Source organism: Spea bombifrons, chromosome 9 (assembly GCF_027358695.1).
Source record: "Spea bombifrons isolate aSpeBom1 chromosome 9, aSpeBom1.2.pri, whole genome shotgun sequence".
In the NCBI taxonomy this organism is placed as follows: Eukaryota; Metazoa; Chordata; class Amphibia; order Anura; family Pelobatidae; genus Spea; species Spea bombifrons.
The window spans coordinates 17,174,564-17,246,472 of record NC_071095.1 but is presented as its reverse complement, the minus strand read 5'-3'; the positions used below and the strand labels follow the sequence as shown (position 1 = coordinate 17,246,472).

The 71,909-nt window shown below is 51.1% G+C and overlaps 2 protein-coding genes across 2 annotated transcripts; both read right to left on the bottom strand.

Annotated features, from left to right (window-relative positions):
* Positions 1 to 40,205: 40,205 nt before the first annotated feature.
* EFNA4 (ephrin A4) lies at positions 40,206 to 50,716 on the bottom strand. The gene is made up of 5 exons (XM_053474906.1): positions 50,539 to 50,716; positions 44,302 to 44,594; positions 41,403 to 41,471; positions 40,956 to 41,042; positions 40,206 to 40,622 (listed from the first exon to the last, which is right to left on the bottom strand). Exons 1-5 carry the CDS (start codon positions 50,679 to 50,681, stop codon positions 40,531 to 40,533), a joined length of 684 nt encoding a protein of 227 aa, XP_053330881.1. The 5' UTR covers positions 50,682 to 50,716; the 3' UTR covers positions 40,206 to 40,530.
* Positions 50,717 to 56,387: 5,671 nt separating this feature from the next.
* Positions 56,388 to 69,556, bottom strand: ADAM15 (ADAM metallopeptidase domain 15). Its single transcript, XM_053475363.1, has 23 exons — positions 69,356 to 69,556; positions 68,017 to 68,102; positions 66,356 to 66,429; positions 65,693 to 65,771; positions 64,869 to 64,945; positions 64,596 to 64,776; positions 64,460 to 64,519; positions 64,285 to 64,356; positions 63,214 to 63,383; positions 62,772 to 62,856; positions 62,545 to 62,687; positions 61,991 to 62,168; positions 61,704 to 61,796; positions 61,420 to 61,615; positions 61,221 to 61,329; positions 60,357 to 60,552; positions 60,204 to 60,281; positions 59,859 to 59,970; positions 59,636 to 59,780; positions 58,157 to 58,253; positions 57,388 to 57,453; positions 56,858 to 57,083; positions 56,388 to 56,466 (listed from the first exon to the last, which is right to left on the bottom strand). The coding sequence occupies exons 1-22, from the start codon at positions 69,459 to 69,461 to the stop codon at positions 56,976 to 56,978; spliced, it is 2,511 nt and encodes an 836-aa protein (XP_053331338.1). The 5' UTR covers positions 69,462 to 69,556; the 3' UTR covers positions 56,388 to 56,466; positions 56,858 to 56,975.
* Positions 69,557 to 71,909: the final 2,353 nt, after the last annotated feature.

Genomic DNA, 71,909 nt, shown 5'->3' with positions numbered 1-71,909 from the left:
ATGCACCGCGATCAAACACTTTGGCGTTGTTCTATGTAATCAAACACTTTAATGTAATCATATTACACCGCATTGATGCTCTAGATTGCTTCAAAATCACATTCTAGATGTTTCCAACAGCCCTAATTGTTACTATGTCCTTACTATATCCCTGACACCCGTAGTTAACGGGTTCCCAGGTTCCTAAAACCAAAGCAGGTAGGAGATCGTGACCGTCGGACATTGCTGAACGCCCGGCACGGAGGCGTGGAGGAACCGCTCTGATCGGCTGGTATTTTTAAACCTTCTATTTGTGATGACTCAAAACACTTTGCTCCTCAAACATCTTCTCATGGACAGGAGGTTAAAAGGCTTTCTGATTGACTGATTAATTAAAGCTGCCTCGCTCCTTGATGATTCCTTATCTCATGTTCCCGTCTCTCTAAAAATACCCCAGGACGAGCGAGCTCTGTGCCACGCGGGCTATTCCCTCGCTACAAACCGGCCTCTGCCTCAAGGAGCTAATGCATTGATTTGCCTTTAGCGAAAGATTGGATTCTTTGTCACGCCATTAACCCTTGAATCACCGAGCTGGCAGTGAACTTGCTGCTAGAGGGACGCACCGCCCTGTAGCCGGGAGCTGTAGCTTTTAGAGCATGGCACTTTCACATTAAGACACTTAAAGTTGCATTGATTTTGTAGGCGAGCAGGTCTTTTGTTCTATCAAATTTGATGTAACATTATTGAAAGTTTAATGTAGTGTTTGATATAAATAATCTCCTGCAGCCGTCTATTTAATGTCCAATAAAGGCTCGGGGCGTTCATTGTGCACGCTTGGCTACGCAGGTAAACACTTGATTAACTGCCAATTCCCGGCGCCTGCAGAAGAAAAAAAGCAACCTGCGGCCGGGCTGCTGCAGAGCCAAAACCGGCGAAACAACTCTAACACGCGCAGGTACAGACGCCATAAAATGGCTTATCTTCATCAAACCCCCCCCCCATCACCCTGAATACTGCTCAAAATGGTTTGCTATTTTAATATCCATATCTAGAAAACGTGTGCATCTGGAAGCCGCCCGTGCAGCATCCGACATCTCCGGCGACTCCACAAGGTGTGCACTAATGGCTGGCCCATGGCGAGATCGGGGACACCGACTGTCCTTAAATAATTATTCCACGCAACTGCTACCCGCTCGTGGCTGCTGCCTGTCCCCGGGAACCCCCGCTGCGCACCGGAGAGCCCCACAACAAAGCTTCTAGCAGAACCGAGGAGCATTAACATCATTCTCTATAATTGTTGGTCTGCAATGAAAATGAGCAGCTCATTATTACCGTGAAACATGTAAGAGAGATTAGGAGAAAGGCGCAAAGAAATAAAAATGGAATGAACCCTTTATTAGTTAATATAAATTTTAATATTTAAAAGCCCCGCTGTTGATTCGTCTGACAAACCCGCAGAAATTATTTGTATTTAGGATATACGGTAAGTGGTTTTTAGGAGCTGGAAACACGGTAACGCCGCAGCAGAGCCTTCACTGAAGAATCTATGTCCGTTGGCAGATGATTTGTGGAATTCATAGCAAGACCCTCCTTCCGCAGGCTTCCCATTTCTACTCCAATCCAATTTTATGCCAATTTATTTATGGATTGCGCAATACAATATGACCACTAAAATACATCCCATTTACAGGTTCAGATTTAAGTAAACTAGAAGATAGAGGAGAGGTGAACGAGAGGGTGTATTAACCCACAATGTCCCATCAGTACACCCAATCAGGATGGTCTAATCAGAGACCCCCAATCAGTGAGGGGACCCCCATAGTCTTTCCCGATCATATCTATCCTGCAAGGCATTGCCCGTTTTAGCCGTCTCTCCAGAATGTCAATACCCTTCAGTGATAGACCAAGAGCGACCACCGCTAACTATTAGCGTGGGAATCACACAGAACCACCGGCTGGTAAAGAGCTCCCGAGCCTCTTTCGGCACCTCTTCAGTGACTGGAAAGGGGAACGGGCTTCGCTGCGGCTTGTGACAGGGATGTGGCCATCCACAAACGGGGTAACCAGGTTTTCACCCCACAGCTCTCAGGGGCCTGAAACACATCTGTAAGGTCACCTCCAAAGCATCTCTCACCATGCGCTACTGTGTGCTTTCATCCTAGTGAACACCCAGACACATTAATAGCGCCCCTCCTTCCAGCACGACGTGCATTTATTTCTATTTTCTAGGCATTCTGCAGCCCCCAGTCGAAGCGGGTTTGCAAATTCTCTTATTGAGAGGGTTTAATGTGTAAAGCATGGAGGACCGGAGAATAATTTCTCTATTTTATTCATAGCTTCCTCACCGGGGAGCCCGAGAAATATCCTCCGTAAAACGTGTCATCCTTTCTCAGAAACTAACCCCTCCCTCCGACAGCTTCGCTTGTGCATTAAATGCGCATCACAAAGACTTTCCCAATCTCTGATCGCCATAGAAATCATGTTCCTTGTGTCGGCATCGGGGTGGAAAATTGATAAATTCGCGGGAGGTGGTTCAATTGCTCTCATAGAGTGATTGCAGATTTACAGACTCTACTTAACCCAGGACGAGTGCAGGAAGCCAGCCACGGGGTCCGTACCATTACCCCCAATGGTTGCCATGGTAACAGAGCTAGAAAATGCATAACGCAAACGCCAGATTTAAGGAACGTAAACAGATCTTTCCGCAGGGATTTTTTTCCCCCAGACTTCTAGTATTTAGCGAAGGTAAACATTACTCGTGGTATTAAAGCCTCGCTAATCAATGGAGAAACACGAAGCGGAAGGAATAGTTTATAGCTGTAACGTAAGAGTTACAGAAAAAAACAAATGCGGGTCTCGGCAGAGCTGTAACGAAGCCGCCGGCAGCCAGGCCTCATTTGTAAACGTATTTCTGGGCCCATTGTTTGCATCTTTTCCAAATTTGTACCAGTTGTAAAAAACAAGCACAAAAAAAGTTTGCGGGGAGCGAGCGGCTGTCACATCAGGCGGCTCTTTTTAGTTTTGTGCCTCTTGGAATATTATGAATCCCATCGTGTCGCGCATGGACCCCGAGGAAGTCAGGCCCGGGCGTATAACATTAAAGAGACGGCTAGCTCGTTGCTTCATCCCAGATGCATTTCCACTGAATAGTAGTTTAAAAAAAGTTCTTAGCACTAATAAAAACAAAATACCAGTTTACACGACACCCAGAGGGGGTAATTAAGTCTGATATTAACATTAAAAAGAAGGTTTTGTCCAAACTTGTGTTTACAAAGAAAATGTCATGTTAAAGATAAGGTGTCAATGGACACGCATCTATACAAGCATTTTATGTGCGAATGTGAAGGTGTCGGTATATTAGCTGAAAACTCCAAGGGCTGGATCCAGGCTGGTAGAACATACAGAAGATTTAAGGACATTATATATATGTATATGTGTGTATATGTGCATATTATATATATAGAGCTGTAACATCTGCGTGGGGCCGGCCAAGCCCCTTGGTATGGCCGCTCTTCTCAAGGGCTGTAAGAACGGCACGGCAGATCTCTGCAAACGCTAGGAGGACATTGCAATTTACTGCTCCATAAAACGCACAAAGCCCTTGCTGCAGAGGGGTGTCTGGGAGGCTCTGAACGTTCCCCCCTTATGACGCCTGCGCAGAAAGACCCGAGCAGGGGGAGGCAGACCGAAATACTAATGCGGCGTCTCCACAAATAACCCCTTTTCAGGGCAAGCCGAGAAGCAGGCGAAATGACATGCGACAGTTGGTGTTAAATCCTATGTGTAATAATTACACTCTTCCGATGCCCCATAATGTTTATCAATTTGGCCTCTGCGGGTGACAGGAGCAATAAACAGGTTACTATAGTAATGCAGCCATTTTCCTGGCTCCATGTGGCCATCGCTTGCTCCTTAAGAAATCTTTAACCTTCTTCAGCCTAACGACAGCCAGCTCGGCACCCGCAAACGGCAGCTCCCGCGGGTAAAGGACATCACCAGATCATTCTTCTCTTACATGCAATTTCCCGACCTCATCCGAAGCGTAGAAATAGGATTTGTGACATTAGACATGGGCGTCCCAACACCATAACCCCAGTATGTCTCCAGCCTCGTTTCTTCTTTACAATCAAATAATTCCACTTCCAATGCAGAACACTTCACATAACGCTGCCAGTCAGATAAATCTTTTTAAACAATTCCAAGTGAAGTTACAGGCTTGGAGAACACGCGGCTAATTATCGCAGCGTAAAGGGCATTCATGTAACACCTTTATGTAACAGTCGGCAGGGTCTCTCGGCGGCGGTTCGCTTCTTTCTCGCTGGGATGTTGCGCACGTCAGAGTTTTTAACCTCACCCAGCGAGACACCCCATATACTAGACCCGCGCTCTGTCCAGTCCTGAGTTCTACAGACTCCTCTCCCACTTTGGACCAGTTCTGCTGGGATTCTTCTCTTATTATGCTCACTTTACCATCTGTGCCTTGACCACACACTCATGGCTCCTGGGTAACGCGCGTCTACGGTCAGGGTAGGCCTATTGCTTCGCAATAATGGATCTGCTGCCTTTGCTGAATTGAAGCAGGCCGGGATCCTTGGGTCTTCTGGCCGGGGTTCCAGGGGCCAGAGAGATTTTGGTCACTGGCAGGAGGCTTTCATGTTTTCAGATTGCCAGCTAATGTTTCTTCTTGGGCTTTTTATGGCTCCAGATGTGAGGGTCTCCAGGCGCTCGGATCCAGATGTGAAGCCTCTCAGCACATCTATCACTCGTATTCCTCTAACATCCTATTAATCATCCTCTGGCAGAGCTTTACACTCGCCCATTAGGGACAAATGCCTGCGCCACTCCACAAACGCCATAACAGGGCCGACTATGAAAAGTAATCCAGGACCGTTCAGCATCACAAGCTATATATAACAACCCCTTAACTGCCGGCAGAGGGCCAGGTTTTGGTGTAGACTATAAAACGTTCCATGGGTCACCAGCTAGCGGACATCACAATCCATCAGTTCCAGTGTGTAGGGCTCGCGACGGAGGAATTATCCTTAACGCTTTACTACTGCTGCCAAACACCAGAGCGCTTCTAAGCCTGGATCTAGCCATCTGTAAAAAGCTTTGCCAGCTTCACTGGGACATGGATCCATCCACTCTTTTTGTGCGTCCTCGACGACATCTCCAGCATCTTGGAGGTTTCATGTTTTCTGCTACGAGAAACTAGCAGGGACCCTCGTATTGTATTTTAGTAAATACCGTAAAGAGGGGGTCCGTCCAGACGAAGTATGAATCCAACGGCCTCTAGCGGACACGCACTACCTTTAAAGGGGTAACAAACGTACCGTCCTCTGCTTGAATACTTCGGTGTTAATATACAACGGACAGGACCCCCTGGGACTTCCAATTTGAAATACAGGAAAGCTCCTGCTCCCCGATGAACGGGTTTTGCCTGTAAAGTGTATTAATTCCCCCCCCACCCCCCACTGTAAATAAAGCTCCTCGGCTGGGTTTATGGCGGCATAAAATTATGGAACACATATTAAAGATGCCTGTGAATTCCTAGTTTACTTGTAAGTGGGGATGTCATATCAAAAGTATAATCAGGTCTTAAAAACGGGATGAGAAATTTAATACGGCCTCTAATTCAATCTCCAATGAGCTGTCTATTGTCTTCTGGGCTCTCAACACTAATAAATCTGTCTGCAAAATGTAACTGTTTGCTCGCGCAAAGATTATTTTCCCCCAGTAAATAGACGAGGACAAGCAGGCTGAATTAATTACGCAAATAATCGCCGGCGTGGAGAAAGAAAAAAACAAAAAAATAAAACTAGGAGATAAAAATGCGTGGAACTTTCTTTATGGAGGAAAGCGTGGAGAATCTAAATGTTGATTTGCTGGTTTATTTGGCGAGGCAAGGGAGAGCAGTAATTCAGGCGGGCGGTAATTATCGGTTCAATATGAAATCTATGGCTCCGTTCTCAGGTGCATCAATCAGTTTTTCAGGTCCTGATTTCCCTGATCTGGCCTCTTTTTTCAGCGCGGTATATTACTCACCATAATCAGCATTCTTTACTGCCTCGCCGGATTATATTTCCTATTTGTGGCACCGCTTTCTACAGTAATATTTATAATTTACCGTGCGTGCAGAATTTTAAAGACCCTGAACCGCATATCACAATCTGATATCTGCAGTGCTGGAGAGCAGGTGGCCGCGCAGGCCCACAACACACTGCCTGGAAGACGAACCACGGTGCTGCTACAGCCTCAACGTAAACACGATTTAAGAGATAGATAAGATTTTCAGGGGCCAATATGGCTTCTGTCCAAGGAATGCATGGAACGCTACACAAATATTTACCCGCAGTGCTCGGGATCTGTCATCATGTTCCCAATAACCTTCCTCCCAACCCCCTGGGCGAGATACCTCTGCAAACACAACCTCCGGTGCAAGTGTTATTTTGTGTGGCATACACATACACCGCCCACCCTTGGGTGGTATGCCACGTACCTGGGAGGCTGTTCCTATTGGCCATGAAATGAAATCTCATACAGGACCCTCTAGCCCTGTGCTCGGCACATATGCTTCATACAGGCTGTTTCCGCACACAGGACTATGTGCTGCCTATTGATGCGACACACGTTAACACAACAGCAGCTACAGTGAGGAGAGACAGCCCCGGCCGTGCAGGCCGCTGTCAGCTCCTCTGCCCCTTTGGGTCTTGTGGCATCCGGTGGGCGAGCGTTGGTGTATTGCTAGACCCCGGCGTGTTTTGCGCGGCATGCCCACTTCCAGCAGTTGACCAGGCCTTATATTTCCAAGACAAGCGATGGACAGCAGGGTGGACGAGGGTCTTGCTGGCCTGAGATGATCTCTGTGCTTGATAAACCCATCGTGTTCTCCTGAATAGGTAATGCCGGGAGCGCGTCCCGCTGAATCACAGAGTATTCATAATTTCTTCTGCTCTGCTTCATGCTGTCCTGTCTGATTATCATTATTATACACAGTGAATGCGATGAGATGATTTATTTCTGTTTACCTCCGTACTCACAGCTGTCTGAAGCATCTATTCAGCACACACACTCAGGCTCTTCCATATTAACGGCCCCGGCATCTAAAATACGGATTCAGAAGAATGACTCAGAAGCGTCTTATTGTCAGGGCTGGAAGTCGAGAGAATCCATCTGCAAGGAAATTACACGCGGCTTTCCAAAGCAAAAATCTGCATTTACTCATTCGCAGGATCAGGCGCCGTATGATCTGTTTATATGTCAGACACCAGAACACAACGAGCGCGCGTGGCGATTACCGCGCCGCAGACAGGGAAAAGCCTGCGATGTACCAGCTGGGGCAGGTGTATTAGAGATACAGAACTTGCCGGCCCTGTTCGGCCCATCCATACCGTAAAGACTCAAATCTTATTCAACCGTTGGTCTTGTCTGTTAGATTCAGGAGTAACATGCCTATCCCATTCATGTACGCTAATTGGATTAGCCTCTACCACTTCTGCTGGGAGCCTGTTCCACTTTTCTTAAATAGGTTAGACTTTTTTATATGCCATGTAAGCCTCCGAGCCTCTAGTTTTAGAGGGTTATTAAAGCACTTGAGATGTGTGGAATGGATGGCTACGGTTACACGATGTTTTGGACAGCGAGGAGGAAAAAGGTTTTGTAAGTTATGGTAATCCTCGAGCAGGGCAAGACTTTAATGTTTGTGTAAATCGCAGTCTTTAAACGGAAACGCCAGGAATTAGCCAAGTACAATTACCTCCGGATCAGCAGAACGCCGGCCTCTAGCCCGAGATGTGTCTATTGATTTTTCTATCTCCACAATCACGGCCGGAGCAGAAGAAAGTTCCCTTCCCTGTCCATCGTGCACATTACTCACCGAGTTACAGAGCCGGAGAGAACCTGTACCCTCGTAAAAAGTGAATTGAAAGCGTGACAGCTCATTTTTTATGGCTTTGTTTTTCTCCCAAACTTCCTCCGTCATCTCAACGAATTCCCCGCGGTGATGCCGGAGGTGGAGCCCGGTCTAACCATGCGCTGGCTTCCAATTCCGAATCGCTCATCAAAGCCATCCGGCTAACGCACTGCGGAGCCGCACACACTTAATGGGCATATCGCTTACGCCGGCTCTTGCAGCTGCTAATTGTCTTGTCTCGTCTTTTTATTGTTCTGTTTTATGGTTATTGAATGGTGGAGGGAGGCTGCTTCTCAATGTTTTCCTACCCTAATAAGCTGGGATATTCTGAATATTAAAGACCATTTTTCTTCCTCTGTCACACAGAAACAAAAGGCTTTTTTCGTGCTTAGCGGAGTGCTGCCAAGCACCTTGCCGACACGTGGCGTGACACCTTAAAATACGCAGGTGCCTCTACCCGCTGATGCCTAACGCGCAGGCTGACACTTGGCACACAGCAATAGAAACTTTAACTCAAACCCAGGGTTTACAAAACACGTCGGCACAGCAAGGCTCTCCATCTCCTTATGCGCCGGTTAGCCCTGCAGTCTTGAAGGAAGATGTGGAAGTCTTTCCAAAACAAGCCTGCGCAGGAGAGGACCTTCAAAAACAACGGCGTCCGAGGGCTGGGCTTCTAGCCGAAACTTGCCAGGTCACGGCAAAATGAATAAGGCTCACGTGTAATAAACAAAACCGCCTCATTATGCTCGTTCACAGGGTGTCTGTTATCATGTCGATTCCCGGAGCTCCCGACCAGCGGGACTCCCAACACCCGCTTCCTGACTCCAGTGTGGGTGCTGCGTGTAATAGAAACGGCTCCCAACTTTTCCACTTGCCTTGAACCAACGTGCACACGCATGCTATGTGCCGCCACATTTATGGGGAAATCAGTCCCAAGGAGACAAGCATCCACGATCCCTTCTGATAAATTTACGTTGCGACGGAGCAGCTTACGCCAAGGGGGGCTGCCCAACATCTCGCTGTAGTTTTGGTTAACAGAGGATGCATTTAGTGATCCTTTAGACACAGAAGCTCAGGAAAGAACGGTGCTTTACAGTTTTTCATTGCCGAGCTGAACCAGCAAATCTGCATCTCGTCCTCAGGAACAGGAAAATCCTAAAGGCGTCTGCAAAACCCTGTGACTTTGCTAATAAAGGACGGAGATTAGAGGGACGCGGCCCAGAAGGACAGAGAGGAAGTGCTTCTAACGCTGTACAAAATGTCAGATAATCCCTGTGGTGCTGGTAAATAGGCAAGATTAACAGGACTGTCACGGTGCCAGCAGTCCAGGTGCCTGCCTTACAGGAATAATTCAATATTAATCATAAAAGGACTATTTCTGACACAGACTATTAGGTCACCACTGATAAAACAGATACCAGAGGCTCGGTTAATTAGGGGACAGGAAAGACCCACTTAGGTGGAATTCAGTGGAGGGTCCGTACAATCCAGCACAATTATACAATGATATTGTTTTTAATTATGATCCCCAAGGATCTTACAATCCAGTAGCAAAATGGGAGATTACGGCTACAAAAACTTACTGTGCGGTGGTAAAATGATGGATTTGCCAAGGAGCTTACAATCAAGAAGTACATGTAAGCCCTTTTTCTCAAGGAGCTGGTGGTGTGGCATTGGGATCTTGTATCATGGAAACAATGTATGGCAGCATACGGAAGGAGACATTAACCTTGCAAACGGAAGTATTAGTCAGTGGAGATCCCATCACCCCATGAACTTCTTTCAGCCTCACAGTGAAGAGGCAGGAGACAGAGGCTCAAAGGGGGCCGCCGCCGATGCTGCACCTTATTCCAATTCAGATTCCCCAGATATACATAGTCTGTAAAAAGTCAGTGAGAAGGTCAAGTGCATGTGAAGTGCGTCTGCTTCAGAGAGGAGATCGGCATCCGAGAGTGAAAGAGTACGGTGTCAGCCTGTGATTAGAGGGACACGGCTAAATAATTGCTTTGAGAGCAGCTGAAAAGAGCCAGGGGTCAGTCTGTCCTGATGAGTCCGATAAACATGGAGGTGAGTGCCTGGACAATTCCCTGCTGTAATTACCCCTGACTGTTACCAGCTAAAAACCTTCATGTCTGATAAACACAAACAATACGGGCTTGGGTGGCAGGCTGTGCAGTCATACAGAGGGCCACCGCGGCTCTGATTAACTCTGCTGCCAGTTCCCTGTATACTTAATTTATAGCCAGACGTAAAGTTCAGCCGGCGCAGGAGAAAACATTTAGCGGATGATTTTCCTCCTCTTGCGCGTGACGACAGCTCCCGGGCGATGCTGGAATTATTCCTGTCACTTGGTAACTGCAGACAGACGAGGCGCAAGATACACCCGATATATATATATATACATACACATATAGAAATGTTTAGATAATGCCGGCTCTGCCACAGCTTCAGTGAAATGAACTTTTAAATTAAATCTCTCCAAACAATTAACTCGCCCCTCAAGCAGCTTTAATTAATCGACTTGGTTTTGCTCCAGTTGCCTTTAACCTTTACAGTAAAACACACAATGCTTTATCACTGGGACTGAGGCGGTTTCCACGCAGCCCCGTGAACGCCACCCTTATCCTCTTCTAACGAGCACCGCCGGTGAGCAGACCTCCGATCGATGTGTTGGGGATGGTCTTGGAGGCGTCTTATTCCGTATCTGGATGCTTGGGCGCCAGGGATTCAGGATGATGGCGGCTGGAAACCCATTTCACATGGTACCGCTGTATCATCTCCGGGCCAAATGATCCTTATGACAACGTTACATTGCTTTGATGAATGACTCCTTGTTACGTGGCTAATGATGACACATTCTGTGTGATCTCTGCTATGAGAGGTATTGCTGAGGGAGTTTGAGATCCGAGCTACACACGAGTCCTCACGCCGACGGTAATATACCCCCTCAGCACAATCTGTAGCTTAGACCCATCTTCCAGCAGTAGCCCGAGGTGAAACTTTTCGGGCAAATCACAGCAGGAGAAAGTAATGGATCATTGTCCTCTAATAGATTCAATTTCTCCAGACGGCGGCGGTGGGCCGCAGAGCCATCAACTCGATTGGGAGAATAGGAAATTTGATTTGGAATGACTGAGCCATCAATTAGCTTTTATCGATGTCATTGTTCATTGAAAGTCAATGATATTTTAAATGGGTTATGGATATAAAATACCAAGACATTTTCAAAACTTGAAGGGCATCTTGAAGCTGCGGGACGAGGCGTTCTTTTCAACTGACTCCTCTAATTCACGGGCTTACATGCTTTCCGCTCAATAACATGTCAGCTACATGTGAATAATTTTAACTTGCCCGTTCGGAAAGAACGGAGCCAAACACGCTACACGTAAGCAGTAATGTCACCGGATGCTAGACAGGGCCAGAGGTAGCATTCTCATTTAACCGAGACAGTGAGCCCTATTCCTCTCCATAACAAAGAAATATCTACAGGCCATTGGCTTATTGTCTGGCTGAATGTCCGCCAGACGTCCCTGTGACCCTCAGCTCGCTTTCAGACATAACCCCCTGAGCAGAGGGCCGGTACGAGACAGATCCCACCGGCCGAATGACACAGAAAGCCCCCGCAGGATTGGGCCTGTGGTGCAGCGAGCTGAACGCGCTTTGTTTTCGCGACTAGCTCACCTACACTCGGCGCTTTCGACATCACGGCTTGGCCTGCTCTCCTTCATACTTTATGGGCACGATATTCTACGCACGTTTATATCTCATACCAGAACAATGACCACGGCCGGTCACAGGGTTGCGTGTTACACGGGCATTACACAAGTCAGCACACGGCACGCAAACAGACCTAGCTTTTGCATTTGTGCTCCGTTCTGTCCAGAGGGAACATTAGCCTTTTATATCTATGTTGGTGCAAAAAAACCCTCCAATTTGACCAGCAAAGGGTCAAAGCGCCTTTTTTGTGACGGATGTGGTGCAGGATTGAGCCATTCCAGATGCATTATGGGAGGCAGAAAACAGCCTTTTTGCGTGCAGATGTTCCTAAAGCAAACGAAATCACCTATTCAGGTAGGATATATAAATGTCATTTAAACCTCAAACTCCTCTGTAAATAATTCAGACAATCCGAGGTTTTTGGTTGGCTCATAAACTCTGTCATTAGGCGATCACCGGCTTTAATCTCCTTTCGGAGCTGGAATGAATACCTTCTCTTAATTTAAATTAACTCTACGAGCTCATACAATGTGACCAATTTAATGAGTTCTTTCAATTCCTATCAAACCGGCCTTTTTTTATTTTTTTCCTCACAATTAACCTGGCTGCAGATGAAGCCCGAGCGCTCCAGAGCCGCATCGTTTCACCTCTCACCACGCGTTGTCTTCAGATCCACCGCAAGCCCATTCAGCGGGAAATGGGATCATTGCACTAAAGAGAAAAATGAATGGGCCGAGGCTTTGTAAAATTGATTTTTTATGGCACTATAAAGCCAGAATTTTTCGAAAGAAGCCATTAAAAAATATTAGGTTTCTGCTGCATGCGAAGTAAAAATAAAAGCCACGCCATTGTTATCAATATCAGATGTGATTAATATTCCCATCCCACCTACAGCGTTTTAGAGCGAGGCGCGTGAAATATCCCTGCGTAGTTATTTAATGGAAATAGCGCATTTAGGACACGGTTTGTCATGGTCCTCAAAGGAACTGTGCCTTTTCTGTCCATGTCCGAACATGCGCAATGACTAACCACGACAAACCTCGGAATTCGCAGTAGAGGGCCTCGTGCAACCAGCAGGAAGCAGTCATGGAGAGCTGGGTACAAGGTCAGGCGGACTCAGCATAGTCAGACAAGCCAAGCTCAAACAAATAACCAGGAAAGGGGAATCCAAAAGGTGAGAACAAGGTCGGGAACAGGCAGAGCGGTCAGAGGAAAGCCAGGTGTCAAAAATAATTTTCAAATAAATCACCAAAGCCCAGAAACTGCAAGCAGACTCTATAGCAGGGGACGGGTATATCCCTTTAATTGGAGGGGTCACGCATGTGAGGGAAAACAGTCTGTAACGGGCATCGAGCGTCCCGGCTCTGCCGCAAGGAGTTTCTCTGACAGGTTTGTGAAGGTAAGTCGGGGGTGATAAGAAGGGCGCGTCCGGGAGCAGGACAACGATAATAGAATTCACGTATCCTGGCATGGATGTGGGAAGCAGGTACCCAGGGTCTTTCTTCCAGAACATTCAATCGATTAAATACTGCAATTGACCTAGCTGAAGTCCGGAATCTAGAATCCAGCACGCATATTCTTGCTAATCTTGGACCAACATGGGCTTAGAAGGGCGGTATAGCAATGGAATATTTATTAGTGACCACTGGTTTCAACTGGGAAATGCAGAGTCAGACATTTTCATGGAAGCAGGTATATCGAGCTTAAACAGAGTCAAGACTTGATCTCGTAGGGACAGATATCTAGGCCAAAGGGATTCTTTGTGGTCTGCAGGCCTTTTCTGGCGGATATCCTGCATTTGAGTCTCGGCTGCAGGAGGCCGTATCAGAGGTTATCAGAGGTTCATATCCAAATGCGGCCGCAAATGGGGAACATTTCAACGATTCATGAAAGGAACAATAAGAGAATTCAGTCAGATGTAGTAAACCGCCACAATCTGCTTGGTCTTCCACAACATACGTGCAAAGGCATTGTCTGAGCACCTGGTTGGTTGTTTGCCCGTTCGACTGACGATAAACTGAGGAAAAATGAAGGTAGATGCCAAGGCGAGTACAAAGGATCTCCCAGAAACAAACAAGTTGGGAGCCATGATCTGAAACGATCCGTTGAGGAACGCCATTAAGACGAATGATAAAGAAATACGGTGGACAGGTCCTTGGCAGAGAGTAGTTTGGCAAACATGCCATTTTGGAGAATAGACCAACCACCAATAATATAGTGGTTTTACTGTTAGAAGGAAGTTAAGTCAGTGATAAAGACCATTGTGATAAGACTCCAGGGTCTGTCTGGAACAGGAAGAGGAGACGGGTCAGGAGTTTTGCAGCAAGCACAGACAGCACATGCCTGAATTAAATCTTTCACATCTTTGGGCATATTAAGCCACCAATAGGTAAGGCTTGATTCCTCGATGCCAAGCCACAGGCCGAAGTGATTTAATGAACTGTGATCGTACATAGAGGCGTTGCTTGGAACATAAAGACAAAGAGGACGAGAGAATTGAGACCTGGTAATCTTTTGAAGACTACTTGAATTAACCATTCCAATGATACATTCAGTGGGGGTAATAAGTTATGTAACGGGCCTCAGGTACCACGGCTGGGTACACCTGTCGGTTCTTTGTTGCTTCCTCCCGGAAAAACAAGATTTAACCACTTCCAGCTCTAGACGATACTATCGAGGAAGGGACAAGGAACTGGCTCGGTATCTTCGATGAAATAGCACCGTAGCCCGCCGGGGCGTAGCCGAACACGGTGCTGTAATTGTCCTGAAAAGGTCAATGAGTGATCCAGCGAGCCCCGTGAAGCATTAGACGGGACTAATGTCCAGGGAAGTAACACACTTTATTGGAAAAACACATTTATATACAGTTCCAGAGGGGAATAGGCCATAAATCACAACCCCATATCCCTGCCCAGACAGTCCGGCGCCACGCTTAGGCCACCGAGCCACATGTCGGTATTGGTTTAGCCGTCGTTCTCGGTTGATCCCGAAGGAGCGTCGGCGATCCCAGGGTGCCGGTGGATAGCTCGAGGTCCTGAGGATATCCTGTCCAAAAAGCGGCGCGATCGGTCAAAGGGACCCCGAGCGACAACAATTCAAGGTTTCCACGGGACGGACCGCAAGTTGTCGGCACGCGTTCGGCAACCGTGCCGGTCGTCCTCCACTTTCCCGTAAGTCCCAGCGACTGGCAATCCACAGAAGGCTCCTTCTCCGAACCGTTCTTGATCCGTACCCCACCACCTGTGGGTTAATAGCAGGAAAAGGGTGCGCTGGTGTGGTTGATGGCGTCCAGGATATGAAGGGTTGTGACCGGTTAATTGAACAATTAGCATATTTTCTAATTGATGGGAGAGAACCGCGACAGCGTCCAACTCAGAGGCATCGACTTCCAGTATAAATGGTTGGGCAGGATCATAACGGTTCAAAAATTGGTACAGAGGAAATGGAAACCGAGGCAGATACAGACTTGATGCAAGTATGGTGATTTCTTTATTTACCCTAGCACAGGAGACAATAGGGTCGGATAAATCATTTCCAAAGACATTCATCAATATACTGGGCTAATGCGCAATCTTCTGGCTCAGATAGAGGGTATGTCCTCCCGATAGAGGGTATGGTTGGATCAAGCAATCATATAACCAATGGGCCATGCATCCATGAAATCTCAATAGTGAGAACGAACGAGTAACTGTGGATCTTCAGACAGATGTTCAAGGATAACATAGCTCGAGAGCCATGAGAATTGATAAATGAACTCCAGGCAGCGATCTGGCCTTCTCTCCAAGTGATACTGGGATCATGCAAACGTGTCTAAAGAAGCCCTAGTATCAGAGGAACGTGGGAGCTATGAAGAACATCAAAGGAACTCTCATCTGTTCCAGAATCAATAAAAGCTTGTGTGGCCGCTTGGTGGCCTATTCACTAAGAGGCGAGATGGAAAATATGCTCAGTGGACCATCACAGGATCCCACTAAGCTCTGGCATTTCCCTTTTTTGGGGACAGGAGATCTCCATATGGCCCTTTTGAGCACAATAAAGAGAAACTCCTAGAACCCTGCATCGCCTTTTTTCCTTCTCCAACAGTCGAAGAATAGGACTATTTCCATAGGTTCCTCCGATATTCTAGGGATTTCAGCAGCTGAGGAGGTACATACAAGTGGAAGGACAAGGCGGGGTCTTCTTTCCGTTACATTCTTATCTTCACTTTTGTCCTCAAGCATCTAATCTTAAACACAAGGCTTTAAGGTCTTCCAAATCTTCAAGGAGATCTTGGTAAGTTAAAGCATCTTCGAGGTGTTCATTCCACTTGGTTTCATAAGCCAACATTCAGAACGCAACAGCATATTGGGCAGCAGTTCTTTTCTCTTGTTGAATATCCACAATACTAACCTAAGAATTATCAGGTAAACCTTGGGTTTCTAAACAAAATGCAGCTATGAAAATAAAATGTAGTAGTTGTTCCAGTAGAGGAAGGACCAGGCCAAAGCTTCTCCTCTGAGCAGATAATGAATGCCACTCTGGTATAATGAGAGGAGAATGTCTGTGGTTGTGTCCAAAAATGCAACTGGCCCTGGTTCTTGTGAGTCAGCATATTTGTCCTGGGTAAGCATTTTAGGAGGCTTCTCTGCAGGAACAGAAGCGATACAAGCAGCTTCAGCAGCAACCGGAACAGAAGGGGCAGTCAGTGCCCAGAGGACATCTATCATGGTAACCGTCAAGTTGTTGCTAAAGAGTTTGAAGATGAGAGATGTGAAAATTAAAATTCGATCTTCATACGAACCCATAGCAGGTCTGCTATATCTGTAACCACGACAAATCTCAAAAGTTGGATACGCAGGGCCTTAGGAACAAGCAAGAAGCAATAATAGGGAGCTGGGTGCAAGGTCAGGAGGATTCCGCTTCGTCAGACAAGCCAAAGTCCAACACAGAAAAAATATCAGGATAAGCAGAATCCAAAAGCAAAAGCGAGATGAAGGTCAGAAGCAGGCAGAGTGGTCAGAGGTAAGCCAGTAGTCAACACACAAAAAATCTTAAAATAAATCTCGAATGCCCAGAAACCGCAGACACTATAGCAGGCAAAGTTGAAACCTACAGACTGATTTAAACAACCTTAAGAACACCTTGTCCCATCTGGTGAGTGGAGAGAGAGAAAAAGGAATGATTATACCCCTGTAATTGGTGTGCCTCACATGCACAGAGAACCGACATGTGTAGCTGGGCGGCCATGTTGGATTCCGCTGGGCTCCAAGAATGTCGTTGACCTCCGTGCCTGTCGTCTGGAGGTGTCGCAAGGAAGAAGATGCGACAACTGAGTCGGGGTGACAATGACCTGCTTCCTGCCACTCCCCTCAATCACAGTTTGTCAAAGGCAGCCACAACACAGGACTTTCTGCCAAGAAGCCCCCTAACACTAACTGTTGTAGCCCCCCTTGCAGCACTGAAAGACATCCAGCCGGGTATATGTTAATGCCTGGAACATTACATGACATGTGAGAAGGTGTTTGTGAATAAACTAACCTCTTGTGTTCAGCTGCCCAGTCATCCGTCTGCCCTACGCCTAGAAAAAGGGCTGAATGCTATAAAAATGTCCTCGGCACCCAAAACACACATTGGCCAATAATGACGATAGAATGCAGTCTGTAAAAACAGAGCCAAGGGCTGAGCTAGCCTGGACACTATACACCCATCCTACACACACAGATTGAAACACAAAACAGACATGCAGAAACGGCATTACAGTGTGTCACGGGACCGGCTTCATATAACACGTAGATTCATATAAACCAGGGTTTTATTACGTAGCGCAGTTGCACCCAGGACTGTAAAACTAACCCAGTCTGTCTCATTTGTCCCAGGGAGTCTCACAACATGTCCAAAATGGAATAATTAGCGTTTCGTATTGTGCACCAGCAACAATTATTTTTCTGTGGAGTGTCCGGGGAGTGCAGTTGATTGAGCCACATGACGTCTCATTCCTGTTGTAAGATGGTCTGTTCGTTAAGACAAGAGACCAACTGAACCACAGAAAGAAAGTAAGCGAATCACAGGGTAATTTGCAGACTTCAGACTCCTGACTTAGAACTTAACAGAATCCCCTGGCTTTGCGTGCAAGGAGCCTGTGTTCCTGCAGCTGACTCAGCCGCAAATTCCTTATGAATCCAGCCCGGGGAAACGGGTAGTTATTGCTGCGGCATGACGGCGGATGTCTATGCACACAGCAGAGCAGACCAGGAAACGATTACCTATATTATTTCCCATACGATCGCATAAAACAGATTTGAGTGTCCTTCACCCCGCACTCTATGGGGACGCAACGGTCACTCACACATTTTTGGGGTAGCATTTATCATGTGCATTCTTTATGGGTAGGATATGTCGCCTGGACTCTCTGTTGTTGTATCGGTCACAGACTGTCTCCAGGAGTCACACACAATAAGCAGTCTTTATAGTTAATATAATTAATTTAAGCAATTGTAACATCATTGAGCATGTCAGCAGCAGTGAGGAAGGAATGAGCAGTTGTCCATACGCTGCTCATTGGCATGTTGTCCCATGCAACGCTGTTTCATTCATCGCACAAGCTGGAGCTGAAATGAGAGCAGTTTGTATGCGTGAACCAAACTAAGCCACGGTACAGAATAAGAAGCCTCCAGTGTCCGATCCCTGCCTCTTCCTACACTCTAATTTGTATATGTGGGGCAGAGGAGCCTGAGCCCACAGATTTACTTGCCTCATTCTGCACAGCCCGAAGAAGCTGATATTTTACTGCTACGGTAAAGCTTTATATAAGGCAGTGAAACTCATATTGTGCTTAATAAAAAAAAAATATATTACAAGTATGCGCCGTAGAAGGTGAGTTTTATGTACATGGACAAATGCACACGGCTCCTGCCCTATCAGCACATCGTATATCCCGGGGGCCGTGAAATAAAAAGATTTTAATCAGATGTCCAGTAAAGCACAGGCAGATTCTGGGGGCTGTAAAGCGAACACAGAGAGGAAGAGGACTTTAATATGGAGCTGGGAGTGTTTGGAGAGGAGACAGACCCGGCAGCTGCCGAGATAATGAAATGCTGACAATTCTATATTGTGTACTTCCTTCTTAACGAAGACATACCTATTGTAGTAACCAGGTCATAACAGCTGTATGATTACTATACATCTTACACGACAGCACTTACTATACGTCCCTTTATTATACTGCAAATCGTAAAGTGCCGAGTACACAGATGTGCATATCACTGCAGCCTGAGGAACAGCATCTCCTTTGCCGGTTGCTGGGGTTCAGGGCTCGTTATCTTTCTCTCTGACCCTGCAGCTGGGATCAGCCAGGAGGGTCAGAAAAGGGAACACATTGTGCATGGAGGCATCTCCTAAACTTTCTGCAAAATCTCTGCAGAGGAAAAACAATAACTTGCGATCGTCTCTGTGGGGTTAGCAGATTGTGAGCCGGGCTTTCCCCACCTTTCGTTTCTGTCCAATCGGTTAGGTTATGCTATTATGTACTATTTACACGTTGTAAAGCACTGTGGAATATGGCTATATAAATGCATTAACTTGTACACACTGGCAAAGCATCCCCCTATCATGAGACAGGCCTGTGAAATTTGTTAGGCTCAAGAGTAAGTCAGGACTGTGACCCCCCCAGCACTGCTGCTCACTGATAATACAGATTTAGAGTGGGTTTTCTAATTGCAGTGTTTGTAGCATTGCCCATTAACGTCAGCGAGAGTTATCAGGCCTGCGTTCCAGCTTCTCGGGAATGAGCGAGTTTTATGGAGTGTGATGCAGGCAAGTGCATTAGAGCTACACGCGGTGGATACATGGGTCTGCTGCTCAGTATATCCTCTCAGGGGTGCCACAATGCAATCAGTTCATGTATTTAACAAGAGTGCAAGAAGCAGACTGCATGTCACTGCATGCACGACCCCACACGCTAAGAATGAGTGCAGTGTACACTAGCACAATCCTTGAAAAGTCATAGGTGTTCAACGCACATCACAGATCGCTAGCCATGTCACACTCAGCATACCAGAAGAGACTCCTTACAAGGGAAAGCCCGTCTGGCCCTGAAGAGTTATTCCTCCTCCAACTGGTTTCACCTGAGGTTGAGCCTTTTGGGCGGAAGTGGGACTTTCTGATTTTGATCCGAGACCCAAGGGTTGACACGCAGAGTAGTAAAGACAAGCCGTAGCTTGTGAAGTCACTCTGTTGAGGACGTGGATCCAGGGCCATCTTGTATGTGGCACAGTTGCTCAACACCGCCATCGTCCATTCCACATTCCAGCCTGAAGACAACGGAGCGGGAAGAGGTGCATCAGAAGCCGCCTAAGGAGGACTTGCTGGGTTGAGTGGGACAGAGGACAGAGGTCTCCTTCAGCTGCGCTCCAGAAGAATGCGTGGTGCCAGTAAGAGGCCTGAATCGCCCCTCTCGATACCTGCTAGGTTTCTCCAGCCAGCAGGCACAGAATCATATCAAATTGGGAGCGCAGATACCAACTGTTGGTATCCAGAAATGTTCCTTGGGACCGAACCCTTTCCAGTGGATTAGATACTAGAAGCTTCCTTGCTGAAGTCCAGTCTTAATTAATTAAGATAATTAATTGTACCTCAAACTACTCTCTCCCTTCTACTTGAACGGGAGCAGGAGTTGGTGCCTTGGTTGTATAATGATTGCAGACTAGGGGCTTCAACTGGGACCCCTGGAATACACACTGGATACATAAAACCTTGGTTAGCGACAACTCGTATGCCAAGGGATTGATCCTGCGCATGGTAAGAAGGGTCCTATTAAGTGTGGTGCCAATTTCATGGAGGGGACCTTGAGTCTAAGATACATGGTGGATGGTTACACGCAATTATCAGGCAGTTAGGTAGGGTTAGGAGTAGGCTTGTCGTCTGTTTTGGATGCAAGGCTTCTTCTAGGGCTGCCTGGAATGTAACTAGAAGTACGCAGTGACGGCAGTCGCTCTTCTACAGCGGGTACAGAGAAAGCAGGAAGCGTTCCCAGAAGCGACCGGGAATGGAGTCCATACAGACAGTAAAAGGAAGTCTTCCTGTGGACTCATCAAATGGCATAAGGTCTGACCAGTCGCCTCGCTGTTCATTAGTTAAAAGCCGTAAATACTGTTGTAGATGCTGATTGGCTCTTTCTGCTGCTCCGTTGGACTGGGGATGACATGTTGATGAAAAGGCGTGCTAGATTCCCACTGAAGCGTGCTATGAACTGGGTTCCACTGTCAGAGACTATCATGGCTGGTAGTCCATATAGACTGAAAACTTCTGCCCAAGGCAGGAACTGTAGACACCTTCCGTAGTGGGACCACGTGTGCAATTTTTGTTTAACAATCAACGACCATGAGAATTACATTATTTCCCTTGCAGCTGGGTAGGTTTACAATAAGGTCCATCGCTAGGCGAGTCCAGGGAATCGCCGGTAGAGGTAGGGATTGAAGAAGTTCTGTTGGCCGTAGGTGTTTTGCTGGAAGCATAAATGGTACACATGTGGAAATATGCCGCAATATCCTTTTGCAAATTAGGCCTCCAGAAGGTACAGAAGACGAGATTTATGGTATGTCACCCGGGTGTTTTTCTGTCTTGGATCCGTGGGACATGATCAGAACTACCCTTCAAAATGCAACAGAAACAGAAAACAGGAGAGAAATAGAGACCATCCCGACTGACGAGGGATTCTTGGCATTTTATACAGTAGAGGTGATCCTTCTAACAGATGTCACCACTTCTTAAGGCCGTGAATGACAGCTAAAAACTCCTCCTTGCCTACGTCATCATTTCCCTCTGCTGGAGTAAAGCATCTTCAGAAGAAACCAGATGGATACAAAGGTCCGCTATAAGAGAATCTCTGAGAAAGAACAGCCCATACTCCACGTCAACCTCAAGAACGAAAGGTTGTTGGATCTGGAATGACTCCAAACTGTCCTCCTGTTTTTCCAACTCACAAAATACAGTAACTGCTTCAAGCAACCATGTGTTCGTGTCACACCCATTCTCAGTGCGGAGATCATTTGAGTGATCATGGATGAACTCCCTGCAATAGCCAGTGAGGCCAAGAAACCTTTTGTAAGGGTTTGAGCCCAATGGGTTAAGGCAAGTCTAACAGGCTGCAAACTTAGCTGGATCCATCTCTATCCATCTTTATGAAATACCACAGGAATGCGATTCTCAGGACCTTGAAAATGCATTTCTTCAGTTTCGCATATAGGCCGTGAGTTCGGAGGAGAGTAAGAACTTTGCAGATAATCTATACAAGGTCATATATCACCCTTCTTTACAAAACAAGAATCCTAATCCTGCAGAGGACTTGTACGACAGAGTAAACCCTGCTTAAGGGTCTTCTGGATGTGGGATTCCATTGCTAGCACCTCAGGAACAGGTAGTAAACCTCTAGAGGGAACTCTTCTGTAAAGGAAGTCCACAGGACAACAACATAGCCTGTGGGATGATAATTGTTCTGCCTCCTTGTTAAACATGTCTGCATAGCGTCTGCATGGTTCCGGTATGTCAACCGAAGACGTCCAAGAGACAGCTAGGGTGGCTAGCCTTAAGGGTCTTTGACAATGGGAGTCGCAAGCGGATTCCCAGGCTGTTATTTGTGACTGCAGCCACAGGAGCCAAAAGATCAGCTCTATGGAAGGAGAGTGAATAACAGTAAACAGCAACTGTCCCTGAAGCAGAAGGCCCACAGTAAATAAAGTTGGGAAATGGTATTGTAACCACAGCTGGTTGGAGGAGTCTCTCAACGGATCAGAAAACCACAGCAAGCCACACGGTCGCCGTGTGAGGCAAATAGATGGCTGGATGAGCCACTGGAAGAGATTGCACTGGGGAACGCAGTGCTGGTTCTGCTGGATACAGGCGTTGCAGCAGTGTTTGGAGCGTCTGGGTGAATAGATCCATGAGATAGTCCAATTCAGTAAGTGCTTTGTTTGACCCTACTGTCCTAGTGAAGCAAGGCTCATGTAGCCCTCTGATTATGTCACTCGGTGTACCAGAGAAGACACGAGAAAGCCCTCGCCCTCCAACTGATTTCCCTCAGCTTGAACCTTTTGGGTTTGAGGCGCCGTGGGACGATCTTCCGAGAACAGGGACTGACTCAAACGGTACACACGCAGAGTAGTAAAGACAAGTCGTAGTTAGGAAGCCAGAGTTCAAGATAAGCCATATCAGTGCTGGGGTCAGGTAGTAAAGCCAAGGTCAGGCAGCCTTCAGGATAGTCAGGAGCAAGCCGGGTTAGAAACAGGAACACTATAGAACACACTAGGATCAAATACACTATGGCAGACACAGGTATGTCTGCCATAGTGTATTTAGTACACTATGTTCAGAATTAGTATGTTCAGAGGCTTTATTTGGGACTCAACATGAGAGAGAATACAAAAGGAGCGACATCACTCGGTTCAGGATGTGAAGCCGCAGTCACAGCCATTCCAGCCTGTAGACACCGGAGGAGGGAGAAGAGGAGTATCGGAAGGTGCCGCAGGAGGACTTGCCAGGTGCCTTGGGACAGAGGATGGAGGTCTTACTTAACGTTGTCCTTATCTTCAGGAATCCGTCTCTCTCCGTAAAAGTTTTCGAGGTGGGGAACGAGTAATCTGCCCCCCCATCCGTGTCAGCTCTACACCAAGCCATATATTTTCATTAACGTGCTGCAGAGGTGGGTAACAAACCGTGAAACTAACAGCCACTCTGGTGCCGTCTTATCAAGCAAACAAGCGGCCAGGTTAGGTGTTAAATTGAGGCAGACGCAGTGTTGATGTATGGAAGCAGTTTGCGCTGACTTTGCAGCAAGTGATTAAGTAGGAGAGAGCAGAAAGGACTGGGGGAGAGGGCACCTGCCTTAAATTTCCTCTCTGGGCAGACACATTAGGGTCTCCATGCTACAAAGCACAGTCTGAGGCGGCAGAGGAACAGGGAATAGGGCATCACTCAGCAGCGACCCCTGGGGTTATTTCATCAGTAATGCAATGCTGCAGATTAACACATATGCAGCCTGGCATTAGTCCCCAGCTTCTACACACCACACTAATAGTTCAATAGTTTACTTACTAGGCTGTAGAAGCAAGAATACTTCACATGCACCTGTGAGGTGTTGTTGCGTAACTCCGCTTCGCTCTCTTCAGGTTGCGGGTCTGCACAGAATTAACCCTGAACATGCCATCCCCTCAGCTTGCAATATATTCAGCAGTAAACCTCTCTACATATGTCCTGTGCCCACTCCCAGCAGCTTTCTGCACCGCGGCACAGAGACTGGATTAACACGTTTACTTTAGCCCCTTCCGTGGAGAAGCAGCAGGCGCTTGGTTTGATTAATTCGTTAAATTATCTCTGTCTAATGCAAGGAAGGGGGCTGATGCTTTGCTAGATTTTTCAGATGAGGGTTAATTAATTTTTAATGTTATAAAGATTTTATTTTTTTTAATTACAGGTTTATTCCCAAACGCCTCATGAGGTTGGATAGAGAATAATCAGATGGGGAGCAAGATCTCCAGGAGCTAGAAAGAATTGGCTTAAAAAAAATTGTTTTACTGCAGAAGAAAGGATTTAGCTTTAAACCTGTACACAGAGGTTAGAAAGTGTAGAAATGGCTCTGCACTGCCAGACGGGGCTTGCAGGTACCTGGAAGAGCCTCCCAGCAGAGGTAGGGGTAGTTTTGTTTCATCACGTCATGTACTAAAGAGTACACAGTTTGTATACAAGAGGTGTATCAGACAGGGCTTAATAATAGACAGACTGAGTAATACAAGAAAGCCTTGCCTCCCTAATACTCGGCTCATGCACACAGGAGAGATCATCTATTGCACTAGCGTAGATCCCAAGAAGGAAGCAGAATGTTTGATGAGAGCACCCCAAACGGCAGCATGGATCACAATCCTACCAAGAGCAATAACCTGCAAGTAGTGGCATGGAAAGCCAGCATACACAATGTGTGCCATGATCTATACGCACTCCCTCTAAACACTGGGGGACCATAAACACGGAAGCCTGTGTATCCTGTGACATGGGACGGCCACGTCCTGTCATACTACAGTTTAAGACAGCGGTCAAAAGCTTGCGTTCCACTCCATGACCTCTGTAACTAAGAACAGGTGGATTCATTATGTAAACGAATCAAACGAGGGGAGACAAGGAGGAGCCGATAAAAGGCAGCTCTCACTGGAGTTCGCTGTATGTTGTAGTCCATAGCAAACTTGCCAGAATACATTGCCGGTTCCTTGTAGACTCGGAGTTAATATAAGGCCGCCTTGAACGTTGAATCTTTGGTCTGGTCTCAAGCCCAGGTCCAAAAACAACACAAAAATATTGAAGAGCAGCACCATAGTTTCCTGCTTACGGAACTGTTTAGGAGTATGTGGAGTAGCCTAACCCGTTGTGTTATCAACCCAATGCAGCCTCCGGGGTCACTTCCACACTACAGCTTAACAAAGCAATCATTTATTCTCAAGCCAATTGAGCCTTGGGCCCTGTAGCTACAAACTCATTAATGGAGGGCCTTTCCATGGTTCAACATGTATTTAGTGCTTCACGGAAATAAGGTTAACCACTGACACGCACCGACACGCCCCGCAGCTGGTGTATACTGTCCTCTGTATACACTATCACTGCTGTCGGGACACACTATGCCTAGTGACACAGACCCCGGTACGAGCAGCCTTCAGCCTTCCAAACATTTCACTCACGCAAAATCACTAAGGAAAGTGCTGAAGGTCTTCGATACAAACCAGCGATACGATTCACTCCTGTAACCGCGGCCCTATCAGAGCGACAGGGCGTCTTAATAACGTAAGATATGCAATCGTAATTTCTGAGAACAGGAGCACAATGGTTAAGCCCCTTAGATGGCTAATAAAAACAAGTTCAGCCTGCAGGCCAGACAAAGGGCCGGGACTCCGATAACGCAGCTCTTCAGCCACATCCCATCCGCTCTTCACAAATCTCTAACCAGCAGCCGAGAGCTGAAAGAGATGCTAGAGCGACACGGTGTGTCCGGCCACCGAGCTGCACCGCTCGCATTTCCCATTTCTTTGCGCCTATAGCATGTCAGCATCCCTCCCCGTAACCTGCAGGCAATCCATCACTACAGAAAAGCTGCACGCCGATGTACAGAGAGCCCGCAAGGTGCCAGCTCCTCACCTGCCCCGAGGGACCTCGGTCTGCTCGCTCTGCAGACAGAAAGAGATCAGTCAATCACCATAACTGGGTTTCTGAGACTTGCAGAGTCAGCAGATTTGTATCAGAACAAAACCCCCACCACCACCCCTGGACACAATACATCACCATGCAGACTGCTAAAGAGACGTTTCATTTAACCTGACGCCGCACTTTACTTGCCGCCAATAAACACTGAAATATTATTCTCCGAGCATTTGCATAACTTGTGGCTTCCTCTCCCACGGACCGTTCGAGAACGCAACATAAAAAGCAAAATCTCCAAGATGTGTGGGGTGCGACCTCCTCCCCAAGCCCTGGCCTGTTTGATCCAGCCGAGAGCTGTATTTTTATTGGCCGGGGATTGTTATTTGGGTTTAGGACCTGAGAGATGAAAGAGGCACAATAGCAGACCTGAGCTCTCGGGACAAGAGGGAGGTGGCGTTACCCAAACGACATCAAACGCAGCAAAATAAAGTCCTCCAAACGGGATAATGTTCCGAGGTGTTTTAAGATTACACTCTCGCCTCAGCCGCTCTGTTCCAACAGGCCCGCATCCCTATGAACATACCGCCGGCACCAGAGCAGGGGAAGGTACGTGGCCTAAGAAGTATATTCAATTTAGAGTACATTTGCTACAAGACTCCACAAACAACGTCTCCACCAAAGAATCTTCTGTTCTGTCTCTTGTGTATCGCGTGCTACAGGTTCAGTAATAAGTTACAGAGTAACCCGGATACTCGCTACACGAGGTACCTAATATACAGCTGGGACTGATCCCAAAACGGGGCGCTTTGAGGTCACCTTGGTAAGAAGCAGCAATGCAAGATTAGGGCTCAAGGTCATGGGAACGACCTTGGACTTTCTTGAACAGCGGCATATGGGCGCTCTCCTATCCCCTTCTGTTTATTCCCCTAGGTCACATTAATTTGTTGTTCCCGTTTGAAAAACATTAAGTCCTAAACTCAGGACTCAAGTTTGACCCTTAGAGAGACCCTTACCCCGGGTGCCTCAGAAATATCTATCACCCTACTAGAAATAAACCGGTAAGAACCATTGGTCCCAACGATTCTGCGAGTTGTCTTGATTGCGTCTACCTGCCGAAATGCATTGAACTGCTGCCATGTGATTGGCTGATTAGCTATTTGCGTTAACAAGCAATTGAACGGGCGTACCTAAAGTGGCCAGTGACGTGTATATAAAAGGGTACATCAAAAAGGGGGCATTGCAAAGCTCCAGGGGTCAACTTTTGATGTAAAGCTCTCCTGCAAACTTTATGAGTAAATGACCCAATAAGCTGGGTTTGCGAGCACGCCTTTATTATTAACGATTACCCTGCACGCTGATTCCATATTGCTCTGTGTCGTTAATAACTTGTGAGGCCTCCTACCTGTTATTCTTCTGCCGCGGCCCTTTTTCTTTGCTTGTCTTTCTGGAACATTCAGTAACGCTTTATAACTTTGCGTGATTCTGCTACCGGCGAGGTCTCTCCTTACCCGTCTGTACTGAGGAGCTGTGGTTGTCCATCAATAGTCCCGGTCTCTACACCAAATATCTTCTGCTCTTTGCTTTTAAACTTTTTTTTCAAAAAATGTGATTTAAGTTTTGAAACCTCCCCACTTTGTGTTATAAACCCGGATATTAGAATGTATGCAATTAAACGTGCTTTATTGACAAAACAAACATTTGCATTTCAAAGTTTTACAGCCCTTACTGTGGAGAATATTCCTTTCAGGTGGAATCATGGCTCATGCAGTCATATTTGGACTATAGTTATCTTTATCTATGGCATAAACAGTTACCCTGCACAGACCCCTATATGTGCTCATATATATATGTATATGGGGTATAGCCAGTTCTGTTGTGGTGTAAATGAATCCACTGTAAATAAAACACCCTTCACAGCCAAAATCCACATTTCCCTTCTTAAAATCACGTCTCTTTGTAAGCCCCTCGCCTATTTCTTTTGAATCACTGACACTGCATACAGTGTGGCCCGGTTTATAATAAGATGTGTGTTTTTACTGACCAAGTACCTCTCATCGCTCAGTATGTAATCTCGTGCGCCATTCCTCCGAGTTCCTGAAATCATTCTGCTCCACACACATTACCGGCTGGATTTATTGCCCAATGCGATTCGGTGTCATCTGCAAAAACAGAAATGTAAAGGTCACCCTAGTGTGAGGGACAATGAATTCTAGTCATGGTACGTCTACAGACCTACCCAGCAGGTTCTTGGGAAAATCCAGCTAAGTCTATCATAGCTTTCCTTGAAGTAGTTTAGCGAATGCTGAGTTTACAGGACTGTCATTTCCAGGCTGAGGTTTACAATCTTTATTCACATTCCCCCAGAGTATATCAACTCCTTGAATATTAAAAACAGAGGACGCGCGACACCCTCACCGAGTTCTCGCAGAACGCCATCCCGTCTGCGTCTCAATCTTTCATTCGTCCTCTTAACCCTTGACCTCTTCATTAGTTAGCCAATTATGTCGTGAGAGCGAGGTTATATTTTCACTTCATTAGCGCAACATTAATGGGCTTACTCTGAGCAGCAATCACGGATTGTCTTTGAGCGTTATAAGCCCAGGTGCCAATGTGTACGAGGTCGAGAAGTGTTTTAGATGCCGATTTGTTGGGCTATCTCAAATTTCTTCCGATTGTGTCAAGTTTAATTGTTCCTTTTCAGGGAAGTCCACCAAGCTGGCCTGAGCAATTTCTCCTGTAACGGTAACTGCCAACTCACAAGAGACTGCGGAAAGCATGGCAACCTGTCTACTCGCACAGATTCTACTTAAGCAAAGTGGGCACATGCGCGGCAAAATTACCCTGTTTCCTCTATGGAAGCTGTGAAAGACACAGGCAGGGCAAACAGAACAGCATGAAAGACACAACCATTGCCTCCCACAATTAGGTCGCCATGGGCAGATAATGCCCAAGGCCAGGCCCTCGTGTTATTTGGTTAACTGGCGGGACGTCGGTTCTGGCGGGACGTCGGTTCTGGCGGGACGTCGGTTCTGGCGGGACGTCTTGTGTTAAGTCAGTTGAGCAACCATCCTAAATCAGCTGGCCACCCACAGCTTTGGGAACTGAAGCTTCAGGCGCCTTCTGACACAGTGTACCGGTCTGCATGTTCAGCCCAGGAGTTCCGTAGTTCTGTAGATTAAGGGCCTATCTTGTAGTTATTCCATTTCCCCAATGATCCATTTTTTATACCTATGTAGCAATTGTCATGTTTTATCCCCCCCCCCCCAAAAAAAATCATGTTAAATAAGAACAGGAGATCTGAGAGTCTCTCACCTGGACACCGAGTGAGTCTGTTGACCATCCAGCCACAAGCATCTGGCCATGTTCCTTATCTAGGAATAAACAAATAGATTATGAAGCTATCTGTGTGCACGTGGCAGCTCGCCATATACCAAGATCAGCAGCAAATCAATGCCCCAGAAATAGACAGTCAGACAATGCTTTCAGGCTGGCCGATCGTTACCCCGGCCATCAGACCCCTGCTCTCCCCCGTCTATGTGCAGCAGACTGGTTTCACTAAGTGCTGATATCTATATCACGTGTACTAAACCAAGGCTTGCGGACCAGCTCCTCAACTTATTCTTTAGGTATGTATTTATTTACACCAGTTGAAGGGCGCTACAGAATAAGTTTGTCTAATAAGTGAGCAACGAGTTTTGTTCCGGTTCTTCCTTGACCTCATACTTGTCGAGAATCCCCTTTCTAAAAGAACACACGGCTTAATGTCCGACACCTGATCTGTGGAATATATCGCAGCCTTTCACTCGCTCGTTTTTGTACAGCACTCGTTTTTGTCTGACCCGCACTGGCCCTATATACTTCATTTCCAAGACTCCGAGAGCTAGAAGCATTACTCTCCCTCGAGAAACGGGCTGAACGGACCAGCATCCCGCTACCAGGAACCTAGTGTGCAAATCCCCAAATGAGACGCGCTGCAAGGGTTAAATAAGGAGGAATCTGTTGAAGAGCAGTAAAGCCCAAAACAGGAGGAAGGCAAGGAGTGTCAGACAAGCCACAGGGATACGGTTAACACCATGATGGGAGATGACGGCCATGCACTGTGAGAAGTGACAGTGTAATGCAGCACAGCAGAGCAGGCTTTCCGCTGAAGGTTAATGGTCAGCATGCCTTCCCTCCAGCACTCCGGCCCCCATTAGCCGAGAGGAAGAGGAGCTGGGCCCAGCGAGTCCTTCATCTACATGCGCTGGCAAACACCCAGCTCTCCCTTTCAGACAAAGCCCTGAGAAAGGCAAAAAGCCATTACTCGCGGCGTGTGAGTGAAATTAGCCAGAGAATCCCCAGTGTGAGGTATGAGCGCCCCCCCCCTCCCCTTCACACCTTGGGGGGACCTGAGGAGGGGGGATCCGCGGAAAGCCCCAGCTCCATTACTGAACAAAGTACTAATTGAATTCATTTACTGCCAGAGACCCCAAAAACCCACAGGGACCCCCGTAAAAAGCATGCGGCGGCCTTGCTAGAACAAACAGTGAATTTGGTGGGGATAGCGATGCCCCAACTAGACTGAACCGAGGGAAGGGAGCGAGGCAGGGGTTAACAAAAACAGTAAAGCAGTATCAAGCAGCGCATGCACTGCACACTGGGAGACCACAGGGTCAAAAGAGGAACAGTAAAACAAACCAGCCCCAAAGAGCTGGACTTAGAGGGGCAGAGAATGAAATACTATTTGCATATAACGCTCACAGCCTGGCGCACAAAAGTCTTTTCTACACGCAGACACATTTCCACGCGGCGCAGACACATTGCCACGCGGCGCAGACACATTGCCACGCGGCGCAGACACATTGCCACGCGGCGCAGACACATTGCCACGCGGCGCAGACACATTGCCACGCGGCGCAGACACATTGCCACGCGGCGCAGACACATTGCCACGCGGCGCAGACACATTGCCACGCGGCGCAGACACATTGCCACGCGGCGCAGACACATTGCCACGCGGCGCAGACACATTGCCACGCGGCGCAGACACATTGCCACGCGGCGCAGACACATTGCCACGCGGCGCAGACACATTGCCACGCGGCGCAGACACATTGCCACGCGGCGCAGACACATTGCCACGCGGCGCAGACACATTGCCACGCGGCGCAGACACATTGCCACGCGGCGCAGACACATTGCCACGCGCAGAGCGGGGTATTTATTAACACAACTCCCAGACCACGCGGTACACTCGCAATATAAGTGGGTAAACGGGGCCGCCAGCTACACGAGATGCTTTCCCTGAAACTCCATCCCCAACAACAAGGGGAGAGCGACGCCAGGAGCCACACGCTTTATATGGGAATATTAAACATATTTGCGTCAGCACAGAATAGCAGCCAGTCCCACCTCTGCTGGGCGACTGCACCGTGTGTTTTAGTAGTAACACGGTAAATGTGAGCGCTAGTGACCAGCCCCCACCGCAGTCAGCGAGCTGCAAAGCCGGATCCTCGTGCTTCTCTCATTAATTGAGGACATATGTTGGTGAGGTTCTACGAGCCAAGAAACCAGGGCCCTCGAGCGAGTTTTGGGTACAGATTTTTGGAGGGGGGGGGCAGACAATGGGGGTTGCGTATCACCCTCTCACCTGTCTCTGCGCAGATGCAACCGGAACCTGAAAAACTGCCCCAAAACAGAGCAGCAGCGATATACTGTGAATAACATGCAGGAGCGGGATACACGCGAGATACACGCGAGATACACGCGAGATACACGCGAGATACACGCATTAATCACCACGGGACACGCACTCCCAAGCAACACTCTCAAACTGGGGGTTTACAGTACAAACCCTGCTTCATCCTGCCTTTAATCGTCTTATTTACCATAATGTCAGATATGCCAGCTCTGCCGGATCCCTACTCTAACAGCACTACATTGTCAAAGACTTATTCGCTATTGTCATGATTAACTCATATAATGTAGTGGATGCATGGAAGGGTAACCCAGCAGAGGTGGTTAGTTTCTTTGTTTCAGCACTCAATGAGTTAATTTGAGGTTGATTTAATGTGTTTCTTTGTGAATGCCCTCTGTATCTGTTCTGGCTAGAGGTGTCATCTTCCCAAGGGACCCCTGTGGTGATTCATGGCCTAACTGATGAGGATCCTTAGTTATAGGAATTCCATTCCTATCTTAAGTGGGGGGGGTTTCCATCACCTTTACCCCACCATAACTTATTGGCACATCAAAGATGGGACCCGATTCTTGGGGATGGTGTCATATAATCGGTCATGTGATCAGAGGGGGTTTTTCTTGAAACAGAGTCTGATTTAGGGACAATGCAGCGTCCGAAAAGCAGAACTCCATGATATACTGTGATTGGAACAACATCATAAGAACCATCTGGACTTAAGGAGTTCCCACAGGCCTACTTATTGGAGAAACTCGTGAGTGAGGGTCCTGTGTATTGGAGAAACTTGTGAGTGAGGGTCCTGTGTATTGGAGAAACTTGTGAGTGAGGCTCCTGTGTTTAAGTCCCATTGTTTTTAAGAACTGTTTGCTGTTTTATTTTTATTTTGTATGTCTTGTTTTTTGTAATTCTGGCACTGTGTAATCTTTGTATTTTTGTTATTAAAATATTCATAATCCAAGTCTGTCTTTGGGCTCTAGTATCGATATCCACAAACCCTAAGAGAGGATAACACGTTACCATATTGTTATTGAGTTCTACAGGATATATATATATATGTTGTTTGCCCGGGGTGGGTTGATATATATATATATATAGAGATAAAGGTTCTAATTCGGATTTCTCACGAATCCGGTATCAAAATCGTGAGTGGTGGCAGACTACCTGGGGGGATACAGGCAGGATTTGGGGGTTAATTTGGTGTAGCTTATGCCCTGTTAAGGGGTCTAGTTAGTAAATCCAGAGGCCTGGTGCTATTAACCCCTTCATGCCCACGCCCTCCACACAGTCACGGCTTGGCAAGTAGTCCTGACCGTGACAGCTATGATGGGACTTTGTTACACATTATGAAGGGGCAACAGCGGAGCTGGCCCTGTATAATGTATAGTCCAATCCACACTGAACATCTCCCACACAGTGATTATACGTTCTCTCCCTACGCCTGAACCGGGCTCGTCAACCTGTCTCCCTGCACCTGGCGCTCTCTCCCGCTCGTGAACCTGTCTCCCTGCACCTGGCGCTCTCTCCCGCTCGTGAACCTGTCTCCCTGCACCTGGCGCTCTCTCCCGCTCGTGAACCTGTCTCCCTGCACCTGGCGCTCTCTCCCGCTCGTGAACCTGTCTCCCTGCACCTGGTGCTCTCTCCCGCTCGTGAACCTGTCTCCCTGCACCTGGCGCTCTCTCCCGCTCGTGAACCCGTCTCCCTGCACCTGGCGCTCTCTCCCGCTCGTGAACCTGTCTCCCTGCACCTGGCACTCTCTCTCCCGCTCGTGAACCTGTCTCCCTGCACCTGGCGCTCTCTCCCTACGCCTGAACCTGTCTCCCTGCACCTGGCGCTCTCTCCCGCTCGTGAACCCGTCTCCCTGCACCTGGCGCTCTCTCCCGCTCGTGAACCCGTCTCCCTGCACCTGGCGCTCTCTCCCGCTCGTGAACCTGTCTCCCTGCACCTGGCGCTCTCTCCCTACGCCTGAACCTGTCTCCCTGCACCTGGCGCTCTCTCCCGCTCGTGAACCTGTCTCCCTGCACCTGGCGCTCTCTCCCGCTCGTGAACCTGTCTCCCTGCACCTGGCGCTCTCTCCCTACGCCTGAACCTGTCTCCCTGCACCTGGCGCTCTCTCTCGCTCGTGAACCTGTCTCCCTGCACCTGGCGCTCTCTCCCTACGCCTGAACCTGTCTCCCTGCACCTGGCGCTCTCTCCCGCTCGTGAACCTGTCTCCCTGCACCTGGCGCTCTCTCCCGCTCGTGAACCTGTCTCCCTGCACCTGGCGCTCTCTCCCTACGCCTGAACCTGTCTCCCTGCACCTGGCGCTCTCTCCCGCTCGTGAACCTGTCTCCCTGCACCTGGCGCTCTCTCCCGCTCGTGAACCTGTCTCCCTGCACCTGGCGCTCTCTCCCTACGCCTGAACCTGTCTCCCTGCACCTGGCGCTCTCTCCCGCTCGTGAACCTGTCTCCCTGCACCTGGCGCTCTCTCCCGCTCGTGAACCTGTCTCCCTGCACCTGGCGCTCTCTCCCGCTCGTGAACCTGTCTCCCTGCACCTGGCGCTCTCTCCCGCTCGTGAACCTGTCTCCCTGCACCTGGCGCTCTCTCCCGCTCGTGAACCTGTCTCCCTGCACCTGGCGCTCTCTCCCGCTCGTGAACCTGTCTCCCTGCACCTGGCGCTCTCTCCCGCTCGTGAACCTGTCTCCCTGCACCTGGCGCTCTCTCCCGCTCGTGAACCTGTCTCCCTGCACCTGGCGCTCTCTCTCGCTCGTGAACCCGTCTCCCTGCACCTGGCGCTCTCTCCCGCTCGTGAACCTGTCTCCCTGCACCTGGCGCTCTCTCCCGCTCGTGAACCTGTCTCCCTGCACCTGGCGCTCTCTCCCGCTCGTGAACCTGTCTCCCTGCACCTGGCGCTCTCTCTCGCTCGTGAACCTGTCTCCCTGCACCTGGCGCTCTCTCCCTACCCCTGAACCTGTCTCCCTGCACCTGGCGCTCTCTCCCTACCCCTGAAACTCTCCACAAAGCCGTCTCTCACTCATTAAGCACACTTACAGATGCTAATTGTTCTCTGCAGTAGGGACAGAAAATTAAAATCCAGCACATTTTCAATGCATTCCCCCGGGGCTGTCGCTCTGCCACCCCCGCTCCCCACCCCAGGTTTATGAGACACAGTGACAGTCCTGGCTCTCAGCTTGATACTTTCGATCTAATTAGAAAAGAAGGCAATAAAGATTTAATAGGCTCTCTGACAATGTGCAGAAACCGCAGGGTTCCAAATACGCTGCACACCCTTCACCTGCAAGCGGTACGGGCTCAACGCGGAGTACGTCTAATGCGAACAAAACACCACCACCTACTACATGACCTGGTCAAATGGGGTGTGAAAGCCATCACCGCAATGAGCGTCTGTGGGGTGAGAGGGTTAACGTGAGCCATAACGGTCTTAGGAGGAAATTGACCCAACTAGGCCACTTCCACTGGGCAAAGGATGTCCTGCACACTACTCCTGCATTCATGGGATCCATGCCCCTGTTTGGACACAAACCTTCCCAAGCGTGCCAGTTCCCAGCCCTTACTGCCTCTCCCAAACACTCACAGAACTGCCTGCTCTATGCGGTTTCCATGTTTAGAGCAATTTGCTGTCTAATTTGTAAAATGTATACTGCTGAGGAAAGGCCCGCTGATGGGCAAAACGAATATAAACAGAGAGCCAACAAATGAAGGGCCCCATGTCTGCACCATTATACCTCATTCACATTATTGGGAGGGCCCTAGGGTGCTTCCCCTAACATTACCAAGGGTCGCTTTGATTTATAATGTCCTGTTTTAACAGATTTGCTGGGTGTGCAACAGTGGCCCTTAAAGAGTTAACACTCAGGATCCAGGACACAGATAAAGCATAAGAGGGTCTTTTTAAAGCCCAGTCCATGTGCTGTTCCTGTGAAGTATTTTCCTGGCACACAATCTCTGCACAATGCAGGTCACACACGCCACAAAGACTTTGCCACTTTAAGCCCTGGATGCTCTGGCATTGAAAACCTAATTGCCCCGATCTTGTGATTTCCAGCTGGGCACGGGGAGAGGCGAGCCCCCTACCATTGTGTGCGCTGGTAGGAGGCATTCTGGGAGGAAGTGGCTCATTGAGCCCCGGTGGCAGATTAATGGCGTTTGGTGGATGGGACGGTGAAGGAAGGGAGAGCGGCCATTGGATGAAAAGCTCTCTGCTTTTGTTTCCATCCCTCTTTCTTCTTCTCTCTGTTGAAAAAGGAGCATAACTCAGGCCACTGAGCCCCCTGACGCTCCCTCACACAAGGGGACAGGAGGGCTGTGAGAACTCCGGCAGCTGAACAAACTTACACAAAGCAGAAGTGACAAGGGAACATCTTAAACCACGACCTACCCAACGGATCCAGCTTACAGCAAACGAACCACATAGGAAATATACATAGGAGACCACGTGTACCGGGTTCCGCGGGTACAGCGGATATAGGGACCTTGCCGAGACACCGGCGTGGGGCATCTTCCTCCCCCTCACTGTCCTTGTTCCAGTATAGGTGATGGCACACTGTGGCTGAAGTGTGCCCCTAGAGGCTGGGGGGTGTCCCTTTTGCTAAATGATGTCAACTCACATATAACTGGTAAAAAACATCCAGCTTGGACCTCCCACGTCACTGCCAAAGAAGGGTTAAATGGGGCAATTATTCACCCTGGAAATGTGAATGCAATCCCTACACTAGCCTTATGAGAAGTACCCCCATCACACGGAAATCATTCTCTTCATTTACCTCACATATCTATATACCCAGTATATATACCTCACATAGACATATATATACCTAGTATATACACACACACACTTACCTCACATATACTATATACCCAGTATATATATCCTGTGGGGCAGTACATTTTCCTCGCACATACTATAAACCCAGTATATACCCTGTGGGCAGTACATTTACCTCACATATACCATATACCCAGTATATATACCCTGTGGGGCAGTACATTTACCTCACATATACTATATACCCAGTATATATACCCTGTGGGGCAGTACATTTACCTCACATATACTATATACCCTGTATATATAGCCTGTGGGGCAGTACATTTACTTCATACATACTATATACCCTGTATATATAAGCTGTGGGGCAGAACATTTACCTCTTACATACTATATACCCTGTATATACCGGTATATCCTGTGGGCAGTACATTTACCTCACATATACTATATATACCCAGTATATATACCCTGTGGACAGTAAATTTACCTCACATATACTATATACCCAGTATATATACCCTGTGGGCAGTACATTTACCTCACATATACCATATACCCAGTATATATACCCTGTGGGGCAGTACATTTACCTCACATATACTATATACCCAGTATATATACCCTGTGGGGCAGTACATTTACCTCACATTTACTATATACCCTGTATATATAACCTGTGGGGCAGTACATTTACTTCATACATACTATATACCCTGCATATATAAGCTGTGGGGCAGAACATCTACCTCATACATACTATATACCCTGCATATACCGGTATATCCTGTGGGCAGTACATTTACCTCACATATACTATATATACCCTGTGGGCAGTACATTTACCTCACATATACTATATACCCAGTATATATACCCTGTGGATCAGTACATTTACCTCACATATACTACATACCCAGTATATACCCTGTGGGGCAGTGAATTTACCTCACATATACTACATACACAGAGGAGCTGTACATTTACCTCAGATATATTATATACCCAGTACCTATACCCTGTGGGGCAGTGAATTTACCTCACATATACTACATACATAGAGGAGCTGTACATTTACTTCAGTATATATACCCTGTGGAGCAGTACATTTACCTCACATACATTATTATATACCCTGTGGGGCAGTACATTTACCTCACATATACTATATACCCTGTAGATATAACCTGTGGGGCAGTACATTTACCTCATACATACTATACACCCTGTATATATAAGCTGTGGGGCAGAACATTTACCTCATACAGACTATATACCCTGTATATACCGGTATATCCTGCGGGCAGTGCATTTACCTCACATATACTATATACCCAGTACATATACCCTGTGGGCAGTACATTTACCTCACATATACTATATACCCAGTACATATACCCTGTGGGCAGTACATTTACCTCACATATACTATATACCCAGTATATATACCCTGTGGATCAGTACATTTACCTCACATATACTAGATACCCAGTATATACCCTGTGGGGCAGTACATTTACCTCACATATACTATATACCCAGTATATATACCCTGGGAGGCAGTGAATTTACCTCACATTTACTACATACACAGAGGAGCTGTACATTTACCTCACATATACTATATACCCAGTATATATATCCTGTGGGGCAGTGCATTTACCTCACATATACTACATACACAGAGGAGCTGTACATTTACTTCAGTATATATATACCCTGTGGAGCAGTACATTTACCTCACATATGCTTTATACCCTGTGGGGCAGTACATTTACCTCACATATGCTTTATACCCTGTGGGGCAGTACATTTACCTCACATATGCTTTATACCCGGTGGGGCAGTACATTTACCTCACATATGCTTTATACCCGGTGGGGCAGTACATTTACCTCACATATGCTTTATACCCGGTGGGGCAGTACATTTACCTCACATATGCTTTATACCGGGTGGGGCAGTACATTTACCTCACATATGCTTTATACCCGGTGGAGCAGTACATTTACCTCACATATATTATATACACAGTATATATACCCTGTGGGGCTGTACATTTACCTCACACACACACTATAAACGCAGTATATACATATACTAATGGCGGGAGGGGGCTAAGTATTTACCTCACAAACATCTGCACCCGCAGTCCGTTAATGAGGCCGCGAATCCCTCCACGCCAAAAGCTTCAGGAAGCGCTGTTTGCTCAGCTTCCTCAGAAGAGTAGGAGCTGGTCGCGCCCGCAGCCACCATGGGGGGGCGCCAGCCGCTCAGAGGTGAGAGAACCATTCGCGCGCGATTATAAAACGGAACTGACGTCTCTTACTTTATCAAGACTCACCCCTTCAACGCAAATGACGCTGGCCTCCTCGGGGGCGGAGTTTAGCATCCTTGCAGCCTAGAATAGTCCATCCCTGCCCCCCTGTGGCGCTGTTGGCCCCTATAGTGCTGTGACCCCCCCCCACAGAACTGCTCCTAATTACCACCAGAGCTCTTTCCATCAGTGATAAGGAGTCTGTGCCACGTTTCACCTGCCGCATGGAGGGGCTCACTAGCTGCATGCAGCGAGTAATAAAGGCCATAGAAAGTGGGAGCAAACACGAGAGTAGAAACACACGTCGTAGCATAGCGTGTAAAAAAAAAAAAAAAAAAAAAATACACCAGAGCCGATTATGTGTAGCATGTGAGGCTCGATCCCAGCTGGGACACAGACCACTACAGGGGCCCCGGACCCCATAAACAAGCTCTTTCAGCCATTGGTTCCCAACGGGTTGCGCCAGCCGCGTCCGTAAGATGGGCCTCTGTCCGTGGCTCAGCGTCTTGTTGTAAACTGGATGAACCTGGAATATAAAACGGACGAAACGCGTGGCGGCTGGGCCTCCAGCTTTTCCACTACCCCTGGAGATACCCGTTTATGGTGGCGGGGCGTTCTCCCTGCCGCTTAAACCCCGGAGAGGGCAGCAGGGTACCGAGAAGCATTGACTTGCTTTTTATTAGCGCTGGTACTGATAGTTTTATTTATTGCGCACCTAGGGGTAGGTAATAACCCTGTGACCCACCAAGCACCCCGACGGGTAAATCATGCTCCCTGCACGTCCGTATTGCCGGCAGCCTCCAGAATCGCTGCATGGGTTATAAGACTCCAAAGATATTTTATTTTTTGGCTCAGTTTCTAACAAAAAAAAAACAAATTTATATAAATCATTTAGAAAAACGTCTGTAAACACTCCGAATACTGCAAAGTCTTCACAGAAGACAGATCCGAGTTCTGCCGAGAACAAATGGCTTGCAGGAGTAGAAGCCGCCCCGTGTCAGGGCAATAATGTTACTGCACGTCCATTATGGCTACCCGCGGCACCCAGGATTGAGCACAGGAGTAGTGTTTGCTGTGCACAGGCTCCAGGACGAGAACAGGCAGGAGATATAGAGACCCTTCACAAGCCAATACTCTCTTTGTGGCATGTGACAAAGAAACATGGCACCAGCTATGACTGCACAGCCCATCATCCTCAGAACTGACTGTTATCCGTCAAATCCACTTTCTAAACCCCAGGTGGAACGGCAGTGGAAATCCTGGGGAAATCAGAAAGAACTAAAAACTTGGTCCATAAAAACATAAAAAGCTCCACATCTTTGGTTTACGTGAAATTAAATCTCAGTGCAAACGGCCGGACACAGATCACGAAGCGCATCCAGCGGGCCGGGGCGAGTTCCAACGCCTGGGTGAGTCCACCAGGGTCCCTCCACATCTACCTGAAATCAGAAGAGGAGGAGCGTGAGCACAGCGAGTGGCGGGTTACATCAGGTGGTTTCATAAAAATGAAATAATTTGCAGAAAATCCGTGCACATAGGTGGTTTATTTGGCCCTCATGTGCCCCTGTAACGGTAACAGACCTGCGTACTCACCTTATGTAGAAGGAGCCAAGAAAGAAGTGGACTACACCACAGGAAAGAGGACAGGGATTATTAGTGACGGCTGCCATGTTGTTCCAGGTCCGTAGCTCCCAGAACCCATAATGTATATAATATATATGTAAGTCACGGCGCTGCAGATGTCGGCCCAAAAATCAGTCCCGCAGCAAGAGATGGGAGGCCCGGGCCTTGCGCTTCGGGTTCTGGATAAGGCAGCATTAAAGTTTAAGGCACAAGGTGGATTTGTTCCGGTGCTCCATGCTTTCTTCTCCAAGATAAAGTGCTACAGCTGTATTAATCTCCAGCGCTTGAAAAAATAGACATATTTATAGACAAAACCCTTTAAAATGAAGTCTGTGCAACAGGCGGACCGGCCCACGAGGAGCTTTGGCCGGTTCTGAAGCAGATTGGTTCAGTTCCAGAGGAGGAGAAAGAGGCAGAGTGTGATGAGGAGCTGGGATACATGGACTCTGAAGGACGAGCTGCCCACTGGCTTTCTTTCATCTGTAAAGAAGCAAGAAGTTAATATGAGACATTATACCTCACTGCACATCAGTCTGCCCACCGCCTGGCACCCAAGACCTGCTCCATCTCCTACACTGCATCCACGGTACCCACTACACAACATACCACCAACTGCTGCCGGCGGCTTACGGGCAACTACGCCACTTATTTCCAAGAGCTGTGCTATGACATCATGGACCACGGTGTGACATCAATAAGTCCACTGCACCTATAAACTCAACCCGCCTGGTCCTGCGATGCCAGCTGTAAACAGTGATCCACATATCCCCCGTAAACACGTCCACCCACCCCCTCACGTTAGATGCCGCTTACCTGCCCCGCTTAGTCGCCGGTCCCCTCCTCCCGCCGGTGCCCCGCCGCGGGGCTGAGACTTCGGCAGCTCTGTGAACGGTCTTACAGCTGATGAAAAAGAACGAGCGAGCCGGTTAGCGTGTGCAAGCGGATTCACCAAAGGCAGGATTAAAACGTGGAGCCGTTAACCATACGTTGGCCTCTCTGGTTTATATTAACGGAAAGCGTTTTAGCGCAACAAGAACAAAAAGTATGCCCGCAAAATATCTGCTGGAATTCCTCCCCAAACAAGCAAAGGGCTCTTCAAAGACCTGTGCTGATCACAGGCCAATGTTACTAGTAACGGTACTGCCGTCAGGAGCAAACCCCTGGTCACCGGCCACGTCTTATTAGACATTTAGATGTCTCGGTCGGTACAAAAAACATATAGACACGGCAGCCGGGCGTCTTCGGCAAGCGCTCACTTACTGGTGGGACGGCAGCAAACCGACAGTCGGAGTTTCAGGCACTCGCCAACGCTGTCTGCATCTGGAATGGCTAAAAACAGAGAGGAGAGGAGATGAGTGAGGGGCTGTGCGTCCCACCAACACCGAGTACACGGCAGGCAAAACATGGAGAGCACACGCATGGAGGCGCCAACCCCACGCTACAGAGTACTACAGACAAGCAGAGCGCTGGAAGAGATCTATACTCACAGCAAGAGGAAAGAGACAGCAGGATACAGATCTCAGAGAAAGAGACAGCAAGGAACACGCTGACATCAGAGACAGTATTCCTGGAGCACAGAGACAAACAGCGACGGACATTCAGAGAAGAGAAACCAGAACGGAGAATAAAAATATATATAAGTATAGACTTTATCCCAATCCCCGGCCACAAAATACACTTATTCCTCCCCCATTAGCAGCGCGGTGTGGCCTCATTCCTCCCCAAACAGCCACGTAACCCAGTGATTAGAGCCCGGTCACACTGTGGCCCGTGTCCCCCAGCGACTCAGGGGCTAGGTTTTTTTGGAGCCACTCGTCTCCTTGCAAACCGGTCCGACGACACGGATCAGGAAGACGAAGCGTCCCGCGTTTCGGCCTCTTTGTTTCACCGCGCCCCGACCCGCCACAAAAACAGGGCTGGGGAGGAATTACAAGAACCTCAGACGTAGGGATTGGAAAGGTCACTAGAGCGGCTCCATTACAAGCTATCCCCATCATGGGGGGGGGTGTAATAGAGGGCTATCGGGACCGTTGTGAGAGATTACCGTAAGTACAGGCTCTGCTGTAGCGCACAATAGCTTTCTGCCCCCTCGCGGGTTGTTGATTGATCAGGAATAAAGCCACGAGTACATGCGCTAATCCCCTCTCGCTCAAAGACTTTCCCAGAGAGTTATCTGGAAAGCTGCAGACACCTCGTCTGATAAGCTGCCGGCTGGGGAGCCGCCGCCGGCGGAGAGACAGCAAGAAGCCGCCGCAGCCGGTTATTCATCTTCTCTAATAAAGAAGATACGGCTGACCGAGGCGGAGAGAGTGCCGGAGGACTCCATAATCAGCCACGCGCTATTAGAACCACGGGAAGATCCAGCAGACCGGGGGCCGAACGGGGGACAACCGAGGATCAAAGGGGGACTCCTGAGAATGGTCTAAAGGAGGACGACTGACCCCCAGCCCCCTCCTTGGACTTTTATCATAGCCCTGCAACATCAGGGGTCATTCCAGCCAATTCTGCATCCCAAACCGTTGGAGCTGCGCGGTCGCCGACTGACTGTACATACTCAGTAGAGCTGCTGATGTGCTCTGCGCTGCGCAGACTGCTGCCTTTTACACGGTTTGTATGTTCTGTACTCGGGTCCATCCAATAAATGGCAGCACAGAGAAGACACCTGAACTCGTTAGAAAGAGGAAAGGGGGGCTTTAACAAGTCGAGGAAAGGGGGGCATGAAAGAATGTACGAGGAACGAAGAAAATAAAAACCATCTGTCCCGTCGTCAGGGATCTTGGCTAGAATTCTCACTGCAGGATTATGTATCCATCTTATTAGGCTCCATTGTCTCTGCTCAGGGGGCACGTCCATGCGTCCACTACCCTTCTAACATTCCACTCTTCCAAACGGCACCACAACCCAAAGACACAGACTAAAGGAGAAAAGAGCGGCAGACACCATTTTCATTTATCCCACTAAACGTAACAAGGCTGAGCGTTTAACCCAGGAGGAAGCGCCAGACGGGGAGAGCAGGGGCCGCAGGGGCCGCGACACACCATTAACCTTGATTAATTCTCAACCTTCTGCCGGCCCAACCTCTGCCACTTGCCGGTCCTGGGATTAGGGCAGCGTGTCGGAAACATTATCCCAGGCTGTAGGGATTAACGGAACAGGAAACACCTGGACTCCAAATGCATGGCGCACAGGGGGTTAATCAGGCACAGCACATGTGAAACTCATTACATGCTGGAGCATGACAGCGGCAGGGAGACCAGGGGGGCCGCACACGCATCCTCCATGTGAACAGGCCATAACAAGTCAGCTCCACAACGAGCAAAACCATTACAGAGCCGTCGCCCAGATGGGGTGGTAAAAGGGACACTTGATAAGGGGGAGAAGGCTGCTTTAATGATAAAGAGCTACAGTAACCCTGTCAGGGTCTGGGGCAATTAACATGCCCTCCCCAGACTGTCCGGGGAGGAAGTACAGGGCATTGGGCTCCTGTGTGTTCTGGCCAGAGCCCTCAGCCATGTCTCTCTCCATTCTCCGTACAGAGAGCAGTAAATGCCGGAGTCGGACAGACAGGGCTTTATCTCCCAGGAGTGTTGGTTTTGGACACAGATTGTGGGGAGGACCAGACGGCCCGGAGTCTCTCCACAAATACCTAAACCGTCAGACCCAGCGGCTGACAGCTTATCAAGGGACTCCACGACCTTTCACCTCTGGAGTGCCTGGACAAATGCCCCCAGGCAGAGGGCAGGACAGAAACTGCCCCAGGGGATGGAGAGGGCAGGAGTGTCACACCCAGACCCCCACACCCTGGCTGATAAGGAGATCCTGGGAAATTTAGGAATCCCTGACCTTTGGGGTCAGTGCAAGGGGTCGCAGCTCATTAACCCCGCGAAGATCGCAGAAACATCTGTGGAACAACTAGAGACTGAAGCGCCGCCCTGGCCAGGAATTACCTTCCAGACCTTTCACTTCATGGAGGCCAACTCTCCCCACAGACACCCCGCACGGGGGGCATTCGGGGGTTCAAAGGGACCCCTAATCCCTGCAATACCGCGCACTGAGATGGGGGATCGAGGGGGTAACGGTGACATCGGGACACGCGAGGTGCGGAGAGGCCACACCAGGATGGAAGCGGGGTCATTTAGTGATGGCCCCCAATACTCACATATATAATAATAATCCACTCCCGGCCGGAACTCGATCCCCAGGGAGAACGGGGTGAACCTCTGGATCTTCTCAGAGAACTTGATGGGGCCAAACGGGGCATGCGGCCGGTTACACTCCCAGCGTTTGACGGCTCCGGGGGTCTCGTAACAGCCCTCATACCCTTCCCGATCCACCATGTACAGGACAAAGGCCTCCGTGTGCTCAGCCGGGACGCGGGAGTCGTAATGGGGGCAAAAAATATCCAGATAGTCATTCATCGCCACGCGGACGGTATAATCCTCTCTCAGGAACCTGCGGAGGAAGACGACAAAGACGTCAGATGGGGCAGACCCCCAATTACCACATCATTATTACACGGTGCCTACTCGGGGGCAGATACAGGATGGGATTATAAGTGTGGCCGAGCATAATGTATAGTTCAAGCAAACCGCCAGCCCTGAATAGTGTATTTTGGAATCAGGGTGATCAGCCATGTGTACAGAAGGCATACTGCCCCGTATGCGGGCATACTACCACAGACGGGCAGCAGAGGGCGCACTGGGATGACAGTCTGCAGCCCGCAGTCACACCCAGCAGCACTTAGCAGACATGGCCTCATTACCCAAGCATATCTACCGGGTCACAGCAATGAAACCGAGTGGCCCTTGACTCTCTCCGCCCCATCGTTTGCCTGTGCGCCGGCCCTGAATATGTTGGTGCCATATAATGAGTCTTAATCCAGGAAGGACAGGCTCCTGAAGCCGGACAGTCTCGCTGAGACTCTGGAATTACTTTGATTGTGGATTATTAAGACGAACCAGTTCCCCGAGCGGCCCTGTGTAGTAGTAGTAGTGGCAGAGATGTGCTGGGGCACCAAGCAGCCGCGGTAACGGGAACTGTCACATACACAAGAGAACATACAACAAGACGTGACAGACTGAATCATCAAGGGTTAAAAAGCGGACATTCTGTGTAAGGACTGCACACGCCAACCCCATGTAATGCAATGGCGTGTCGCTGCTCCAGGTAGCATGTTCCGCCCTCACACGCTATGCGCACAGGGCGTGCAGCCAGAGAGCAAATATTTGCACAATGAAGCTCTGTGCAGGGAAGGAATGTTTCAACGCTCAGAGATTAAGCCGCCGCCGCAGAGCTATGCCGAGTATCTCGAGCCCCTGGGATACCCACACACCGTGCTGTACGGTGAGACCACAGAGCGCACTGTACCGCAGACAGACTGTCAGCTCTGCGGGGCAGGCTCTGGAAAGAAAAAAAAAAGCCACTCATTACCCTGATTACAGCGTGGAATGCCACTTCCCCCAAATGAGGAGTGCAGGGGGCTGAACGGCCCTCCACCCGTACTCCCCACCCCCACTCACTCAGATCTGTCCAAACCTGCACCTTCTGCAGCATTCCTACCAACCAGTTGGGACAGGGTCTGCCATTTACACCGCTAGACTGTAAGCTCCTTGGGACAGGGTCTGCCATTTACACCGCTAGACTGTAAGCTCCTTGGGACAGGGTCTGCCATTTACACCGCTAGACTGTAAGCTCCTTGGGACAGGGTCTCCCATTATACGGCTAGACTGTAAGCTCCTTGGGACAGGGTCTGCCATTATACCGCTAGACTATAAGCTCCTTGGGACAGGGTCTCCCATTATACCGCTAGACTGTAAGCTCCTGGGACAGGGTCTGCCATTATACCGCTAGACTGTAAGCTCCTTGGGACAGGGTCTCCCATTATACCGCTAGACTGTAAGCTCCTGGGACACGGTCTCCCATTATACCGCTAGACTGTAAGCTCTTGGGACAGGGTCTGCCATTATACCGCTAGACTGTAAGCTCCTGGGACACGGTCTCCCATTATACCGCTAGACTGTAAGCTCCTTGGGACAGGGTCTGCCATTATACCGCTAGACTGTAAGCTCCTTGGGACAGGGTCTGCCATTATACCGCTAGACTGTAAGCTCTTCAGGGCAGGGTTTCTGTATGCGATACTAGTCACTGATGTAACACGGCACACACTGTGTAAACACGCAGACACACCGATGCACTTTATCCAACCCGAGCGGCACAGCAGTCTCCGGCACGAGTTCTCATTAAACAAACAGCCCGCTCTGTGCTAATCCTGGGCAGCCGGAGCCAAGAAACACGCAACTCGGTCCAATTCCCGGACACGGCCGACCGCACGCGCTGACCCTGTGTGACACCCCAGGGCCACGTCTCATCCTCCGGCCACCGAGACGAGGAACGTGCCCCTGGATCGGCACGTCTAGAGGGGTAGTAGTTACCCGGTAATACCCCAGGGGCCGGGAATGAGTGTAACGCGCACCCGGCAGGTGACGAGTGACACGAGCTCCGCTGAAGGATAAAGTGCCCATTGTCATGAGACTGCCGAGGACACAGCAACAATAGACAAGGAGGTGGCCTCATGCAATAGCTGCCCAGCAGAGGTGGTAAGGTAGCAGCACAGGGCACGCATCGGAGCATTAAAAACACCAAGTCGCACAAATACCTCCATGAGCCGAAGCAAGGGGGGTGTCAGCCCCCCCTCATTACCACACTAAAGAGGGTTTAAAAGGGCAGCCAGGGGTTAAACTCAGCAAGAGAAAGAAAAGATTTTCTGGATTTGCCTAAACTGTGAAAAGCCAAGCAGGGGGGCTTACTGGGAGGGGAGGGGGCAGAATGGGAGGGGGAGGGGGCTTTAAATCCCTTCACTGAAAGAAGACAAATCTGAGAGGTGACGGGGCAAATAACCAGCCGGCTCCCCAAGACTCTCCGTGTGATGGGGCCGGCTGCCAGGCCGAGGGGCCGATGATTTTAGGGGCCCTTTAAACAAACGACAGCCTGCCCTGGATTCCTACCTTCCCGGGAACAGGGGGGATAACTCCAGCAGGGAGGCCTCCCCTCCCCCACCATCTCCGGCCCCTTCTGTTTATAGCTCACATTCCTTAAGGTGGGCAGAGGAGGCCTGGCCCCAAAAACTGAACCCCCAGAGCCAGGGGACCGCCGGGACCCCCAAATCTCTGCTTCAGCCTCAGCTTCAGGAACCAGACACATCCGGTAACGGCCCCGCGGCACGGGGAACGCTTCCACGTCCCGAGCGGAGGCCACAGTACTACGTTACGGCTCTGATAAAGTGCAGAGCGAGTATGAGGATTGGGGGGGAGCGTGCGCCAACCACAACCAAACCCGAGTCCGCGACCCCCAGCGTTCCAAACACACAGGACTAAAGACCGCAAGCAAATCAGGAAGAGACCTCTGAGGTCTAGAAAGTTTACGGGCCTCCAAATGGCATCCTGAAGAGTCTGTCGCTTCTCCCCATACATCAGCATCGCATTCCTCGGACAATGATCACAGTTATTTGCCCCGTAAATAGTGTCCCAACATTAAAGATGCTTTGTGACATCATAACCCAAGACTGCGGCCATGACATCACGTGGCACCTAAACACCCTCAGAAAAATAGGCCGGAGTGACAGAAAAGGCGGCCCTTGGTGCGGCTGGCGAGCCCATCATCTCAACCAAAACGGGACCGGCTCCAAAACAAGCAGCTTCCCCTCCACTCAGCTCCCCGGCTGGAGAAACGAGATCCCATCATCTCAACCAAAACGGGACCGGCTCCAAAACAAGCAGCTTCCCCTCCGCTCAGCTCCCCGGCTGGAGAAACGAGATCCCATCATCTCAACCAAAACGGGACCGGCTCCAAAACAAGCAGCTTCCCCTCCACTCAGCTCCCCGGCTGGAGAAACGAGATCCCATCATCACAACCAAAACGGGACCGGCTCCAAAACAAGCAGCTTCCCCTAAACGCAGCTCCCCGGCTGGAGAAACGAGATCCCATCATCTCAACCAAAACGGGACCGGCTCCAAAACAAGCAGCTTCCCCTCCACTCAGCTCCCCGGCTGGAGAAATGAGATCCCATCATCTCAACCAAAACGGGACCGGCTCCAAAACAAGCAGCTTCCCCTAAACGCAGCTCCCCGGCTGGAGAAACGAGATCCCATCATCTCAACCAAAACGGGACCGGCTCCAAAACAAGCAGCTTCCCCTCCACTCAGCTCCCCGGCTGGAGAAACGAGATCCCATCATCTCAACCAAAACGGGACCGGCTCTAAAACAAGCAGCTTCCCCTCCACTCAGCTCCCCGGCTGGAGAAACGAGATCCCATCATCTCAACCAAAACGGGACCGGCTCTAAAACAAGCAGCTTCCCCTCCACTCAGCTCCCCGGCTGGAGAAACGAGATCCCATCATCTCAACCAAAACGAGACCGGCTCCAAAACAAGCAGCTTCCCCTCCACTCAGCTCCCCGGCTGGAGAAACGAGATCCCATCATCTCAACCAAAACGGGACCGGCTCCAAAACAAGCAGCTTCCCCTCCACTCAGCTCCCCGGCTGGAGAAACGAGATCCCATCATCTCAACCAAAACGGGACCGGCTCCAAAACAAGCAGCTTCCCCTCCACTCAGCTCCCCAGCTGGAGAAACGAGATCCCATCATCTCACCCAAAACGGGACCGGCTCCAAAACAAGCAGCTTCCCCTCCACTCAGCTCCCCGGCTGGAGAAACGAGATCCCATCATCTCAACCAAAACGGGACCGGCTCCAAAACAAGCAGCTTCCCCTCCACTCAGCTCCCCAGCTGGAGAAACGAGATCCCATCATCTCAACCAAAACGGGACCGGCTCCAAAACAAGCAGCTTCCCCTCCACTCAGCTCCCCAGCTGGAGAAACGAGATCCCATCATCTCCACCAAAACGGGACCGGCTCCAAAACAAGCAGCTTCCCCTCCGCTCAGCTCCCCGGCTGGAGAAACGAGATCCCATCATCTCAACCAAAACGGGACCGGCTCTAAAACAAGCAGCTTCCCCTCCGCTCAGCTCCCCGGCTGGAGAAACGAGATCCCATCATCTCAACCAAAACGGGACCGGCTCCAAAACAAGCAGCTTCCCCTCCGCTCAGCTCCCCGGCTGGAGAAACGAGATCCCATCATCACAACCAAAACGGGACCGGCTCCAAAACAAGCAGCTTCCCTGCCCGAAATAACAAGCCTTTCCTGCACCAGACAGACTGACAGCTCTTGGGGGGAGACAACACATTACTACAAAGCACAGAGCACATTGCCGGCCGCTCACACAACACGTTCCGTGATTACACGTTACAGGAGTAAATAACATGTTCCCAAAATTATCCCAAAGACTGGCGGGGGGGGGGGGTGTTTCGGGGCAGTTAAAGTGCAGTAATGAGCCCTGCAGGAGGCAGAAACCACTTTATTGTCCCAAGTGAAACTTTCCTATGGAGACAAAGGGGACCGGTCCGTCCGTCCACCCTTCCGTCTGTCTGTCTGTCTGTCTGTCTCTGTCCGTCTGTCGGGCGGGGGGGGGGGGTAGATCGTACTACACTTGTTTTTCTAAATATTCGCTAAGCGTTCCAGCGGCGGCTGCAGCCCAAATGCCCGGAATTCCTCCCCGGTCCTTAAGGTAATGGGGCCGGGGCCGGGGCCACACAGCCACCTCTCTGGCTTTCGTTATACAGACAAAGACCTGAGGGGAGGAGGTAAATCCACAGCACTCACGGGTGAGACACCCCGGCACCGGGACATCAGATGGGCCAAGGGGAGGCACGGGGGGGGGGCGGGAAGCACCGAGGGGCACCGGCCGGATCAGAGTGCCGGGAGGCAGAGGGGGGCACTGGCTGGATTAGAGTGCTGAGCAAGTACTGTGTGGGGACAGGGGCCCAGAGATCAGGATTAGGGAAGGCTGCTGTCATGGTACTGGATGGGGCAGAGGACACAGTGAATGGGGGTGCTGGCACGGTAAGGGGGGGCAGAGGGCACAGTGTATGGGGGTGCTGGCACGGTAAGGGGGGGCAGAAGGCACAGTGTATGGGTGTGATGGCATGGTAAGGGGGGGGCAGAGGGGTGCTGGTACGGTAAAGGGGGCAGAGGGCACAGTGTATGGGGGGTGCTAGCACGGTAAAGGGGGCAGAGGGCACAGTGTATGGGGGTGCTGGCACGGTAAAGGGGGCAGAGGGCACAGTGTATGGGGGTGCTGGCACGGTAAGGGGGGGGCAGAGGGCACAGTGTATGGGGGGTGCTGGCACGGTAAGGGGGGGGGCAGAGGGCACAGTGTATGGGGGGTGCTGGCACGGTAAGGGGGGCAGAGGCTGGCACAGTAGGGGAGGGGGCAGAGCCTGGAACGGTAGGGGAGGGGGAGGGGCGTCACACAGTGCAGGGGCTGGGAGCCCCCCTCTTACCTGGGGTTGGTGCTGTTCCAATGCACCGTATGCCGGACGCCGACCACCCTTCGGGCCTCCTCCAGCACCGCGTACACCCTGCGGGCCTCCTCCAGCACCGCGTACACCCACAGCAGCCCCCGCAGCAGAGCCTCAGCCTTCATCCTGCGTGAATAGATCCCGACTCAGGAGGGACAGGCAGCTCTCAGCCAAGGTACGCAGGCCCCGCCCACAGGGGCTCAGCTCCAGCCAATCCGGGCCGGCCATGAAAATATGCGTCTTTTGCCGAGTTGGGATTAACCCTTCGCGCGACGTGTAATAAAGGGACCACGCGTGTCCGTGGAGCGGGTTTATCCACCCCAGTGGAGGCTTCCAATAACACCCCCAACCCCGTGTAATAAATGTGCCCCTCTGTGACCACTGCTGCTGGGGGGTACATTAAGGCACTCCCCGCCTCTGTATATTGTACTCCTGTGGCGGGTGTGCTTGGTGCTGTATGGAGTACAGCATTAAACCGTAGAGTGTATATATCGAGGCGTGCGCCGGGGAAGAAACCTTTAGCGCTTACAATCTGCCACGGAAGGGGCAAATACGCAAGTGTTTCCACATTGGGGGTAAAAGCGCAGTCCTATCCCACGACCACGTGCAGAATGTTCCGCGCCTCAGAGTACCAGATTTCCGGGGGGCTGCGCATGGCTGTGAGGACTCTGTGGTCTCACCCACAGAGTGACAACTCGCTCATGCGCAATAAATAATCCTTACTGAACGGTCCTTGTGAAATGGGCCCAGCTCTATCTTTAACTGCCCTCTGGGTATCCGCAGGGGGACAGAGCAGTCCATCTATACCTGACTGGGACCCCAAATAATGAGTAACGCTGCCGTCCCGCGGGGCCCGCCGCCTCGCTCTGAGCTCGGGTGACATGTTGGGGAATGAGGCGAGTGGACAGCGACAAGCTCCGGGGGGGGGGGGGGCGGATGGGATCTGGCCAGTCTGAGGACTCCCATCACATTGTGGACCCCCCTGTCTGGCTGGGAGTCACCAGAGTCATAGATTAACCCGAGTCGGACCCCTTCCTCCCGCAGACAGCAGCATGTCCCGGGGGCCACATCGCATCCTGTCCCGTTAACTCTATGAAGGCCCCTTTTCTTCAACCTGTTTAGCAGCAACTTCTAGCAAGAAGATCAAAGGCTGTGCCCCCCACCTCCAAAAAGCATTCGTTATGGGTAATTAGATTGCAAGCCCTTTGGCCAGAGCTGCCCCTGTTATTAACACCGTATTTACGCTGCCTTTACAGCCAAAACGGCACCAATTTGTGCTGATTAAAGGGAAGTGAAGCCCAGCGGCCGAGACGTTAATCGAGGGGGGGGGCCCTCAGGGTTCTTAATTACGCATTAGCATTCAAAAGCCCCCCCCCCATCCTGAGCGGCCACTCACTGTACAGTTTGGAGATTATGTTGATACTGGTGCAGGACTCCGGAGAAGCACGCTCGGCCGTGGCCCACTCTATGAGTCCGTACCGGGGCGGCGTTTCAGTTTTGACGGTCTGGAGGAAGAGAGATAAGACGAGCCGGGTTTGAACGCCTGGTACGGCTCGGGGCCCCGCCGGCACTCAGCCTTATCAGAAACAGAAGGAGCCGGAGATAAGCGGCCACTTCCCTTCCCACCGCAAACAATCTCAGGGACTCCATTCCTCCAGGAAACCCCATCGCAATCCGGGGCAATAGAAATAATACACGCCGTGCACCGACCGTGATCCTGCCGCGCACCCCCGCCGACCCCGAACCTGCCGCTACACCTGTACAGTAGGAGAGCCCGGCATCCTCATTACCCCAGTCCGTGGGCAGGAGGGGAGCCCGGCATCCTCATTACCCCAGTCCGTGGGCAGGAGGGGAGCCCGGCATCCTCATTACCCCAGGCCGTGGGCAGGAGGGATGCGGCATCCTCATTACCCCAGTCCGTGGGCAGGAGGGGAGACCGGCATCCTCATTACCCCAGTCCGTGGGCAGGAGGGGAGCCCGGCATCCTCATTACCCCAGTCCGTGGGCAGGAGGGGAGCCCGGCATCCTCATTACCTCAGGCCGTGGGCAGGACGGGAGCCCGGCATCCTCATTACCCCAGGCCGTGGGCAGGAGGGGAGCCCGGCATCCTCATTACCCCAGTCCGTGGGCAGGAGGGGAGCCCGGCATCCTCATTACCTCAGGCCGTGGGCAGGAGGGGAGCCCGGCATCCTCATTACCCCAGGCCGTGGGCAGGAGGGGAGCCCGGCATCCTCATTACCCCAGGCCGTGGGCAGGAGGGGAGCCCGGCCTCCTCATTACCCCAGTCCGTGGGCAGGAGGGGAGCCCTCCCCCCACTGTGATTGGGACACTAACTGCTACATAATGAGCACCTGCTCTGGAGACCAAACAAAGACAGCGATTCCTGGAACTGCCATTCCAGCAGAGGAGGCATCCGGAACGGCTAGGACATGAACAGGACTATAAAAGTGGGGCCGGTTATTACCCCTGCACCGGCAGCGCTCAATTGAGATGTCTGTCATGGACTCAAAGTACCTGAGCACCCCACCCTTACCCCGAGTGCCGCACTAGTTACTATTCTAAAAGTAAGCAGCCAATCAGGAAGAAGGAGGCCAGGTCCATGCCGGTATTACCCCCCGAGCACCAGAGGCGCTGACGGTGGGACCCAACCTTTAAACGTGTTACGCAACTGCGACATGTACTGGAAACACGCTCCCTGCCTCTACAATAAGGGCATTCACCAGTGCACGCTACTCACACAACTGTGCACTATGACCCGCAGGCCGCTTATCACACAGCGTGCAGGGCGCGGAGGGCGGGGGCACAGAGGGTGATTACAGGTCAAACCATTGAGCGCAGACGGCAGCAAAAGCAAAATACCAACTGTGAGTGCCCACACGATTTAACTATACATTATACAGGGGCCAGCTCACTGATTTAACAATAAATTATACAGGGGCCGGCTCGCTCATTTAACTATACATTACACAGGGGCCAGCTCACTGATTTAACTATACATTACACAGGGGCCGGCTCACTCATTTAACTATACATTACACAGGGGCCAGCTCACAGATTTAACTATACATTATACAGGGACCAGCTCACTGATTTAACTATAGTCAGGGGGAGGAAGCATAACTCATTTTGCGGACCCCTTATTATATAGATCGCCCTCAGAAGCCCCCAAGCTGCTGCTGGATTTCCCAATTGCTGGTATTACGGTACACAGAACAAGCAGAAAAATGCATTCTCCGGCCGCAGGGAAATGCTGCCACCTGCTGGTCAATTGCTGATATTACACTAAAGGGAATATAAATGCATCCTCCGGCCGCAGGGAAATGCTGCCACCTGCCGGCCAATTGCTGATATTACACTAAAGGGAATATAAATGCATCCTCCGGCCGTAGGGAAATGCTGCCACCTGCCGGCCAATTGCTGATATTACACTAAAGGGAATATAAATGCATCCTCCGGCCGCAGGGAAATGCTGCCGCCTGCCGGCCAATTGCTGATATTACACTAAAGGGAATATAAATGCATCCTCCGGCCGCAGGGAAATGCTGCCGCCTGCCGGCCAATTGCTGATATTACACTAAAGGGTATATAAATGCATCCTCCGGCCGCAGGGAAATGCTGCCACCTGCTGGCCAATTGCTGATATTACACTAAAGGGTATATAAATGCATCCTCCGGCCGCAGGGAAATGCTGTCACCTGCCGGCCAATTGCTGATATTACACTTAAGGGAATATAAATGCATCCTCCGGCAACAGGGAAATGCTGCCACCTGCCGGCCGATTGCTGATATTACACTAAAGGGAATACAAATGCATCCTCCGGCCGCAGGGAAATGCTGCCGGCCAATTGCCGATATTTCACTAAAGGGAATATAAATGCATCCTCCGGCCGCAGGGAAATGCTGCCACCTGTTGGCCAATTGCTGATTTTACACTGAAGGGAATATAAATACATCCTCCGGCCGCAGGGAAATGCTGCCACCTGCTGGCCAATTGCTGATATTACACTAAAGGGTTTATAAATGCATCCTCCGGCCGCAGGGAAATGCTGCCACCTGCAGGCCAATTGCTGATATTACACTAAAGGGTTTATAAATGCATCGTCCGGCCGCAGGGAAATGCTGCCACCTGCTGGCCAATTGCTGATATTACACTAAAGGGAATATAAATGCATCCTCCGGCCGCAGGGAAATGCTGCCACCTGCCGGCCAATTGCTGATATTACACTGAAGGGAATATAAATGCATCCTCCGGCCGCAGGGAAATGCTGCCGCCTGCCGGCCAATTGCTGATATTACACTAAAGGGTATATAAATGCATTCTCCGGCCGCAGGGAAATGCTGCCACCTGCCGGCCAATTGCTGATTTTACACTGAAGGGAATATAAATGCATCCTCCGGCCGCAGGGAAATGCTGCCACCTGCCGGCCAATTGCTGATATTACACTAAAGGGTATATAAATGCATCCTCCGGCCGCAGGGAAATGCTGCCACCTGCCGGCCAATTGCTGATATTACACTAAAGGGTATATAAATGCATCCTCCGGCCGCAGGGAAATGCTGCTGGCCAATTGCTGATATTACACTAAAAGGATAATATATTCTATGGCCGCAGGGAGATGCTGTCACCTGCCGGCCAATTGCTGATATTACACTAAAGGGAATACAAATACATTCTCCGGCCGCAGGGAAATGCTGCTGGCCAATTGCTGATATTACACTAAAGGGAATATAAATGCATCCTCCGGCCACAGGGAAATGCTACCACCTGTTGGCCAATTGCTGATTTTACACTGAAGGGAATATAAATGCATCCTCCGGCCGCAGGGAAATGCTGCCACCTGCCGGCCAATTGCTGATATTACACTAAAGGGTATATAAATGCATCCTCCGGCCGCAGGGAAATGCTGCCACCTGCTGGCCAATTGCTGATATTACACTAAAGGGAATATAAATGCATCCTCCGGCCGCAGGGAAATGCTGCCACCTGCTGGCCAATTGCTGATATTACACTAAAGGGAATATAAATGCATCCTCCGGCCGCAGGGAAATGCTGCCACCTGCTGGCCCACTGCGCACACACTTCCACCAAATGATGCATTATCTACATAATTACAAGACACTTGTGTAAGCGCTTACTCTACTGATACACACTATCACTTTATGACACTAGTCACATACTTCAGAAAGTCACCAAAGAGAGTATCCCAGGTTGCATTTAATTGGTAAACACATTTCCCAATCTGCAAGACCGTCACAAAGCAAGTCTCCCTCCAGCAGGGTCCCCAGTAGCGTTCCAGTCACTCTGCTCCTCACAGAGGGGCCAGTGTTGGGTTTCCGAAATCCAGTATTGCACAAATCCATGTGTACACACACACACACACACACACACACACACACTCACACTCTTCAAGAGTCCATGACGCCAAATGAGAAACAGAGATATTGGGGTCACACGATCTGTCCCCCAAAAGTCCAGCTGGGGGTTCAGAGTACACAGTGCAGGACAACCACAGGCGCCATAGGCAGTAATCACTGCAAAGAGCCCATTCCTTGACTGCTTCGCCTACCGCCTGTCCCCCAGGTGGAAGCCCGTGGGTTGCCATTTTCTAGCAGCAGGGCCTATGTCCAAAGAGATGAGGGTGCCAGTTTCCTTCAGGTGGTCTCTTCAAACCACCACTGATATCCAACGCTACACCTGGGGTGTCCTTCCTGAATATGGTGGGGGAGGCGCGGGTCTGGGGATAAGAAGCCAGCAATCAGTATCACCTCACCGTGGAGGTTTCCCCCGGCAGATCCACCCAAGTCTTACCTAGATGGAAGAGCAAGGACCTGGAGGGGTTCCTGAGCTCGGCCCACAGGCTCCACGGGTAACGGCTTTTTTGGCAGCGGAGGCTTCACTGGAGCTGCTCCCTGTATATAAAGGAAATTAGAAGAAGACACTCCATGGCTTCTCGGCCGGGGAAGCCTGTCCTGGGCTTCCTGTCACCAATTCCCTGGATCCATTAGCAACGCACGTCATGGGTCATTTGCCACCTGGCTCCACTACTAGTGCCCTCGGTGGCTCCTACATTAGCCAGTCCTGTCAGCTGTGAATTCCCAGTGCCCCCGTCACAATTACCAGCTCCGTCACCTGGTGTCACCTTCTACGTGTTCCCCAGGCTCAATAACCCGCGTCCCTGTCATTTCCCATCACCAGCATGTTACCCACCGCCATCTGCCGGAGCTAAACTTATCTAAATCTGTGTAAAGAGAACCGCCACCGACAAACGGAAAAAAGTGAAGCAAGGAACGGAACGTATACCTTTCACCGGGAAATTCACCAAATCCGGGTGATTTATCAGAGGTTTGTGTGATTTGTGCACCGGCAGCTCCCACCACCAGCCACACCCGTGAACACTAAAGTACGTTAGACTGCGCCATCACCACAGCGAGCCCTCCACCCGGGGCCGCGTTACCTGCGCCTGCCGTGGGAGCGGGTCCGCGGGAAGAGGACGTGTAGGGGGAGGAGGCCTGTCCAGAACAGATGCCTGAATGGAGAGAGCTGTGACAATGAGAGCCAGGCAGACAGCAGTGTGCAGGGGGGCACGCGGGGGCACGAGGGAGAGGGGTGGGGAGAGGGAGGATAGAGGCAATGGCGCGAGGTTACGAGATTAGTGAAAAGCTAGACTCATTAGCTTGCACGTCTCACAGAAGATGAAGGCCACAAACACACCATGCACGACGTAAAGCACACCAGACTCTCAGCTTGCACAGGGGCCACAGTGGTTACAATGAATCGGGGGCCACACACACACTCCACGGATACAGAGGCCACACTGCTGGACGCGTTACCTGGCAGCGCTTGTGCACTGGATCAGGTGGAAGTGGCTTGGTCGGTGGGTCAGGCCGCTCAGAGCCCTGCAGACCACGCGGGGAAACCCAGGAGAATCCGATTATTCCTCAGAAAGGCGAGGAACCGGAGCACGAGGAGACACAGGGAGGGTTAATGGCGGAAGGGCAGAGGGACAAAGTTTGGGAAGAAAAATGCCAGGAAGGGTATGGGAAGGGGGGGCAGGGGAAGAGAGGAAGGGTATGGGGGGGTACAAAGGAATGAAGTGGAGGCAGAAGAGAAGAAATGAACATTAAAAGGCGAGTCAGGTTAATTCCAGCATCTGAATGGAAACATTTGATGTTAATACACAAGCAATGCCAGCCACAGACAGGACTCCACCCCCCCCCCACACACAAACCATCACTGGAGGCCCATCCATCTGCCCCAGTGACCACTACAGACCCCTCCACCTGCCCCACAGGCCGCTACAGACCCCCCGCCCGCTTGCCCCACTGGCCGCTACAGACCCCTCCATTTACCCCACTGGTTGCTACAGACCCCCCGCCCGCTTGCCCCACTGGCCGCTACAGACCCCTCTATTTACCCCACTGGTTGCTACAGACCCCTTTGCCTGCCTCACTGACCTAAACCGACTCTTCCATTTGCCCATAGACAGCTCCAGCTGCATCAGGCTGGGGCAGGACTGGATTATGATTCCTCTGCTGGCAGTCCGGTCTGATTGTGAGCTCTTTGGCAGAAGCATTTATATCCCTGAGTGGAAATTCTCACCTGATGATTGGTGGACATCACCTGCAGCTCGGCGCCCTGCGTCCACTGCGGCGGAGGAGGGCGCTGCGGGAGCGACTGGCTGCTGGTCTGCGTCACCCTATAATAGAAGGTTAGAGGCATCAGGCACCTGGGGTATATTCTGGGAGCTGTGCCCCGGTTACCCCGGGTATATTCTGGGGGCAGCGCAGAGGATACCAGTATGTATTCCGGGAACTGTCCCTAGTTTATACTGTAAATGTGCATGACTGGGGTAATTATATACTAACTCTGCGGGGTAATTCTATACTATATACTAACTCCGCGGGGTAATTCTATACTATATACTAACTCCGCGGGGTAATTCTATACTATATACTAACTCCGCGGGGTAATTCTATACTATATACTAACTCTGCGGGGTAATTCTATACTATATACTAACTCCACGGGGTAATTCTATATTATATACTAACTCCGCGGGGTAATTATATATTATATACTAACTCCGCGGGGTAATTCTATACTATATACTAACTCCGCGGGGTAATTCTATATTATATACTAACTCCGCGGGGGTAATTCTATATTATATACTAACTCTGCGCGGTAATTCTATAATATATACTAACTCCGCGGGGTAATTATATATTATATACTAACTCCGCGGGGTAATTCTATATTATATACTAACTCCGCGGGGGTAATTCTATATTATATACTAACTCTGCGCGGTAATTCTATATTATATACTAACTCCGCGGGGTAATTCTATACTATATACTAACTCCGCGGGGTAATTCTATATTATATACTAACTCCGCAGGGTAATTATATATTATATACTAACTCCGCGGGGGTAATTCTATATTATATACTAACTCCGCGGGGTAATTCTATACTATATACTAACTCCGCGGGGTAATTATATATTATATACTAACTCCGCGGGGTAATTCTATATTATATACTAACTCCGCGGGGGTAATTCTATATTATATACTAACTCTGCGCGGTAATTCTATATTATATACTAACTCCGCGGGGGTAATTCTATATTATATACTAACTCCGCGGGGTAATTCTATATTATATACTAACTCCGCGGGGTAATTCTATATTATATACTAACTCCGCGGGGGTAATTCTATATTATATACTAACTCTGCGCGGTAATTCTATATTATATACTAACTCCGCGGGGTAATTATATATTATATACTAACTCCGCGGGGTAATTCTATATTATATACTAACTCCGCAGGGTAATTATATATTATATACTAACTCCGCGGGGTAATTATATATTATATACTAACTCCGCGGGGTAATTATATATTATATACTAACTCCGCGGGGTAATTATATATTATATACTAACTCCGCGGGGTAATTCTATAATATATACTAACTCCGCGGGGTAATTCTATAATATATACTAACGCCGCGTGGTAATGCTATATTATATACTAACTCGGCAGGGTAAAACTGTCCAGTAATCACCTGTATCGGCATCGACTGCCCTTGCTGAGGGACCCCAGCCGCCTCTGCAGGGCTTGGCGTTTCAGGAAGCAGACCCCACAGAGTATGAGGAGAGGCGCGAAGAGCAGGAACACCAGGAGCAGGGAGGTGGTGAGAGATCTGCCAGCTACGAGCAAGGAGCGGGACACGTGTCAGACGCGGCAACGAGCAGCCACAGCCCCCCACAACACACATAATAACTTACCCCGTTCCAGGGCCAGCGGCCCGCTGTCTATACTGCCCCCGAGTCCCACGCTCCCACAGACCGGCGGCGCCCACCCAGGGTCACAGTGACAATTATTGTTACTGTTACAGATCTGAAAAGAGGAGAGAGAACTTCTAAGAAAACGCCTTACAACAGCACGAGAGAGCGGCGCGACAGAGCAGGGGGGGCAAGAAGAGGGCGGCGCATCAGAGCGAGGGGGGCAAGAAGAGGACAGCGCGACAGAGCGGGGGGGCAAGAAGAGGATGGCGCGACAGAGCGGCACAGAGTACAGAGCAAGATGTGTGAGCGAGGGAGAGAGGCGCGGCGGGCGTCAGACGCTCTCACCCCGTGGTTGCTGCACTTGCTCTCGCAGCTCTGCGGCTTCAGCGCGGACACGTCCTGACACCGGTGCCCGAGACAGACCTGCGGGCCGAACGAGACAGTTAGCTGCGTGTGAAGGCGGCGCAGGCGCTCTCGGCCGATCGCTGACGTCCTCACCTTCCCCTCCCCACAGACGGTCCCCGTCATCACGAGGGTCGGGTCCCAGATGTCATCTCCCAAATTATAATACGTTCCGCGGCACTGCAGCTCCGTCCCATTCACGCTGAAACTCACCAGAGAGACTCGAGCGCTGGACCCCACGATCGGGCGGTCACGGCCCCCCTGGCATTGGATCTTCCCACATCGCACATCTCTGCAAGAGACAGCACAGGAGTAGTAGAGTATACTGTCAGGCTGGGTGTATGGGCAAGAGCGCATGAGTAGCAGAGTATACCGCCAGGCTGGGTGTATGGGCGAGAGCGCAGGAGTAGCAGAGTATACCGCCAGGCTGGGTGTATGGGCGAGAGCGCAGGAGTAGTAGAGTATACCGCCAGGCTGGGTGTATGGGCTAGAGCGCAGGAGTAGCAGAGTATACCTGCCAGGCTGGGTGTATGGGCGAGAGCGCAGGAGTAGCAGAGTATACCGCCAGGCTGGGTGTATGGGCGAGAGCGCAGGAGTAGCAGAGTATACCGCCAGGCTGGGTGCATGGGCGAGAGCGCAGGAGTAGTAGTGTGTACCGCCAGGCTGGGTGTATGGGCGAGAGCGCAGGAGTAGCAGAGTATACTGTCAGGCTGGGTGTATGGGCGAGAGCGCAGGAGTAGTAGTGTATACCGCCAGACTGGGTGTATGGGCGAGAGCGCAGGAGTAGCAGAGTATACCGCCAGGCTGGGTGTATGGGCGAGAGCGCAGGAGTAGCAGAGTATACCGCCAGGCTGGGTGTATGGGCGAGAGCGCAGGAGTAGCAGAGTATACCTGCCAGGCTGGGTGTAGCATGAATGTTAGAAGGGTAGATAGGTAGAATGGGGGGGGGGGGTGGATTACCTGTCTGCACAGGGCCGGAAAGTGCCGTTGGGCCCCTGGCCGCAGTGCCCGTATTTATCCCCTCTGACATTCACTTTGCTGAAGCAGGATTCTGGGGCCGGCGAGGATCCTGTACATAGAGGGGCCGAGAAGATTTAACCCCTGCGTGCCTCCACTTTCTACATGCAGCGACTACTCCATACGGACCCCAAATGCTTACCGGGGCCCCACAGGCTCTGACACTGGGATTCCAGGCTCCGGCATTCCCCCAGGTAGCAGTAGGCCCGGCCCCCGTCGCACGGCTCCCCGTTCTGCACGAACACATTAGGGGGGCAGTGCTGGGACACCCCGGTGCAGTATTCCGGGAGGTCACAATCCCCCAAGCGATCCCGACACAGAGACCCGGGAGGCTTCAGCTGCGAAGAACACAAACCCCTGGTCACAGACCGCACGATGCGCTCAGCAACAGACAACTACGCTACAGCTTAGGCAGGAGACACCGACCTTGCACCACTGGCAGCACAGCCCGTCGGAGGAGCACTCCGCGCCGGCCGCAAGCTGACACGTGGAGGCGTTACAACAGGGGTCGGCGCACTCCTGGGGAGAAATGGGTTAATAAACTGGATTAAAGCCATTATCGCCATCGGATCGCTACATTAGAACTCCAACGTGCGCTGAACTGATTAACCCTTCGAGGAGCAGACAGGGCTTAGCATTGACAGGCTGCCGGCCCGTCTGCTCCGTCCTAGAGATCTGGCCCTTGGACGGAGCCAGGCAGGCGCGCGGGTTACCTGGGTCAGTCCGCAGTCGCACTGCTCCCCTTCTTCCACCAGCGAATTGCCACAGCGCGCTTTGCCGAACACGCTCGGGGGGCTGGGGGCATTAAAGAGACACGCACCCCTTCCCTGCCGGAGACTGCCCATCAAGTCCATGACGCTGCAATTACTGAACTCCAGCCCGGGCATAAACCTGAGACAGACGGTTACACCAAAGAGTTAATATTAACAGAAACAACGCTCCAAAGATTCCTTCTGTCTGCGTGGCCCTGCTGTGGGAGGGGCAGACCCTGTGTCATATAGCTCCCTTCTGTCTGCGTGGCCCTGCTGTGGGAGGGGCAGACCCCGTGTCATATAGCTCCCTTCTGTCTGCGTGGCCCTGCTGTGGGAGGGGCAGACCCCGTGTCATATAGCTCCCTTCTGTCTGCGTGGCCCTGCTGTGGGAGGGGCAGACCCCGTGTCATATAGCTCCCTTCTGTCTGCGTGGCCCTGCAGTGGGAGGGGCAGACCCCGTGTCATATAGTGGGAGGGACATTCACATTGCAGCGAGCGGGGCACGCCGCACTTACCCCGACGACGACTGCATTATCCAGTGTTTTCCCTTCTCCGGCTGGCCGCATGCCCTGTCCGAGGTGTCGTGATTTAAACCCAAGTTATGCCCCAGTTCATGGGCCACCGTCGATGCCACCCCAAGGATGCTGACCGAGTGATCCTGACGCAGATATAAAGACAGACGAAAGACTTCATTCATACGTTCCAGCGAAACAAAACCAAACATCATCACCAAAGCACTCACCATGTTAACTCCTCCGGACAGGTCATCGGTACAGATAGAGTTCATTGTTGCCATGCCAACAGACGAATTCTTAAATGTTACCCCCCTAAGGAGACAGTGAAGCAGACATATTAATAATACTGGGGTATGAATTCACTTTTAATTGGGACATCCATGCAGCGCGAGTCCAAACATAACATGAACAGACAGGACACCCTGGGAACTAGCAGCGCCCAACGCGTTTCACGCCAAACAGCCGGCACGTTATTCCACAAACGGCCAGCAGATGTCCTCTTTGCACAGCCATCAGCTTCCCCTGCGTTTAGCAGTCAGCAGGAGCCTAGTGAGGCGTCACTTTGCGCTAGAGAGCTGGCTGGCGTGAGACCGAGGAGACCAGTCAAACGGCACGTGCGCACTTGTCTGCGCGTGTCCGTGCGTGCGCACGTGTGCGGCAGCCACTCACGTTAGTAGCTGAGCGTTGTCATGCTGAATCAGAGGTAAAAGGGACTTCTCTCTCCAGGACAGGAAACGGATGAGCGTCTCGGCCGGATCGGTACTGACCGCGATCTTATCTTCTTGGGTCCAAACCTCCACGGACAGCAGCACCACGCGCACGTTCAGCACACGGTAAAACTGGGCAGAAAGTAGCAAAGTCAACAAGATATCCTCCGGCTCTCACCACCAATGGTCTCTTACACTCTGTTACTGTCTATTTCACTCTGCTACTGTCTCTTACACTCTGCTACTATCTCTTACGCTCTGTTACTGTCTCTTACACTCTACTACACTGTCATACACTCTGTTACTGTATCTTACACTCTGTTACTGTCTCGTACACTCTGTTACTGTCTTTTACACTCTGTTACTGTCTCCTATACTCTGTTACTGTCTCTTACACTCTGTTACTGTCTCCTATACTCTGTTACTGTCTCCTATACTCTGTTACACTCTCTTACACTCTGCTGCTGTCTCATATACTCTGTTACTGTCTCTTACACTCTGTTACTGTCTCTTACACTCTCTTACCCTCTCCTACACTCTGCTACTGTCTCTTACACCCTCTTACACTCTGTTACTGTCTCTTACACTCTCTTACACTCTGTTACACTCTCTTACACGCTGTTACACCCTCTTACACACTGTTACTGTCTCTTACACTCTCTTACACTCTGCTACTGTCTCTTACCCTCTGAAGTGTGAGCCCCCAGACCCCGGGATGCAGCCCCCACTCGAACTATAACGGACCCGCAGCCGAGCGCCACGCACAGCCTTGCATCACGTGTGTCACATACATGACTACAGGTCGGTGAGGGGCGTTTTTTCTAGTGGCCACAACGACTTAATGTCATGCTCCACGGCCATGAATGAGAGGGCCTCTCAGTTACTATGAGGGTGGGGATTAGGTGTGGAGCCGACAAACAGTAACCGCATTGTAACACGCAACATTCCGGAGTTATGCGTGTAACGGCGCAGCTAACACCGGCCCCTGGGCACTCGCACCCGGCCGATGGGGGATCTAGGGGGCTGCACTTACCGCATCCACCTTGTTGGCGATCTCCAATATCCTCATGTGCAGACGCTTCAAGTCCTTGTCATACAGTTTGTACTGCAGGAAAGAAGCCTTGTTTATTGCAGTTATCACTATAGCCCCCACATATACCACAGCGCTGCGCAACGACACACAGAACTGGCAGCCGCAATCCCCTCACCTCTCTGCTATCTGCCACCATCACCATCTCCACGTACTTTGTCTCGTTCAGAACGCCCGTCTTCTCCTACAAGAGAGAAACGTCACGTATGTTCTGCCCCCGAATCCCCCATTTCCACCCCTGCACAGATTCTCACCCCATGCGGGGGCAATCGGGGCAGCTCCCGTCTGCTTCTTTCGTGGGGAGTCTCTCTCGTCCCGCATGTCATGTTCTGAGGAAGCTGGTCCATCACCATGCGCAGGATATGTCTGTGGGACCCGTCCCCCGGGACAGGCTCGATGGTGTACCTCCGGTCTGCAGACACAATGATTGCGCCCCTGTGGGAGGACACAGAACATGTCACATGGCGTGGAGTCCTAGAGGTTCCTGGGGACCGGGCGGATCCGCTCTCAGGACAGTCGGGTCATACCTTATCCCTGCGCACAGACTGAGGCTGCTCCATGGCCCTGCCTGTCCCGTTAGGCGTCCATGATATAAACAGTGCGTCTGAAAAGGGAAAGAAAACATGGCGTCCAGCATCTGCGGGATCATCACTGCCCTTTCCAGTCCATCGAGCCTCTCCTCCTTCCCCACCGGTACGGGCCCCCAGTACCCTGTGCTACCCACCAGTACGGGCCCCCAGTACCCTGTGCTACCCACCAGTACGGGCCCCCAGTACCCTGTGCTACTCACCAGTACGGGCCCCCAGTACCCTGTGCTACCCACCAGTACGGGCCCCCAGTACCCTGTGCTACCCACCAGTACGGGCCCCCAGTACCCTGTGCTACCCACCAGTACGGGCCCCCAGTACCCTGTGCTACCCACCAGTACCCTGTGTTACCCACCAGTACGGGCCCCCAGTACCCTGTGCTAACCACCAGTACGGGCCCCCAGTACCCTGTGCTACCCACCAGTACGGGCCCCCAGTACCCTGTGTTACCCACCAGTACGGGCCCCCAGTACCCTGTGTTACCCACCAGTACGGGCCCCCAGTACCCTGTGTTACCCACCAGTACGGGCCCCCAGTACCCTGTGCTACCCACCAGTACGGGCCCCCAGTACCCTGTGCTACCCACCAGTACGGGCCCCCAGTACCCTGTGTTACCCACCAGTACGGGCCCCCAGTACCCTGTGTTACCCACCAGTACGGGCCCCCAGTACCCTGTGTTACCCACCAGTACCACTGAACCCTCGCGGCAGCATTATATATTATCAGCCACACCGGCTGGGGCACGAGGGAAGGCTGGGACTCACCGGCTGGGGGTTGTTGTCCGTCACGCGTGTCCCATCTGGAAGGTAGTACGCCAGGCTGTGCGACTCCGGCACCAGGTACCTGACAACACGGGGCAATCATCTCTCATACACAAGCAAGTGAGTTACATACTCGCACTGATTGCAAGCTCTTCAGGCTTCTCAGCCTGGCAGCTGGTTTCACACCAAGCACTGGGGCCACACTAACTAAGCTGTGTAGTCCCCCCCCTAAACAAGTCACCTCCATCACCTATCAGTTCCTTTCCCTATTCCTGTATACATATGGCAGGGTTCTTTCCCTAGTGCTGTGTATATATAGATATATATAGGGGTGGCTCCCTCCCCCTGTCTTCCTGCATCCCCCCCCACTCCCTCCCCCTGGAAGTTTCCTGAGCTTTCCGCAGCAATTGTAAAGAGTTCCTCTGAATGACACCCTCCTTGGGGGTCCGGAACCCACTATCCTCCACTACTCCCCAAAGTGCCGCGCTTAGCAACTCAGAGCCCTGCAGCGTACATATCGCTTTCAGGCAGCCCAGCGGGTACGGCAGCTCACCATAGACTACCCCTTTAGATCTATGAACGTGATCGCTAAGCGGCATTGGGTGGTTTGTATGCCGCCTCAGTCATGGCGGGGGGGGGGGCATCACGCTTGTGCCGGTTACTCACCTGTTCCGCTGCAGTTCCATGTGAATGCGCCTCCCCTCCACATCTATGGAGAGGTGCAGCTGGCTGGGCATGCTCTACAGGGAACACAGAGGGAAGACCGTGTTAAAGTGTCGTAGATGCAGTGAACAGCCTCCCTGCAGGGACACACACAGCGGTAGACGATGTGGAGCGTTGGCTGAAGTCAGAACACGGCAGCTCGGAGTGAAACCAGTAATTCCATCTCCCCATTCCTGGCCTCGCCAAAACAATCAGCCCAGTTCCTATTCTGACAATAGCAGGATGCCCTGCGGCAGGGAAGGGGTTAACGCCTCAGGATGAAGAAATGAAAGTTTCTCTCCACCTCCTGACCCGTCGCTTCTCTAATCACCTCTCTAATGACACATCACAGGCGCCTGTCCCTGTCCCGCTTCCTTCCACGGGACCAGCGAGGAGGAAGCAGGGGCCCTTTAACCCTTCAGCTATCTGCGTGCATGTGGAGAAGAGACCGGTGAGGTCTGGGGGGCTCTGTGCACGTGAAGAAGAGGCCGGTGAGGTTTGGGGGGCTCTGTGCACGTGGAGAAGAGACCGGTGAGGTCTGGGGGGCTCTGTGCACGTGGAGAAGAGACTGTGAGGTTTAGGGGGCTCTGTGCACATGGAGAAGAGACCTGTGAGGTTTGGGGGGCTCTGTGCACGTGGAGAAGAGACCGGTGAGGTCTGGGGGGCTCTGTGCACGTGGAGAAGAGACCGGTGAGGTCTGGGGGCTCTGTGCACGTGGAGAAGAGACCGGTGAGGTTTGGGGGGCTCTGTGCACGTGGAGAAGAAACCTGTGAGGTTTGGGGGGCTCTGTGCACGTGAAGAAGAGACCTGTGAGGTTTGGGGGGCTCTGTGCACGTGAAGAAGAGACCTGTGAGGTTTGGGGGGGTCTGTGCACATGGAGAATAGACCGGTGAGGTTGGGGGAGGCTCTGTGCACGTGGAGAAGAGACCGGTGAGGTTGGGGGGGGGCTCTGTGCATGTGAAGAAGAGACCGGTGAGGTTTTTATAGCATTTGGAGGGTACCGTACCAGCCCACAGGGAGGGTATGGAGGGTGGTTACTAAGGTATGGAGCGGGCCGCGGCCATAAAATGTGAGCAGCTGGAGAAGTAAGAGTTAGGAAGGGAGAGCCGCGTCTCCCCACCCTGGCCAGCCGCTGACACGCCACTCCCTCCCACGACAATCGCTCCACCGGTGCCAGAGGAAGGGAGCCTCCCAATGAAGTCAGATGAAGCCCCTGACTGCGGGGAGAGGAAATGTCTCACTCCTTCCAAGGACGAGGGGGAGCGGCAGGAGGACACAAACAATGATGTAATGCAGTCCTGCCATTCTGTCCGGAAGCGAGGAGTTAATCTTGTGCTTACACCTGCGAACCTGTCTACCTGCAGCTGGGCGGCGCAGCACGGCGGGGGCAAAATCTACGACCCTTTCCTTTGTAGGAAAAAGCGGGGGCAGAAGGGGGCGCAGACGTCTGAATCGCGTGAGATGAAACTGACAGGTGACTCCACGTGGCCAACTAGGGCATTAACTACTTAATTAGCTCATGTTGGGGTCCGGTTCAGGTGTGTGTGGTCTCTTCACACTGAAGCTTAGAAAATAAAGAGAGGGTTTAGGCAGGGGGGGTTTGACCGGGGGTCCCAAATCGTTACCTGTGCGGCTTCCTGCAGCCTCAGTCTGCGGCCGTCCTGGCGGAGGTCCGGAAACACGTCCCAGTGTGGGGTCCAGGGGTCCGCGGCTGAGAGAGGGAGAGACATGAGGTTAGAGGGGCCACACACACCCCCAATACACCAGAGAAGGGGCCCTCATACCCCCAATACACCAGAGAAGGGGCCCTCGTACCCCCAATACACCAGAGAAGAGGCCCTCGTACCCCCCAATACACCAGAGAAGGGGCCCTCACACCCCCAATACACCAGAGAAGGGGCCCTCGTACCCCCCAATACACCAGAGAAGGGGCCCTCATACCCCCAATACACCAGAAAAGGGGCCCTCACACCCCCCCAATACACCAGAAAAGGGGCCCTCACACCCCCCCAATACACCAGAGAAGGAGCCCTCACACCCCCCCAATACACCAGAGAAGGAGCCCTCACACCCCCCCAATACACCAGAGAAGGGGCCCTCACACCCCCCCAATACACCAGAGAAGGGGCCCTCACACCCCCCCAATACACCAGAGAAGGGGCCCTCACACCCCCCAATACACCAGAGAAGGAGCCCTCACACCCCCCAATACACCAGAGAAGGAGCCCTCACACCCCCCAATACACCAGAGAAGGAGCCCTCACACCCCCAATACACCAGAGAAGGGGCCCTCATACCCCCCCAATACACCAAAGAAGGGGCCCTCACACCCCCCCAATACACCAGAGAAGTTGCCCTCATACCCCCCAATACACCAGAGAAGGGGCCCTCACCCCCCCAATACACCAGAGAAGGGGCCCTCATACCCCCCCAATACACCAGAGAAGGGGCCCTCATACCCCCCCCCCATTACACCAGAGAAGGGGCCCTCACATCCCCCCAATACACCAGAGAAGGGGCCCTCATACCCCCGAATACACCAGAGAAGGAGCCCTCATACCCCCGAATACACACATCTATATATCTATATCTATATCTATATCTATATATATATATATATATATATACACACACACACACACACACACACACACACACACCGTTACACATCACACGCGCGGATATTACAGACTGTCACACAAACACCACAAAAACACAGACGTCTTACGCAGAGTCCCGCTAATCACACTCTCTAACACTCTCAGCCACGCACTCTGTCTGTCACACACTCACTTCTGCCACACTCAGTCTGTCACCCCTGTATGTTCTTGTCACTCTCTCATACTCACTGTGTCCCTGTCTGTCACTCACTCTGTCACTCTCTCTGACACTCAATCTGTGTCACTGTCTGTCACTCTCAGGCACACTCTCGGTCTCTCTCTCCCGGTTGTCGCTCTCTCTTACCTGCCCCGGTCCCTCGCACTTGCCCCTGGTGCTCGCCGGAGTGCGGGGCTTCGGCGCGGATCAGCCCCCAGAGGAGTAGAAACAGCTGAGAGGCCACAAACCGCATCCTGCGCTCCCCGGGCCCAGAGCAGACTGAACGGGAGGCTGGCCGGGAGGGGCGGGGATAGGGAGGAGATACCAAGACAGGGCGAGGGGGGAGCGGGCGCGCTGCGCACAGAGTGAGCGACTGTGATCCGACCGGCCAAATCCTTCTACCCAAAATCCATGCCCCCCCTCTTTATTAGTGACATTTAGGGGTGCAGATGGGGGCGGGCTATCCGGGTGACTGGGTGGGACAATTTACGGGATTTAATTACCCCCATTTTGGTTATAAACCCAGTTTCCTGCTGTTTCTATACACGCTATCGGGGCTTTTAGGGCTGCAGACCCCCCTGTTTTGCCCTCATACCCCCAGAAGCACCCCTGTCACCTGTGCCCTCATATGTGGAAGTGGAAGATGTGAGCGCTGAGGATTATGATGTAACCCGCCCCTCCCAGTGTTAAAGAGTATCCTGCCCCTCCCAGGATTATAGCGTAACCTGCCCCTCCCGGGATTATAGAGTAACCCGTCCCTCCCGGGATTATATCATAACCTGCCCCTCCCGGGATTATAGAGTAACCCGTCCCTCCCGGGATTATAGAGTAACCCGTCCCTCCTGGGATTATAGAGTATCCTGCCGCCCCTCCCGGGATTATAGAGTAACCCGTCCCTCCCGGGATTATAGAGTAACCCGTCCCTCCCGGGATTATAGAGTAACCCGTCCCTCCCGGGATTATATCATAACCTGCCCCTCCCGGGATTATAGAGTAACCCGTCCCTCCCGGGATTATAGAGTAACCCGTCCCTCCTGGGATTATAGAGTATCCTGCCGCCCCTCCCGGGATTATAGAGTAACCCGTCCCTCCCGGGATTATAGAGTAACCCGTCCCTCCCGGGATTATAGAGTATCCTGCCGCCCCTCCCGGGATTATAGAGTAACCCGCCCCTCCCGGGATTATAGAGTAACCCGTCCCTCCCGGGATTATAGAGTAACCTGTCCCTCCCGGGATTATAGAGTAACCCGTCCCTCCCGGGATTATAGAGTATCCTGCCGCCCCTCCCGGGATTATAGAGTAACCCGTCCCTCCCGGGATTATAGAGTAACTCGCTCCTCCCAGGATTATAGAGTAACCCGTCCCTCCCAGGATTATAGCGTAACCCGTCCCTCCCGGGATTATAGAGTAACATGCCCCCCCTTGGATTATAGAGTATCCTGCTGCCCCTCCCGGGATTATAGAGTAAATCGCCCCTCCCGGGATTATAGAGTAAATCGCCCCTCCCAGGATTATAGAGTAAACTGCCCCTCACGGGATTATAGCGTATCCCACCCCTCCCAGGATTATAGACTAAACCACGCCTCCTGGTATTATAGAGTAACCCGCCCCTCCCGGGATTATAGAGTAAACCGCCTCTCCAACGATCATAGAGTAATTTGCCCCTCCCGGGATTATAGGGTATCCCGCCCCTTCCTGGATTATAGAGTAACCCGCCCCTTCCTGGATTATAGAGTAAACCGCCCCTCCTGGAATTATATAGTAAACTGTCCCTTCCGGGATTATAGAGTATCCTGCCCCTCCCCGTATTATAGAGTAACCCGCCCCTCCCGGGATTAGAGAGTAAACCACACCTCCCGGGATTATAGAGTATCCTGCCCCTCCAGGGATCATCGAGTAAACCGCCCCTCCCGGGATCATAGAGTAACCAGTCCCTGCAGTGTGATCGTTGCTCACTAGATGGCGCTATGCATCCATCTGCCGCCAGCCCTGAGGAAGGGATGCACCACATCATGTCAGCGACAGTAACTGAGACCAGAAAGGAACCTACAAGCAGGGGCAATATTCTGCCTGTGTCCCCCAAACAATGCTGGGGGGTTATTGCACTGCCCGTCAGGATGATTTTCGTGGTCAGGGCCGGCGAGGTCAGGGGCTCACTATGCCCGTAGAGACGGAAGCAGCCGGGGGGGGGGGGGTAATGGGGTAAAAGGGGCAGAAACACGCAGCTGGTGACATGATCTCTGGTGCCCCAGGCTTTCTCCCCAACATCCTGGGCCGTTCCGGCACTTTGTTGCATTCCCGCCGGCCCGTACTTGAATTGCGCTGCACGGAGGTCAGGGCGCGGGCCCAGCAAGCTGAATGCCACATGTGAGCCGGTGCTTTCCTGGCAGGAGAGCCGGGTCAACCCGTAGCCTTCCGGTAAACGTGACGGTGGGTGCCGAGGTTTAACGTAACCGGGGATTATCCGGGAGAGCCAGAGACCACACGGATACGGCGGATAATGAGAGCGGAATGGAGTGGGGAGCGAGAACGGAAGAAAATAGACTAAGAAAACAGAAGGAAGCGGAGAGCGGCAGCGGGAGGTCGGCCTCCGCCGGCATGTACGACACCCACATGAGATTTCCCGACAACCATCTATAGACGCCCCCCCCCATCATGGATGAGATGTCAGGATCTACCCCAGGGCACCGCAGAAGCCCCG

What these genes read in the sequence shown, in the direction of transcription:
- EFNA4 (XM_053474906.1), bottom strand. Translation starts at nt 50,681, where the DNA reads ATGAAGGCTGAGGCTCTGCTGCGGGGGCTGCTGTGGGTGTACGCGGTG. An exon ending in GGTTTGCTGCCGTCCCACCA is followed by an intron (nt 41,043 to 41,402) that starts GTAAGTGAGCGC and finishes CTTTTTCATCAG; the next exon opens with CTGTAAGACCGTTCACAGAG. An exon ending in CCGGCGACTAAGCGGGGCAG is followed by an intron (nt 40,623 to 40,955) that starts GTAAGCGGCATC and finishes GCTTCTTTACAG; the next exon opens with ATGAAAGAAAGCCAGTGGGC.
- ADAM15 (XM_053475363.1), bottom strand. Translation starts at nt 69,461, where the DNA reads ATGCGGTTTGTGGCCTCTCAGCTGTTTCTACTCCTCTGGGGGCTGATC. An exon ending in ATAATGCAGTCGTCGTCGGG is followed by an intron (nt 62,169 to 62,544) that starts GTAAGTGCGGCG and finishes CGTCTGTCTCAG; the next exon opens with GTTTATGCCCGGGCTGGAGT. An exon ending in TTCCGGCCCTGTGCAGACAG is followed by an intron (nt 60,553 to 61,220) that starts GTAATCCACCCC and finishes TGTCTCTTGCAG; the next exon opens with AGATGTGCGATGTGGGAAGA.